The 72,089-nt window shown below is 34.3% G+C and overlaps 3 protein-coding genes across 3 annotated transcripts; 2 read left to right on the forward strand and 1 right to left on the reverse strand.

The window, feature by feature from the left end:
- The first annotated feature begins 9,911 nt into the window (after positions 1–9,911).
- LOC149426779 (uncharacterized) lies at positions 9,912–26,540 on the forward strand. Its single transcript, XM_089633218.1, has 10 exons — positions 9,912–10,089; positions 10,981–11,201; positions 12,585–12,734; positions 12,944–13,035; positions 13,139–14,248; positions 14,319–14,590; positions 16,907–17,035; positions 17,350–17,437; positions 17,941–18,036; positions 22,800–26,540. The coding sequence occupies exons 1-10, from the start codon at positions 9,940–9,942 to the stop codon at positions 22,910–22,912; spliced, it is 2,421 nt and encodes an 806-aa protein (XP_089489344.1). The 5' UTR covers positions 9,912–9,939; the 3' UTR covers positions 22,913–26,540.
- A 3,809-nt stretch (positions 26,541–30,349) lies between these two features.
- Positions 30,350–31,087, reverse strand: LOC149426780 (uncharacterized). The gene is made up of 2 exons (XM_089638439.1): positions 30,839–31,087; positions 30,350–30,751 (listed from the first exon to the last, which is right to left on the reverse strand). The coding sequence occupies exons 1-2, from the start codon at positions 30,884–30,886 to the stop codon at positions 30,392–30,394; spliced, it is 408 nt and encodes a 135-aa protein (XP_089494565.1). The 5' UTR covers positions 30,887–31,087; the 3' UTR covers positions 30,350–30,391.
- Positions 31,088–31,710: 623 nt separating this feature from the next.
- Positions 31,711–37,129, forward strand: Cchl (Cytochrome c heme lyase). Its single transcript, XM_089638457.1, has 4 exons — positions 31,711–32,104; positions 32,944–33,180; positions 34,348–34,472; positions 35,478–37,129. The coding sequence occupies exons 1-4, from the start codon at positions 31,925–31,927 to the stop codon at positions 35,698–35,700; spliced, it is 765 nt and encodes a 254-aa protein (XP_089494583.1). The 5' UTR covers positions 31,711–31,924; the 3' UTR covers positions 35,701–37,129.
- Positions 37,130–72,089: the final 34,960 nt, after the last annotated feature.

A 72,089-nucleotide genomic window follows, 5' to 3' on the forward strand; every position in this document is an offset into this window, starting at 1 on the left:
GGGTTAAGAATATTTTTTTAAATTATAGTTGTATTTTATTGTCGAGTTTTAAAAAAATTTGCGATGTTTTAAATAAAATTTAATAATTATTATGTAAATAACTTAGCAATCTGGCAGCATTCATTTAGCAGATGGTCAACAGTGTTGCCAATTCAGCTCCTTTAGAGCTAGATCTGGCTCTAAATCGACGTCGTCAGCTCCAAAAAAAGTCATTTAGCTTCTTAGCTCGTTTTCAGATTTTTCAGCTCTTATTCACGTGAAATAATATTTAAAAAATATATATTTGCAGTAATATTCCAAAATAACGAGGACTTCCCAAAAAAAGAGATTCCCCGAACTCCTGCACAAGTTAAAAATAGCGCCGTTTACACGTACACTTCGGAGCGACCGAGTCCCGCGACCATAAATGAACCACTCACACACGACACTTCAGGCCGCCGCGCAAGTCTCACAGTGAACTGCGCTGTAAACCTATCGATCTTTACTTTTCTGCGAAAGCATCGCACCTCTGATGAACGGAATGGGCATTTCTGCAGACATCATTGCAAAAGCCGAAGTCCAATGGTTCAAGATCTTTCTAATACCCTGGAGAAGCACATCAAGCACAGTCAAGTTTTGGGCTGAGGTTCTAAAGTATCGTGATGCCGCTGATGAAAATCCTTTCCACGAAATCAGCTCTTTCGCAGTTTCGGTACTTGCTCTGCCGTGGTCAAACGGAGAAGTGGAACGAGTTTTTAGCCAGTTAAATATAGTCAAAAATAAAACTACAAATAGACTTGGCAATGACATGGTTAATTCGATTTTAACAATTCGATCGGGGCTCAGGCGACACAACAAATGTTGCGAGGATTATGAACTTCCCCCAGAAGTTCAAAAAAAAAATTGGAATAATGGCTGTATATGAAAAAAATCCTGATGAAGCCGGTCCTAGCAGTGCGATGGTACAGGAACTGGAACCGGATGACTGCTTAGATTTTTTAGAGGACTAGTCGCTGCCTAACAAAAAAAAAATATAAAAAAAACAATAAAAATATCCTGAAGACTTCGATATTATCAAAAATAATTGTGTTTTGAAAATTATAAAAACAAACAAGTGTATTATTGAGTGTTTGTTATGAGTTGTTCAAAAGCAGCCAACAAGAAGGACAAAAGATAAGTTTTTTTTTTGTCAAAAATTCTGCAGTCCGCCCCCGAATTTTTCTCCTCTGAAATTCTCTAACAAACCCCCCCCCCCCATGCTTTATGTCACTTTCAAAATTTTAGCTCCTTTTTGGCTCTTTTTTGGGTTTCGCCTAGCTCTACTTTAAAATTCGAGTTGGCAACACTGATGGTCAATCCAATGCAGTCATGACGTGTTTTCCTTTGTGTGAGTGCTTTCTGCTCGCTGTTGAGCGGTTTTATATGAACCGTTTTTTGATTCATCAGGATTGTTTTTAAAACTATACATTCTTTGTACCTTCAAATTAGTGGAAATAAACTTAAGTGTGTCAAGCTGCTCGTTATGTTCCGGTAATTCTGGAAGGCTTTTAACATAAGCAATAATATTCATAAATCACAGTCCGCGAAGTTGTAAATAACTAAATTTATTAAAAAATATACGTTGTAGGATAGTCTAGCAAGTAACATATTGACAGAGCACTTACGGTGATTTAAAAAACAACGGTGCTGTTCAAATAATCCAATTATTATTATTGATAAGTACCTAAGTGAGGAAAAATGTTTTTAAAAGTGCTCAGAATTATTGGACTTCGATGGTCTTCGATTATAAATTCAGGAAACCTACTTGTAACGGACGTACTGCTCCGGGCTCGGCCGCACCCACGTTAAAATTATAAAATAAAATTCTAAATTGAAATATGTAAATGTATGTAAAATTAAACTGTAAACCCTCTATGTATGTAAAATGTAAAAACAATAAATGAAACGTCGGAGCTTGGCTAGGGGACACGGGCAGAGAAGTATACTGGGAGAGCTGGTGGATATCATAATAGCATTTAATTCGGGCACGGTTATGAGAATCGTGCCTATACGAAAGGGAACGTTCGGCCACGGCCCGAAGCAACGGGCCGTGCGCCTTCATGGCGTGCGAGATGATTTGCCGTCAGAACGTTCCACGGGCGCGATTCTGAGTATCGTGCCCGAACAAAGAAAGGCCGTGGTCGCGTTCGACCACGGGCCCGAAATACCGGCCGAGAGGCGGTAACGAACCGGCGGCGCGCCGCGATCGCGTCACAACGCGGCCCTCGATTCCAGGAATCAAAGAGAAAGTGGGCCCGTGTGAACGTCGCGCGGCCGCTGGTGGCCTATAAAACATGAAACACCCCCTCAGAGGGCAGATCTCCAGAAACCACCACCAGCTCTACAACTCTCTCTCTGCTCTGCCCTCTACCTCGCTCCGACTTCTGCCTCTGCTCGCCTTCTTTCACTCTGACCCCCGCCTCACCCTGGACCACGGACTTGCCTACCCCTTCGGAATGAAGGTCATAAAATGGACTTTAATAATACCACAACAATAGCTAGCATATACAATGAGCCAAAAAGAATTTACCGCGAAGCAATTGAAATTCATAAACATAAAAATAATATGAATACCAGAAATGACTCAATTAGAATTCCCAACACCTGGAAAGTTATAATTGACCAAAATAACCCAAAACCGGCATTTCCAAAATTCTCAGAAACACTTCCAACAAGTTCAAAGCAACCCAATCAGGTCGCTACACGCATACTGCTTGATATTGCCAACCCCGCCCCCACCCCCTCTACCGTCAAATCACTATCAACACGCATACTTCGTCCTAGACATAAGAATTGATAAGCACCCACTTGTATTTTGACTTCTGGACCGAACTGACACGCGAAAGCGTTCAGTTTGAGACGAAATTCAGGACATAAGGCCTCCGAAGATGGACAGTGAGATCTGTCCGAAACGTCAGAAATTAAAAAGTCCTTTTAAGGACTACTTTACGCGGGTAAACCGAGAACATTATTCTACATATATAAATATATAATTTTTTTTTATCAAAATTGAATATATATTAAGTATTTAATACATTTGCCTTTAATAGGCAACCATATAAAATTTTAAGTCATATTATACAGTTTTTCAGACTCCACCCTCCCCAAGCCAATCAACCATTTAGTTATTATTGAACCGATGAAGGACATTTTGCATGTTTTAATATGTAATTCTTTAGGGATATTATTATATGATTTATGTCCTAGATATACGACTTTTAATATTTTGCCGTATTGTTTCATGGAACCACGAGATCCTTTCGGGTGTGACTTCTTGTGATATATTTATGATCAATTTTATCAAGATTTTCTAGATTAGGAAATTAAATTTTAGCTAAATAATTTTATTAAATCTAGAGCTGATCCCTAGACTACCTATAGGGTTTCCGCAAAACAACTCTAATAACGGATTTCTGGGCCTTCATAAGTGGATCTAAAATTGTTCTACCTGACGCTCCCCAACCAATGCAACCAGATGAGTTGCACAATCCGAAATATATCTTTCTTAGGTCTTGTTGTTTAATTATATTTCGTAATGCAAAGAATATGTGTATTAATTTTCTTACCCTTATTGAAAGATGTGATATTTCCACTTAAGATTATTGTCTATAATAATACCTAGATATTTGATGTATTTTACACATTCCAAATCTTCTCGGTTGCAGTAAGAATCAATATTATCGGAATTACAATTAAGCTCGTGTATTTTTATTGTTGTTTATTGTTGTTTATTGTTGTTGTTATACGCCCATAGGGGCTTTTACATAGATTATAAATAAGTTTTACATAAGTTATCGAGTTAGAATTTATACTAAGAGTTATAAAAGTGAAGAATTTTAAAAAAATATACAAGTAGTTTTTGAAGAATATGGCGTAAAGAAACATTTTAAACAACATAATATTTAACAATAACAAAGAACAAAATATAATATAAAACATTACAATAACATATCTAATCGTTAAATCTATTACAATAATTTGTATGATTCCACAAAGTGTTGGTTTAATTTGAATTTAAGATTATAAAGGGAATCATGGAATATATATATAATACCACCAAACTTGTTGCCCAAATCATGCATCCTATTGGTAAGTGAGTTTGACTGATAGTTGGTTTTATATGTGTCGCAAAAGAATGTTGTATTTTGTCTAGTATTTCTTGTCGGTACATAGAGTTTAATAGCAGCAACGATGGCAGGGCTGTCAATAAGGTTGTTCATGACTCTGTATAATAAAATTAGGTCTGAAATGGTTCTTCTGTCAGACAGCGTAATTAAATTAAGTCCATTCATCAAATTTACATAATTAATGTTTTCTATTGGAATTTTAAGCTTGAAATTTAAGTACCTAAGAAATTTGTGTTGAACCCGTTCTAATTTGTTAGAGTGTACTTTATAGAAAGGAGACCAAATAGGTGAATTATATTCCACTTGGCTTCTAACTAGTGAAATGTAGAGTGTTTTCATGCAATCCAATGACTTAAAATCAGTTAGGGTTCTACAAAGGAAGCCAAGAATCTTTAAAGCCTTATTAGTTATATCATCTATATGCGCTGTGAATGTTAAGTTTGATTCGAATATAACTCCCAAGTCACGAATTTGTGATACTGGTGTTAATTTAACATTATTTAAATTATATTCATGTAAGATATGAGAATGAGTTCTGGAAAATCGTATTACTTGACATTTCTCAATGTTCAAAAATAACATATTTTGTTCGCACCATTTAAAAAAATTATCTAAATTAGCTTGTAAAATTAGGCAATCATATATATTTCGTATTCTTTTAAACAATTTTAGATCATCTGCAAAAAGTAGGACTTGTACATCTTTAAATATGTTTACAATGTCATTAATGAATATTAAGAATAATATTGGGCCAAGGTGGGACCCTTGCGGGACACCACTTGTGGCCTCGAATACATAGGATTCTATAAAATTAATCCTGACACAAAGAACTCTATTACTGAGGTAACTAATAATCCATGTCAATAAACTACCTTTGATGCCTAACAGTCGGAGTTTGGATATAAGAATATGATGTCGAACCTTATCAAATGCTTTACTGAAATCGGTGTATATAGAATCCACTTGTTGTTTCAGACTGAGCGATTCAGATATGTAATTATTGTAGATAGTTAAATTACTTAAGGTAGATCGACCTCTGATAAAGCCATGTTGGTTAGGAACAATAATATTGTTGATAGGTTTTACAATGGTATCTAATACTAATGACTCGAAAAGTTTGGGTAAAGCAGACATAATACAAATAGGTCTGTAGTTAGATATATCGCTTTTGTCGCCTTTTTTATGAATGGGCGTTAAATAACTCTTTTTCCACAGAGCCGGAAAACAGCCAGACGCTAAGGATTTGTTAAAAAGTTTATGTAAGGGATATATCAAACTATCAATGCAAGTTATTAAAAATATGGGAGGAATACCATCCGGTCCAGCAGATTTATTACTATCTAGTGCTTTTATGCTTCTTTCTATGGAATCTAATTTTATGAAACATTGACTTAGGTTTAATGACTCTTCCACTGACGTACTGGAGACTGCTTTGATGGGAATATCTTTGTCGTAGACACTTTTAAATGAGTCAGCAAAAAGATTAACTATACCCTCAATACTGTCGGCACATTTTTCTTTAAAGAACATGCTATTAGGATATCCACAGTTGTCTTTTCGTTGAGATTTAGTAAAATTCCAGAATTTTTTCACATTGTGATGATGTACCTCATTTTCAATTACGTTAACATAGTCACTATAGCACTTTATTGATAATTCTTTACATTGTTTTCGTAGTTTAGTAAATGCTATATAATCGTTAGAATTTCTGGTATGTTTATATTTTCTGTGGATACATTTTTTTTATTAATTAAATTAGTTAGTTCCCTTGTAAACCATTTCGGATAATTAGATGATGTAAAGCTAACCTTGGGAACAAATTGTTCTATAGAGGTATTTAAAATCGAGTAAAAGTATTCTAATTGATCATTTATATTATTTTCCTCATCTAAAAAGGACCAATCTGTTTGGGCAAGGTACTCCGTAATATGATGGTATTCAGCTTTGGAAAAGTTATACGATGGGACACTTGTTTTTTTTGAAGATGTTAAAGGCCTATTTGTTATGATAATGTCCAACGGTGGGTGGTGTTGATCTAATGGTAATAATAATTCGTCGGATAGCTCAACCACTATTTTCGAATCACTTGAAAACACTAAATCCAACATTCGATTGTTAAAGTTGAAAATCTTGTTTGATTGAGTTAGTCCCAAAAATAAAGACATATCACGAATTTCACTACATTTAGCACACTGTAAATCGGCTTGGTTTGTAGCAGGTCCGTTGTCATCTTGGCTGGTCCAGTTAGGAAGGTTATAATCACCAGCAATAATGAATTTTGCTTTAGGATATTTGAATTTGAGTACTTCTATGTCCTCATTGTGATTTTTATACGTTTGCAAATCCGATGCAGGTGGGATATAGACACAGCCAATAATAATTTTTCCATTAGGTATATTGAGCAATACAAAAATTTGTTCAACACTTTTGTGTTTTACCGGTAATTTAGTAGATGATATATTCTTGGATACGCACAGCATCACACCTCCTCCGTTAGACTTTTTGCTCGTAATAGAATTTCGATCAGAACGATATGTGGTATATTGATGTAGGCCTAATTCTGACGAGCTGATATCAGCATTTAACCATGTTTCAGTTAAAAACAGAATATCGTGTGAGAAGATTGGGGAGTTAGTTTTAAGTTGGTGCAATTTTGTACGCATTCCCCGTACATTTTGATAATATCCTGTAAGTCTAGAAAATCTGTTCTGTTTGTTTTTTAGTTTTTTGCTTGGGTTTTGATGATTTTGGGAATTCCGTTGAAATGTTTGATTCGTAAATCGACTTCGCCCTTTTCTTTCCTCTCTTCTAATTCCTTCCAGAGGTCAGTTAAGTGATTTCTTTGTTGTAGTGTCCTGTCAGGTTTGATTATAATTCCATTGGACAGAGTAGTTTTGTTAAAGAGTATTAGTTTCGCCTGTTTGACTTCATCAAATTCTAATTTAATTGGCCTGGTTTTGTTTGGAATTTTACTTCCGAGCCTGTAAATTTTCACATCTTCTAGATTGAACTCGCTATTAATTTCACTAATAGCTGCTAATACCTTTTTTCCATCCTCCAAGACGCTCACTGTAGTTGAGTTCGAATTACACTCGGGGACGTTGAGTAAAATTATGTTCTTCGAGCGGGTCTTGCGTTCCTCTATCTCAGCGAGCACCTCACAATTGTATATGCTGTGCTAGGTTGTCCTTTTATAGTTGAGCTGAATCTTATGTATTTAGTTTTTGTTATATTCAGTGTTAGTAGAATTTTGTAAAGCCACTGTTTTATCGCATTGATTCCACTTTCAGCATGTTTATGAGTTTGAGTCCAATCCTCTCCTTCAAATAAAACTACTGTATCGTCTGCGAATGTAATATTTTTTCCGCCCACCGTTAGCTCGCATAACTCATTTATGTAAATTATAAATAGAAGAGGTCCTAATGTGCTTCCCTGTTGCACCCCAAAGTTGGTGTCCAGTGAATTACTCACCGTTTTGTCCACAATGGCCTCAAAATAATATATGTCGATATGTGGACTGAGTTCCGTGATCCGTGACGTCAGAATCAAAAAATTCAGTCGTTCCAAGCAAATACGTGTTTTAATATTTTTTTATATAACGATTTACAAATTCTCCATAATAATTTTTAATTAAACTTTGTTGATCTATTTGAACATATATTATATATACTCGTAGGAGATCCCATGAACTTTTTTATGGTCCTTTGGATTTTGCCTATCGGGATGCGCCAATGAAAAGAGCGACTCAATTTCTTAACAATTCTGCATTGACCATCGTCATTGTCAACGTCCTTACAGAGAGTTCAGCAACTACTTTTGAGGCATGTAACAAAATAGTAAATATAATGCCAAAATAGTAAGCAGTAAATTTATAATTATTATTTTATAATAAACTATAATTACACGGCCTCCGTGGTCGAGGGGTAAGACTCTCGATTAGCAAGGCAAAGGTAGCGGGTTCAAATCCCTGCAAAGTAAATTTGTGTTATAAAAATAATAAATAGTATATCTCCGGCACGTTCCAGAGTGGAAGATACTCTCAGTATAGCATTGCTGTAAGACCATCAATCAGAATTGAAACGTTGCTTGAAATGGCTTTGGACGTGTTTTGTTACCAGATCTGAATAGCCAGGTACTTTCCCACCTTCCTCTTCCCCATCTTCTTCTCCTCTCCATTACCTCCAGCCTCAGAAAATACACCAATTGGGGATGCCATAGTATCACTCATATAAAAAAGCAGGCAAGGTGATAACTTATACATAGCTGTGTGCATACGTATATTCGTGCTCGACGCTTTGGCTCGATCGATCATCTTGACTTGGAACAATGCTCATTGTTTCATCCACACGCTCGAGTAGCTTGACACAAGACGCTATACAACCGATAAGCTCAGTCAAAAAATAGTAAATTTCTGTCGAACATTGAGCAAGAATCACCACCTGTGAATCTTTTTCGCATCGAGCCGTTCACCTGATATCGAACAAAAAAGCATCGAGCGAGAAGTACACACGTTGAGACAAATTAGAATAAGCGTAAAACCATCAAGCATGAACGGGCGTGTAGTCATATCACCGGCAAGGTTGGGATCATGAACCTCAAAAGCTCTAGACCAGAGGTTCCCAAAGCGGTCTATATGGACCCCCAGGGGTCGATATCGGCATGCTGGGTGTCTATGTCAGCCAGAAAAAAATTCGGGGGTCCAGGAGATTCAAATGGGGGTACATACGAGTGGACCCCCATTTACCTTAAGTCAACATTAAGGAGTTCCGTAAATGACACAATAGACCTAACACAAATATAATAGACTGAGAAATTACTTATTTGATATTTGTATTTTTATATTTCGTAAAGTTGTTAATTGAGGTATATAAATAGAGCTATGTTCCTTTTCTCGTCAGAATTAATATATTCAAGCAAAACATTGCACATTGGAAGCCGTGAATTTTCCTAGTTCCCCGATTTGTTTTTGAAAAACTTCCGGGGTAATAATGACGTTCAACATTTAAATGCACTTCACACAGACTTTAAAACTAAGTCTGAGGACATTTTGACTATGGACATGCAAGTTGAAGAATCGGATATCATGTGACAAGAAGAACTGACCGGAATACGCACTGACAAAGAACTTAAGGGGCAGTAAGTTCTGTAGGGCTAGCTACAGAAAGAAAATTCCCATTGCTTATTCTACTTCATTTTCATTTGGTGTAATACCTCACAAGGGTGCCCCTGTCTGCACAATATAAAGACAGAGCAACTATACCGCCACCCGGTTGTTGGGCAGGCAAGGGTAGGGAATATTTCTACTAAAAAAATAAATGATTATCACATCGGACGTTAATAATTTTAGGAAAATTCGATATTCGGCAGGCAGGGGGTCTTCGGAAAAAAAATTTGGCAAGTGGTCTACTGGGCAAAAAATTTTGGGAACCTCTGCCCTAGACAGAGCATTAGTGCGATTTTGTATGAGCGGCGTTGAAGTCAAATCCAGGATGAGGGGAAATTTGGTTTGGCAGCCATCTTATATGATAGATAAACTTTTAGAATGCAAAGTGATATATGACGAACCATTTTAATTTCATTTTAGTATTTTTAATCTTTTCTGAAAAATCTTGCTGAAAAGCGAATCTTTTTGATTTTACAAATAATATTGACGGCAAGTTATGCCCAGCCCTCCTCTTTACAACGTCAAACGTGAACTTTTTTCAAGATATTTGCTTCGCTCTAGGTCTAGGATATATCATTTTTTCTGTTATGGCAGCACTTTTAAGTTGTCAAATGAAAATTTGAAACAAACATGGAGACCTCGTCTGATGAAGAACGTGATACAATAATAAGAAACAGTTTTAGAATGAACAAAACTAACCGAAGAATTATGCCTTATGTAAACCAAACTCCAAAACATGTGAATAATCAAAGTGTTGCATTGAAGATTATAAATCGCGAGGTATGTTTTCCAACTATTGCAGATATGTTGTTGTTTGGCAAATTTAATGATAGACCCGTATCTCAACTGTTTTCATTTCAGATAAATTAACCAATTTGCACGAAAATCAAGTATGATCTGCCAAATTTGATTTCGTGTACATTGATTTTCTTTAAAAAGGTTTTATATTAAATTACGTATGCCTCTCGCCCTTTGGCGATTTATTATTATTCTCAGTATTTCCTTTTCACCTCTGTGAAAGCTATTTCAGTTATTCTTTAAAATCATTCATAACACAAGTAAATGAAATTACAGAAAATAATTGACTCTTTCAGTACGCTAATGGTACAATTATTTTGCACCACAGAATTTTTGTTAAATAAAGTTGCACCCCATGCCTTCTGTTTCACTAGGATAATTACCAAAACAATTGAGAGGGTTTGGTTTATCTTTGTCATCACAGCAATGACTATTCACTGAAAATAAATATCCAATGCGCTTGTTGTTTTTTGAATAAATATTTATCACTGTCCTACAACCATTATTTCTTCAACATGCGTGCAGTGTTAGGTTCGGGTCTGGCAATTGTGAAAAATTTATAGCTTTATAGCTTATCTAAATATAAAGAATTATTATTCAACCTCATGGACAACTGCTTCCAATCTCACACTATTTGTGTCTATGACTGAATACTATAACATAGACTCTCTTTAATAAGTGCGATCAAGCAGCTGGTCTGTGGTGCCTTTGATATAAATCTTAACCTTAAGAATTGCAAAAACAAGTACCCAATTTTACAAATATTTTCCATAAGAGAACTGTAGAAATGAGTATCTTTATAGGGTTAACTGATTTTAAATTAGTAATGTCGCATTTATTTCATAATCATGTACTAAATTAAAAAATTTTCAGACTCTTGGTTCATTTTCTGGAAAGGCTGGAAATGCTCAGAAACGGGTATTTGAAAAAATTCCACCCCGTCTAAGGTTTTGCCTCATGGACATGGTACCACCAAACTTCCTAAATAGTCATGTGTTCATGGGCTTCTCCCAGTGCGGACAGTTCCTTCTTAGTTTCACCTACCATATTAGCAGCACCTCCGGAAGAGATTTCAGGGAAGGGTACAGTTTTAGGTAAGTCTATTTGTCTTTTCTGTTTAACTAAATTCTTTTCCCATTCGTGTAGTTGGAGCGGTAGTGCATTTCCTCCGCCTCCTATGGTATACAGATCCACCAGAGCTTAGCTTAAAGACACATTAGTTTTCTCAGTTTTCACATAATTTTAAGTAAGTTATTCCATGCATTCTTTTAACTAGTGGCTGTAAAATCTTTAACTGTGGCTACTATTATCTCTCTAACCACACAAAGAGGAAGACTAAGTAGCGTTTTCAAAATGGTTATATTTAACAGGTTTCCTCAGGGTCACTGGATCACCTCGTTATTTGTACAATGTTACTTAAACTACCTGGGCCACCCACTCCCCTGGTTTGTTGTCACTCCACAATTTGTTTCATGTTCTACTATATATTGTTTTCTATTATACTCATAATTTGTTTTTAAATACAACTTCAGGCCTTTCAACATGTTTACCTACTAGTCCCAACAAATGAAATTTCTCATAAATTTCAGAATGCTTCCGTGATATTTTAAATATGCTTCTTTTTTAAAATTATTTTTGAAGTTGTCGTAAAAACAAATACCATTTTAGAAACTAGATATAATTATCTTTCCGGTATTTGAAATAAACTAAATTTAACACATTTCTGGGAGGAAGGGTAGTTCTACCTTTACGCTGGTCCTACTTGAATAGCGCAGAAGGCATTGCTGTCTGATAATTTTACATCAATCTCTTTGTAAGGGTCCCAACTGAATGTATATGTATTTAATAATGTGAACCAAGTCTTCCCCATCTTCAAATTCTTGTCATTTGTGTGGAAGAATATTTTATTAAAAGGAGACAATATTGAAACCTGTAGAACGGGTAATACATCTTTACACTTATCGCACTGGAGTTGCGGAATTTTTTTGTAGGATATGAACCAAAATTTAAAAAAAATTGTAATGTAACAAAAAACGTAAACCAACTTTGACTTCAATTTATGGAGTCGTATTAGAAAAGTTGACTTTAATTTCAGATAATTATTTTACAGTTGAGCTTTGTTGAATACTATGTAAAAAAATTTCATTCAAATCATGTGTTATTTTCAATAAATATAAATATATATATATAATATAAATATTTGAGATAAACTGAGAAGAATAATTATTTCTCTTTCTAACGATGAACAAATCACATACCTATCTCCGCATTGTAGAAAAAAAAGATAAAAATACTTTTATGACTTCGACGCCCCGGTCAGATATGTCGCTCACAGGCTCTAATGGAATACAATGTTTGTAGCTAGTAATGTTAAACCGAGGCTTGAAGGGTTAAACAAAACACTTATTACATAGTACAGTGCAATACTAGTTTAAGATCTGTAGACAGCACGGTATAATATCTGTTATGATTTCTAGGCTACATTTCCTGTCATGGGTTCCTGGACAGACGGCCAAGCTAGTTCACTCGGTGCCTCTGTTTGATGATGACTGTGTGGACAATCGGGTTGCTGTTTCCATGGGCCAGTGGAAGCACAACCCCGCTCTTTTGGTTGTTTATGGCATTGCGTAAGTTGTTTATAGAATTAACTTACAATTCACAGTATGTATATATTTCTGTCTGTTATCAATCATATATAAGTTATCTGCTTATCTTATGTAACGGTATTCAATTCTGTTTTTAACTAGGATATTATTAGAAAAGCAGTTGATTAAGTGTGCATGAAAGAAAGTTCTGAATATGTTCTGTATTTTTCACATTCAATTTGGTTTTGCAGGGAAATATCAACTGAAAATTCTTATCTCAGTGTGATAGGTGTCCCACGGCTAGGATGCCGAAAGTGTGCTGCCCTTTCTAGTTCTTCAGAAGGTACACATTTTATTAAAATTATCTCTGATACATACAATTTGGTTCTATTAATCAATAATGATATAAGTGATTTGATTTAACGTTTTGTGAATTTTTTTTTCAGAATTAGATTGCGGCGGCAAAAGATGTATTGATCATAATTTTGCCATTCATACAAAATTTTACTGCGCCGCTGAATCTGCGATTTGTGAACCTGTTGTGCAGCTGGCTTACCACAATCAAATCATAATCTACACAGATTTCATTCACATATTGGAAATAGATCTCATAATACCTGACCAATTGATGGACGAGGTAAACCAGGAGGAGAAACCTGTTCAAGAACAGTGTGTGCAGGCTAATGTTTCTCCCGCAGCTAAATATATTCCCCCATTTAGTCCTATAAGTACTGCAGCTGACACAGTGGTCCAAAGTATCTTGGCTGATTTCTCCGACATAGAGATGGAGCCATGTGTTAATCTGAGACCCGTCCAAGTGCCCGATATGTTGAGTCACGAAGTTTGTATCCAAGCCCTCAGAGGCCAGCCCTCTCCGAGTTGCAGTGAGGTGTATGTGGGAATAGATGATGGCTGGGATTCCGTTCCATCTCCTCGCACCCTCATCAGTCCACCGTTGCGCTCTCCACGTCGCCGTCCTACAGAAAGTCTTGCTAGATTCAACGATATGCACCGAATCGCCGATAAAACCTACGAGTTTGTTGAAGAAGCAGAGCCCAAATGTGAAAAATTAAGCTTATTTCGTAAGAGACGTCTCGCTGATAAAAAGTATGAATTCTCAGAAGACAACAGTGAAAATATTGTTCCTTTTAGAGTACTCCGCAGCAATAGAAAGTATTACATAGGCTCATCTAACAGAGGCCCTTCTAGAAGAGCAAAGTCACCTCCGGCTGAAGGAGTGGTCTTAAGAGTGCACAACCAAATAACTCCTCCGGCCCCAGTTTCTCCATCAGAAGTCAAGTGTGACTCTTTCCTCGGCACTAGCCATCTCAGAGACACCTCTGATGTAGAATATCGAGTAACCGCCATGCAAGAGGACGGCTCGTTGAGAACCATAGCCCTTCACGATAATTCATCAAAGACTTTATCGGATTGCACCGTTCATCCCCAAGATCCTTATCTGGTTCATTCTGAAAATTCTAAATGCAGTAAACACTTCACAAGGCGTTTTGTGGAGAGTGATGATGACATCACCTCCATTATAACTGATTCAGAAGGTAAGAACACCACATATTAAATATTTTGTACTTTTCTTTAAACAAGTTTGCTAATATTCTTTAATTTCAGATGACTGCATATCGGGCTATCATGTGGCCCTGCCCCTGGTGGCCCACGGGGCGGGCTACGCTCCTCTGCAGCCTGTGTCGTTGGGAGCGTGGGAGCGACTGCGCACCGCCGCCCCTGTGCTGCAAGCCTCGCAGCGCTCGCTGGACATCGAGCTGCTCTGCAACGAGGTCTGCTTACGCCTCTGTCGGCTGCACAGCAAGAAGTTCATCTACTGCTTCGACTGGGGATGCCACGTCATCAACGTTTGCCAGTCTAGCGGCTGCATCTGTGGAGTGAGTCTAATTACTTCAACTACCTAACTAACCATCACGCTGTTTCATCGCAGGGGTAGGCAGAGATGATAGACCGCCACACAACTCTGTCTCGGCACACACTCGTTGCTTCATTTACATTCAAATATATTCTCATACATATTCTTTTTTGACTTCTGACTCGATCGTGCCATGTCTGCCTCGGGCGTCCTCAACTTCTTCTACCATTCACATTCGCGTCATGTTCTCCTTACATATCTTTCTTCGTTCATCCACTACATGCCCAAACCATCTAAGCTTCCCTTTCTTAATCCTAACCATTACGCTTGCATTCTTTTCTGTACATGTATTTTTTTGTGTCATAAGGTTTACATGACTTAATTCACAACTTGTCCTTAGGTGAACATTGTAATGTCTTCTGTAATTCGATTAATGGATATAAACTGAACGACCTTCTCTTTTTGAGCATTTAGTATCCTATCAGTATTGAATAATTTTTTTTCAACAATGGTTAATGTCCTCGTTTGATTTGCATGTCATTATCTAGGTGTGTTTTAAGGTGATAGTCATAAAATTTCATTAATCAAAGTTTAACCCTCAGACTGTAGGGAGTGATCAAAGACAAAAGAAGTCGAGGATCTTTTTTTTTTTTTTGAGTTCTTGCTATGTACCTTTAACCGTACAAAAAATAAATAGTTCTCTGAAGTGTTAATTTCTTTGGATAAAAGGACATAGCTACCGTGACTACCGTTTCTCCTTTATTTAATTAAAATTTCCATCCTTAGTTCAATCGGTGTCAAATTGCGTGCAGTCGCATCAAACAAATTCTAATAATTCATTTCAATCGGACACCAATAATTTAGTCCTCGTGCGAAAAGAGAAAATTTTAAAACGTTTTAAAATATCAACCATCTTTACAGGGTGAGGGCCAGTAGCATGCTCTCAATACAAGTCAACTAATACTTAATTGACAAGTTTGTGCTATTGGCACTTGGCACATTCATCATTATTATTGGTATAAAGTTTTATTTTCGCATTGTGTTATTTTCATGTCTGGAATCTTTAATTATCAATTTTTTCTTAGAAATTTTTGTTAGTAAAATGAAAAAACATTGATACATTATTTGTGGATAACGGTTGGTAGAGACAAATGAAGGATGTTATGAGGAATCACTGTGTCTTTATTATGTGGACAGTATAGTTGTTTGTATGTATCACGATGGGATGGGATAGGTCACATCACGGCGGGATGTGCATGCAAAGGCGAAGGCTTCTGATGATGTTGTATTTTGGTTTGCTTCACGATGGGATGCATGTAGGTCACATCACGGCGGGATGTTGATGTGTGCTCGTTGCATTGCGGGCGGAGACTTGATGATGTTGATCGCTGGTCTGATCTTCGGTTCTCGACGCCATGGGGGTGGAGGCTGGACGAAAGGTCAGAGACGCGAGTGGATCTCGACGGGGGGCGCACGAGTTGTTGAGTACTAGACTGAACTGATTCGCTGGACAAAATTGAACTGTGGCGTGGTGCGGCGCGCTTTATATAGGTGCGGCGCTTTGTAAACCCGCCCGAAGAATTCTAGAAGTTGCAGCTAGACTGGTGGGTAAGTTTCCAGACTATGCTATGCTCTGCCTATACCGGAAGTCTCGAGCGTTCTAGGTTGCGAATGGCTCATATTATTCTAGTAGCACTTTGCTACATATGGAAAAATGGCGTTCTTTTTTCTTTTACGTGTATTGTACTCAAAACTCATGAACGAATTGAATAAAATATATAAAACGTGTTGTCCATTTATTGAAATACCTCATAACATATAAATTTATTTGACTCTCAATGTGTTTATGCTAACTAGTCAAATGAAATGTTTAACAGCCCATATCTCAGAACTCACTTTTTCACATAATTCTGTTTTTCCGTATAAGGGCTCAATTGTACTGTGAATTTCTGTTGTTAAATTTGCCATATTAAATTTTAATTTTTTGAATCTTTTAGCAACAATATTGACAAAGCTATCGAAGTTTTGGTTTATATTTAAGTATAAAATGTATAAGTCACTTTGTGGATTTTATTGTAATGTATGCATATTATTCATAACATGATTTTTTTGGGAAAGAATATAAATTTTAAAATGACCATGAATAAAAATTTATTCATTTGGTGATTTGTTTCTTTCTGCTTAGTAATATGATGTTAAACGGATGATCATGATTATTCATCAACCTGAATTTAAAGTGAATATTATGTGTCTATAAAAAGTTGTTTTTGGTTTGTATATTTTGTAAATCTACATTATTTATATATTAATGTATAATATTATTTTGTTTATTACGCAGGTATGTGCCATGTGGTTATGGGCTACGGAAGTGGACACTGATGATGATGACGGCAAACCTTCCCTGTGCCATTCTTGTAAAGATAGCAACTCTCTGTGCATGGTGCACAGGCGACAATACTCAGCCGAGGTAATTATGTAACATACATACATTATAATGCAAAATATATTATGATTTACTTTTCTGAGTCCTCTTCGTTTAAAAAATAAATACATTTTAAATATTATACCTTCTACTTGAAGGATGAAAAAAACACGTACAATGGTTCGAAGTTTCATGCTTGTGAATTTTTGTTTTTTCAGTCCCTTTTTTCATCAGAAATTTGTTTATTTTTTATAAATTTATTCTTATGGTTCGATTTCAGCCGTTACGGACTGCACGCCATTGATTGTCATGCTGTTGTTTTTATGTATTTCTGAATATTGTTATGCATTACATTTCAGTGCCTGTTTGTGTGGGACCTAGTGAGTGGGTTATACAGAACAGAGCATGCAGCATTCAAAGAAGATTCTACTCAAGACACTATTAGAGGTTTGTTATCATTGTTACTAAATTACACTTGGTTGTTGTCAGATTAAATTATATCTACATAATTAATCTTTACTTTATATGTAACTAAATCATTGTTGCCTTCATTATCATCACTTACTTGCAGAGAATTATGTACACAGTCATTTTAAATTTCATCATACTTACATGATTCCATTTTCAAATATTTACCCACTTTTAAGCTAAGATAATAAATAAATTGTCAACATAATGCAAAAATTAATTAACTGCAAATTTGACCGAATTGGATATTGATCCCTAATACATATATCATTAAAAGCTGAATGATGTATTATGATAACTAGAAAATTTTTGTCCTCAAATTGAACATCAATAATTTTAATCTTGCCATTTTTGTAGAAAAATAATAAAATATTTTTGTGGATTTTTGTTTTGATTAAAATAAAAAAAACCTCACCTATTTGAAAATGGAATGAAAAGAGGTGACTTGGAAGATTGTTGGTTTATTTTTTATTGTTTTTCAGAGTGTGGAGGAGATAGAGCGAGACAGATAGCTCTGCAGCTTGCACCCGTTTCATCTTCCTTTAGCCAGGACAGTAGACTACTGACTACTCTAACAGGTCAGTGTAATTTTATTTTTTTACTCTAAACCCCGCCGCTGAGGTATAAAATGCCAGAAACATATCAAATCGCAACTTGAACTTAAAAGCGTGTGAAGCTTAAAAACACAGACCTAAACACTTGTTTTCGTTAACTTAAGCCACAGGAAAAAATCTTTTTCTAACCTCATTATTTCCCTAAATTTCTTCCCTTGCAAACGTATTTACCCTCCCAACATTTTCCATTTAGGCTGTGGTAAACAAGCAAATTATGACGATTTCTCACCGGTAAGGTGTTGTCATCAAGATTACCGTATTGTCAGGCAGGATTGTTGTGTATTGCCTATTCTTGTCGACATGTTGGCCTGTCTTGCCTGTGAGTTCACCCGGCTACCGATATTACGACAATATTGTCGGGCCAAATCTATTTCCCTCTCACTCTGTTACATATGTGCATCTCTGTTCGCCACCTACCTGCAACCAAAGAATTCGATTAATATTAAATTATTTAGAGATTTTGCTTCCAAGTTTATAAATATTTGGTGAAGTTGTTAGCTCATAGTTATAAGCAGGAGATTGTTTTTTTGTGTTGTGAATTTGTTTCATACATTTCGGCAATCTTGACGAGACAACAATATTGACAGTCAAAACAATTGTTCGGCAATAGGTAATTATCTTGCTCGTTTACCAGCACCTTTATTTAAGTCAACTCTTGTTAACTTTGGGGTGTTTCAAACCTCATAACATTTGATCACCATAAAGTAAAAGATCAGGGCCATTTTGAATTTTTGACTTTTTGCTCCCAGTTTCATTGTCATTCTCAATCTGTTTCAGCCTTTGATTTATCAAATCAGGTTGTTATTTAATCAAAAGCCGAAACTGGCTGATCGGTTTGAATTTAAAAATTATAAATGGCGTTGATCATTAACTTGATAGAGTTTGAAACAACTTTGAACATGAAACACTAAGGACGGGTTGTTTCGAAGAATTTGAACAATTCATCAAATTTCAACATTCATTTTCGGGTTCTGTGAAAGTCCTATTCAAGTTCTGTTACTACATCATGACAGGCTAGTTGCTTGACAGAACTGAAATAGTAACAGAACTTGAAATAATCTTTCACGGAGTTTGAACAGTTCATCAAATTTCAAAGTTGATTTTATTTATTTATTTATTCATATTCATATTCATATAATGGCTTGTATATATGGTGGTAAACACGAATAAATTAAAGAACAATTATGTGTAAACAAAAACACTATAGAAAATGATGCAGTTATTAATATAAGTGCAGTAAGACAATGCATAATTCAAAAGAAATACAGTAGAACCTCGTTAATTCGAAATCCAGCGGACATCAAAAAACAAATTTCGAATTAACGAATTCCCACGCAATTCGAAATTTTATGAAAAAAAAAAAAAAAAAAGGCGAAAATCGAGTTCCTCGGCCGCCCCTTCAAATTCTGGTGGTATCTTTGGAGTAAATTCGTATTAATACGAATTATTCCCGTTTAAATCAAATTTTTGCAGCCGATTTTCGTCGCGAGTCGCGGCCCTTCAAGTTCAGTTATTCTAACAAATTCATAAAAATACCACACATTTCCGCTTAAATCAAATTTTCGCGGCCGATTAACGTTGCAGCCGGTCCTTTAAACTCGGATATTCGAAAAATACGATATATTTATGCGTAAACCGAAATTTTGCGGCCGATCCTTTAAATTCAGATATTTGAAGTAAATTTCGTAAAAATACGTCAAATTTCCGCATGAATAGAAATTTTGCGGCCGATTTCAGTAGCGCCGGATCTTTTAACTCAGATATTCGAAGTAAATTTAGTAAAAAATACGATATTTTCCGCGTAAATTGAAATTTCGGAGCCAATTTCCGTAGCGCCGGATCTTTTAACTCAGATATTCGAAGTAAATTTAGTAAAAAATACGATATTTTCCGCGTAAATTGAAATTTCGGAGCCAATTTCCGTCGCGCCGGAACTTTGAAATTCAGATATTTCAAATAAATTCGTAAAAATACGATATATTTACGCGTAAATCGAAATTTCGCTGCCGATTTCCGTCGCGGCCGACTCTTTAAATTCAGATATTTATATAAAATTCGTAAAAATACGATATATTTCCGCGTAAATCGAATTTTCTCGGCAGATTTTCGTCGCGGCAGGCCTTTTAAATTAAAAAAAAAGTATATTCGTAAAAATATGTTTTATTTCGGCGTAAATTGAAATTTAACGTTCGAATTCCGTCGCAGCCGACCCTTTGAATTCAGATATTTGGTGTAAATTCATAAAACTACGGCATATTTCCGATTAAAACGAATTTTCTCGGCCCTTCAAACTCGGATATTCGGAATAAATTGGAAAAAATAAGACATTCCAGTGTAAATCGATTCCAATTTACGAAATAATAATACTAATAAGGGCGATGTATAACCACGTAAAAATACTTTTCGACATTTTACCTTTATGGCTGTCTTTTAGATTCAGATTTACGAAATTTTTTGATTTATTTTCGCAAAAATCGAAGTTTTTCGAATAACACAGAAAAATTTTCGTGTGCGGACAAAAATAAATTTCGAATTACGAATTAACGAATTTCGAATTAAAAAACCATTTAGTATGAAAAAAATTTTCTGTGGATATTTTTTTGGCGAAAATTTCGAATTACGCGTTTTTTCGAATTATCGGGGTTCAAATTAACAGGGTTCTACTGTATATAGCAGTGTAACAATAGTTGAGCTATTTTATATGTACTAGGTTTGTATAAGACCTTTCATAAGTCTAAGTATGAGGTGAGGTGAGGTGAGTTATTGTTACCCACAAAATTAATTGTACTTGGAATAGCTGAGTAGGCATCGCAACTTGGCATTAACACTTCAGAGCTCTCAGCGATTCAATGATACTTGTAAATAAGAAATAATAATTTTTAATAAAATAATACAGACGTAAGTTGACACTATAAGATATCAAGGAGCCATGCATAAGAATAGTTTTCAAATTCTTTGAAGATTCTATTCAAGTTCTGTTATTATTTCATCATTGGCAGATTGTTTCACAGTACATAACAGAACTTGTATAGAACTTTTATGCAACTTGAATATTAAATTTGATGAATTGTTAAAATTCTGTGAAACAATCCTTCCTTGGAACTCCAGTGAAAAATATTATGTCCAGTAGATTAGTCAGATATCTCTGAAAAATCGAAAATTGAGTTGAGTATGCAGTTAAATGTACAAGTGTACTCCTTATCTGGTACAATGCTCAGGTTACTCATAAACGCAAGCAAATCAATTATAATGCGGATAAACTTGTAGAGAATTTCAGTTTAGTTATAAGCCAAAAGTAAAAAGTTATAAGTCTAAGGACGGGTTGTTTCGGAGAATCTGAACAATTCATCAAATTTCAACATTCATTTTCGGGTTCTGTGAAAGACTTATTCAAGTTCTGTTTTTATATCATTGTAGGCTAGTTGCTTTACAAAACTGAAATAAAAACAGAACTTGAAAAAGTCTTTCACAGAACTTGAAAATGAACGTTGAAATTTGATGAATTGTTCAGATTCTCCGAAACAACCCGTCCTAAGTGATAGGAATAAATTAAATGCATAAATTAAGTTGTTGAGCGCCCTTAAGGTGATTTTCTCACGAAAACGGCACTATGCAAATAATGCAATCATTATTATTATTATTATTGATAGGCTATTACTATATCCAACAAGTGTAACATAATATATCATATATCAAGTGAAACAAATATTTTAGTCGGGCCATGTCAAGAGAATAACAGAAGGGTATGCTTGAGACGATGTATGAATGTGAATGAAGCAAAGAGTGTGTGCTGAGATCGAGTTGTTTGGTGGTCTATCCTCTCTTCTTACCCTTGTGAGGAAAAGCCGTGATAGTTGTTTAGTTAGTTAGTGTTGACTGGAGTTATAAAAATTTGCTATAAAAAAACAGTTACGATGAAACTGTTCAGATGATTCTTGTTAATTTAGCACAATTTGTATAAAACGTTCCTTTGTTTTGATTATTATTTCGAAATGAAATTCATATTATGTAAACACAAAAATGTCTGGCTGATTACTGAAACAATTTGAAATTATTGAAACTAGAATTTTTTTGTCCAGACAACCTCTGATTCATTATTCAGATATCTCATATAATAAAGCCCATAACTCAACATCTAATCCACAAATCTATTTATCAAAGTATTTTTATTAGTAACTAATATTTAGACACCTGTTGACATAATATGTAAAACACAGGCACATATAAATAATATTTGTTTTATGGCGAGCATTCGAATATTGCTTTCCCCATTATCTCAAAACCCACAACTGTCGGGTGAGAATTTGCAGAACTGTGCGAAAAAAACCTTAATGAGCTTAGATCAAATGTCGATAAATGCTTTATATGTTTTTGCAATTGTTTTCAGTTCACCAGGTAATGTATCTTATTATAAATATATTTTTCATGTTTATATCATAAGATATTTCCCCTATCTATTATGGACAGTATTAGAGCTTGTACATGTGCACGAGGGCCAAACATAGTCATAAAAGTCGGAGCGCACATGTGCTTGAAAAACAGTCCACTTGTTAAATTTAAGAATAAAGAACGCCTTGATTCTGCCATACAAAATCCAGCACTGTACTTACTACTGACTTGTCTAAAGAGATAATAAATTCGCTTTGAAGTCACACCTGACAAGTCATAGATTTGATGCTTTTGATATATACAAGAGGTACTTAATTGAGATGTTTTTTTTCAAACAGGACGCTCTCTAAAGCGACTGACAGACCTGGACCACTGTATCGAGATAACCAAGCAGCATCCGGATAGTTCAGAGTCTGAATCCTCAACCACCGAAGAGAGCGATTCTGACTGAAGCCATTCACTGATTACCTCATCACTAAAATGTATTCTACCCCACTAAGTGAAAACACAGTAGTTACGCAGATGTACTCAGTTATAAAACAAATAATTTCCAATGTCGTCCGTGTTATGACATACATTTATCAAATGGACTATTAATGTATTGATATTTTCAAAATCTGTCAGTTTGTTTGCTAAACAGTTACGTTGCTGCTTTTATTATTTTTGTGAACATAATGTATTTCTATTATTAACGTTTTACACGTTATCGTAACGATAGTTGATACGTCAAGAATTCAGCATTGATACCCATCATATATGTATTGAAACGGCAACTTTGGTTGCCGATAATTTTTTGTTTGGGATAATTGAAAACCTGAGCTAGTTAACGCGGCCAAGAGGTTAATGATTTTAATCTCACTGTATTGTCTTTTATTCTGTGGTGATTATATTGCTCGATTTAGTTAAAAGAACATTCACTTTTCAATTAACAGCCACTGTATAAAAATTAACCATTAGTAAGTTAAAATGAACACAAAAATACTTGTTTTGAACAAACACAAAATATTAGTTTTTACACACTTATGATTTAGAATAAAATTGATACTTTTTGTAATCCTAGGCGGCCGCTACACTCGTAAGTTTTTCTTGTAAGTGACTTATGTAAGTAACTTATGTCAGTAACTTATGTCAAAATTATCAATGTGAACAACATTATAAGTTAGTTACAGTAATTTATATTAAGCAATCATAAGGTTTATTCGTGTCTGCGCAAACTTACAACCTTCTCACAGATTATTCAATCAAATTATGAAAAGTTGAGACGCTTGCGGGAAGGCAATGGCACCTAGACACATCGATGCTAAAAATTAAATGGTGGGTTTTCATAGTTTTTCCTATAAAAACTATTAATTAATTTGTTATTTTGAACTAAAATTTGAGATCGACTAGAAAAAAACGGTTTCCCAATACACAAAAATCATTTTGTGGCATTCGTAATTTTCTTCAGCCCTTTTAAATGTTTTTTTAACCCACTACACACTTAAAAGACGATTTTATGATTATTTATCATAACATTGTCCTATGCCTGTGTAAAGCTGGAAAACAACCAGATTTGTGATAATTCTAGTATGCATCTAGTAGTCGACTTTTTATAAATTGATCTGTTCAACTGTAAATTTAAGCGGCAACTTTTGAGAATGGCGGCAACAAGTTGTTAATAGTGGTTTTAACTAGTTGTTCGGCACAAAAGTGTATCGGTCGCTGTGAGCACTTACATAAGTTAAACTTCCGAACAACTCACATGAGCATTAATTACCAATAGTTTGAACAATATGTAAATGCATTTATAAGTAACTTTTCAAAAGCTAATGTAAACTGTAAATTTACCTCGTCAGCCATAAAAATGTAAAAGTTAAAAAAATTAACTTTGATTCTGGCGAATGACACCTCTGATAAATTACTCTGTCTTAACTTAGTAGGTCAGTTTTATTGTCCTTTCAGATACGTAATACTTTTGTTTATTTAGATGATAATTAATTGATTTGTTGATGTGTAAAGTAAGAATTTTTGAAGTAGAAAGATCAGTTTGATCTTTGCTGTAAATAATGCTGTTGCTTTCTGCCATACTTATCTGTATTACCCATTTTAAATACCATCTGTATTACCCGTGTATATGAATATATATATGTGACGAGGTTGCCCATTTCATCATTTGACAACAAAACATCATACAGATCAAAGATAATCGGACCGAGAAGATGTGTTAAAGTGTAATGTTGTACAGATCCTGGGCCGGGCCAGCCCTGAGCCAAACGGCGCCCGGCGCGAGCAAAATTTTGGCGTCTAGTTAGGTGATCACTATCAATAATATTGGGATTAGAATTTTTGTGTAGCACCGTTTTTATGAAAAATAAACTCAAGGGCGATGCGTTAGGACTGTTAGGTGTTTGGTATTATCAGCGCCTTGGCAATTCGGTGCTCGGAGCGGACTGCTCCAATTGCGCCCGCATAGGGCTGGCCCTGTACAGTTGAACATACTTTTGCAGTCTGTAGCATTGCTAGTACAGATTTTGTGGGTACAAAAAATCGTTTATTTTATTGAGTTAAAAAAATTGTTTTTAAATCTTTGTATCCGTGGTCTTCGATTTGAACTAATCAATGCATAATAAGAAAAATCTTTCTATATAAAATTATTAAATTATAAAAGACCTAATAAAAACATTAAATTAATTTTTAATAATCTAATAAAATTTTAATTCATCAAGCAATAACTCTTTTGCTCAAATTGTCAATGCATATAAAAGTTTTACAGTTATTTAAGTTAATTTCTTCTAATTGGCCATGAATATCTGAAACCTTGACTTCAATTTATCTTGTTTATTATTTTTAAGTAAGTGTAGGTTATATTATATAAAATTGGTGTATATATTAACTTTAAATGAACATGAATAATATGAACATAAACATGAATAAAATTAATTTGTTTAAAAAAAAACCTGTGAAAAATGATTTTTTTTTAATAAATGGTTGTTTGTTATTTATCCAATCAACTTGTTAATTAATCACTGTTTCAATTATTGTATATTGGTATTCTACAATAATTTATTGTGTCGGTTTGTCTGTCTATGTAACACAATATCAAAACCAAATTTCAGTCTAATTAAATTACAGTGAAACCCACATACGAGCAAGGTTCCCATATAATAAGTTTCAGGCATAAAAAGTATTGCATTTTCGGTTCCTACAAAACCTTATGAAAGGGTTTATCTACAGCAGTGACACCCCAAACTGCACAGATTAGTTTGTAAGCTTGAATTTGAATTTATTGAAATTGGAACTTTTCGGGAATTCCTTTCATCTCCTTTTATTATTTATTTTCGCAGCTTTAAAAATTACACCACAATTTTGACAAAGTGAAGAAACCTAACCCCTCTGCAGTAGCCAATTTTTTTGGAAATATTTATTTTAATTTATTTATTTATTTAAACACCCATTGGGCTTTGTATGTACATTGATCTTTATGATAAAAAGCCTCAAAAAGTAAAAATAGTATTATAAACGTCTAAATAAATGATTTCATTTAGGTCTTTTATTGGAAAACTTACATTAACTACAAATTGACCAACACTTGCAAACTAAATGCTTAGTTAGCCATTCCATGAGACTACCACAATTCTTTCACCGCATTATATATAGTAGCGATGGGTCATGACTCATTTTATTAAGAGCGGGAGCCATGTACCAACGTCGTTGACTCAATTAAACGACGGCTCAGTTGTGTGCTCACCCAATACGGCTCCTCCGGTACTGCTCCCAGGATAAGGCTCCCAGCGTAATAATGACCGTACGACTCTTGTTACCGGTACGCCACCTTGTAACATGAGGTAAATAAGATGTTAGGAAGTTACAAGGTGTAGGTACATATGTACAAGTCCAGATGTCGGACTGTCAGATGTCGTTCACGTCTCTGAGTATGTAATAACAATTAATACTTGGATAATTTTAATGGCGCTATTTTTTCTAAGATATCTTCTAATAAAAAAGGGTAACCATTCAATTGAGCCATGGTACGGCTTACCGGGAGTGGCACGAATATAGCTCATCAAAAAGAGGTAGCTCAATTGCGCAGCTCGCTCACGAACGACTCATCACTAATATATAGTGCGAGCATAATTCATCCCAGAATCTTACTCGCAACACAAATCAATTTTTCCCATTAAATCAATATAAAATAGGAAAATGCGTTCCATGCTGAAAAAAAAATCACATTCATGCATGCTCTGGAAAGAAATCATTCTTATGTTCCGAATGCCATTAACGATGTTCACAAAATATGCCTTTAAATAATCTCATTCCTGCAAGCTCTGGAAAAAAAAACATTTTAAACTTATTTTCTGCATTCAATTATTAATGTTCTCAAAAATTTTTCAGAATCACTTTCTTGTGATTCTGAAAAGTTTTTAGTTTTCTGAAATGAGTTTTTGGAGAGATATCATTCCTGTTCGATGGCATTTATTAATGTTCTCAGAAATTGCCTAAAGAATCACGTTCTTGCGAGCTTCTGAAGAGAAACCATTGCATATCAATGTGTCAATAACACGCGCCTACGTGTTTGCAGCTATTGGTATCTGAGTGCTATCAGCTGATTATGCGCAAGTGCTTGTGCTTTGGTTTTCCAGTCTGGGACTTCCCGGTATTCTCAGCACTCATTATGCAAACCGACACTCGCTAAGCGGGTCATTATTTTACAATTTGTTTTGCTCGTCATGCGAATCACTCGTTATGGGGAGGTGCTCATTAAATGAGGTTCCACTGTAATAATTAGTGCGACGCAACCAACGGGTTAGTATAATTTATTCACAAATTATGTATGAATTACCTATTTGCATATTATTTTTATATCACATTCAGTGAATAAAAGTGTTTTTTTGTTGATTATCTCGGGTCTAGTAATATTAATTAAACGTAATCATTAAAAGTCAAATTCTTCACTATTAACTAATATTATATTATACACAGTTAAACTTGGTTATAATTATCAAAATGAGGCTAACTGATATTAGAATTGTTTTTTTCCTAAAAATAGGAGTGTTGTGCATTTGAATAAAATATTTGTATATCATACCTTAATAATAAATTATTGTACCTACATTAATGATGCGAATAGAGAATTAGGATAAATAATTTTTGCTTATTACAGTTGTGAACTTCTTCATAATTGTTATCACCAAGTTTGACTGGACGTATTATATTTTTCTTCATCACAAACATTATACATATTATAAATCTCTAAGAATTTCTGCAGTGTATTTGCCACAATATTTGTAATAAAATTTGTAAAAAACGTGCAATATGTTTCGCTTTTATACTTTTATGTTATTTTAAAGTGGATGTTCCCATCTATCCAACAGCATTCAATAATTAAATTTGAAATGATCGTGTTAAAAATGGCTTTGGACGTGTACAACTGAAATGCTTGCCATGTATTTCACGCCAATAAACCGGTAAAGGTTAACATTTTAAAACCATAGACATCCAAATTGAAAGACTAGCCAATCAGAGAAAGGAGAACAAACCAAGTTTCGCAGAGCAGAGAGGGGAGTGACCGTCTCTCTTTCTGTAATTTGTCAATAAATGAATCCGACAGTACACAGGCAACTCGCATTGTCATATCACCATTTAGTGTGCGAAAATACAGTCTTCTTACGAATTACTATTCCTTTTTACAACGGTGTGCAAATTGCTGGCTGTTCAAAAAACTTAACCACAAATCCCTAATCGGGTGAACAAAAGTTTGGGTTTGTTTCCAAAATTGAATATTTTGTTACACTATTTGGTTAGACACTTTTACAAATGTGTTATAATTTACCCACCTCACTCATTTTTAGTATTGCTACGCAACCCGATTTGAAGGCGGTTCGGTTTTTTAACTTTCAGATCTTGCGCTGAAAAGTCCCACAATGGACTGCGTTGCAAACCATTGCCTTACTTTACTTTAAAAAAATATAATTTATTATTGTACATTTGATATAGAAAAATTCTAAGTTACATATTAGACCAAATAATGTATACATAGATATTAGATATATGCACAATGATATGTAACAATATGACAAGTACAATGTACGTCAAGGTTAAGCGGCAATACAAGCGTGAACACATAAATACTTTGCGCAGTGTCTGGTTATTTCAATGTGCGCTCTTCGACGGTCAACTTATGACTCATGTCGTAGTTTATTCAAAGCATTCTCGAACACTCGCGCCAAAAATACGATCATGTGGTTTGCTTCCAGCTTGTCGAAATGATATTCAGATTTCATATTAGGGCAAGTCTATCAATTTGGCTGTCTACGCTCAAAACATCGGAATTTTTTTCCGAATAAGGAAACGGTTGTATAATACTTATAAAACTATTATGAGCAACTACTCGATTACAGAAATCCATAAAGAACAACAGAAATCAATGAAAATGTAATTAGAATAAAAACATGATTGTCAATATGTAAATTTTCATTGCATTAATATAGCAATAAATAACAGCAGTTATTCTTTAAGATTTTTTCTTACCATTGCGTGCCGTTTTTAGGCAGGCAGAGAGGATAGTATGCCTGAAACCTCTCAGCACGAAGTCCATCTTTTACATGCACACATTCCATACATAATATGCTATTAAAATTCATTTAGGTGCAGTCAATACCTAGACCAATACTTTATTAAGAGGTAGGTTCATAACATAACAAGGGAAAACATCCCGTTAAAGTACCTACCTGTATAAAATTACATTGATAAAATCGTATTACATATTTCGATATTGCTAACATTCTGTACTGTACTGGCTTAGAAGAACACTTCTTGTCTTACTATTTTAAAATATGGTTAACCACTTAATTTTTTTAAACTTAAATGAAAAATCCATTTTATTATCAATTTGATACCACGTCTTCAAATTTTGGCCGTTTCTGTGTCCATTGATGTTTGAATAGAATGCTAAGACGATATCTTGTATATTTTGATCAAACACAAACTGTGTAGGTATGTATGTTCAATTTACTGAGTTCATGTTTTACTGGAAGCATCTTGCCAATGGAGTCTATATTCCATTCTGATTTAATTTGTTGAAAATCACATAACAATCCAAATATATGAGTGAGAATACAAATTCAAACTATATTTACTATAATATCTCTGCAAGCAAAAGATACATAAAATGTTCTGTTTTAAATTATAAGTCAATTTAAATTTCAATGCAATTAAATGCTCTACTCAACTCTACTGCTTTGGCATAATAAATATAAAAATATTCTGTACATTGCATTTGGCTTTTATGTTCTGAAAATAAAATGCTTCCTGCTCATAAATATTTAAAGTTCGTGAATTAGTTATAAAGATTTATGAGTTGTAAAAATTATGAACACGAAAAATACAATATTTAAATTTATCTTTAAATAAAATAGACCGTAATATTACATAGTGACTATTATAATTTTTTTGTAACAAAAACTTTTCAAAATAAATATTTATCAGAGGAAAATGTAATACATTGTACTTGTTGTGAATAATTTATGTTTTATTTTACACCCTTGAATTGTATTGCACATTAAATTTGTAAATAAAGTAACGATTTTATCCTGCTATCAGTACAGCTGATCCTTAAAAAATTTAATTATTGAAGACAATATTAGCGATTTCTAAACGAAAATCTGAAACAGGAAAATCAGAAAAGGATACGGTCACATCTAGGACTCGAACAAGGACCCTTGCCTTGCCGGGGCACTTTTACAGAGGTAAACACTCGGAAGAATTATGCTCAGTCGAGTTGGTGACACTGGGGAAAGGGATGAATTTTAACTTAGATTGATTGGTGATAGATGCTGCTAAAGTGCGGTTCAAAGCAGACATACACATTACACTAAAGATAAAATGATAAGTAATATTGTATTTTTTTAGTAATTTATTGAGACCAATTCTTATTTAAAAAAACATATATTAGTTACGAGCTGCTTTCTAACATGTCTTTATCTATGTAGAATTTAGCGAGGCGTTCAATATCATCCAAAGACATATTATCAATTTGTTTCAAGAGGTCTGCGTGGACGGATGTGGTGTGTTTATCAGCTACCGGCTGTGGGAAATGAAGCTTGAAGAATTTCTGAAGGGCCACAATCAAAGAATCAGGGGTTTTCACAACCAAATATATCTTGCTGTCATCTTTAATAGTGGGATACTCTGTCAGCTGTTTCTCATCGATTAGTGTCTTACCCAAGAAAAGTAGTCTTTGTTTTGATACTGGAGTCTCACATTGAGCATGAATTTTCTTCTTGACCTCTAACACAGTAGACTCCTTTTCAACCTGCAATGTTAAAATACAACGACATAAGAGTATTTATTTCCAAATAGCTTATTGTAGCAATAAAATACGTAGTAAATATTGTCTAACCTCAACTACACATTCGTCTCCTTGCAGTATTTTTATAATCAGCCTCATTTTTATTTATTTCGGTGAAAGTGTTGTTAAATGCACTATAATATAATTGTAGAAAGAACCAAGAACGTTTTAAACTATCTGTAATCGTAAATTTAGTTAAAACTGTCAGTCCACTATGTCAACACAAGTGTCAACAGTCACATTCGTCACATTTATGGTTGTTTATGGTCCTATCAAAAAAATCTGCTGTCAGTCACTGTTGGTCACTGTCAGATTTAGTGTTGCCACAGGGCATAAATAAACCACTCTCCCACAGGGACATGTCGGTTTCCATAAATTAAAATTCCTTCAGAAATAATCCATTTACAGCGTTAATTAGTTTCTTTGCCTGTATATATATTTATGTAATATTTCTTCTTTTATCGAAATTTTTTAACAATCGTGTGTACTTCGAACAGAATTCTCAGACCCGCGGAGCTAAAAGCGGTTAAATGAAGAACACGCCGCTTTATGTTTATTTATTTGTAGATTTGTTATGTGGTAGTTACAAGAAGGCTATAATAACATATCTCAGTAATAATTAGAATTATGGTCAGCATAACACTTTTCTTCTGCATGGAATCTTTTGATCGCTGTTCCACTGAATTATTTTGTACATGCTTGTAAAAACCCATATGGACGTATAATTTAAATAAATAATAATAATTAAAATTAATAATTTTTTTTTATTGATTGCAATCTCGTAAAAAATCAAACATTGCGGCACGTCAACTCTGTCGATTTTAAAGGCGCTATAATATCGATGTCAAATTTATGACCCTTTGCCATTACTACGATTTCTTGTCTATTATATTATTATATCATCTTTGCAGAACTGATAATTATCTATGGTATTTTCGGTGGGGCGCTTCGCCTTTTCGTGGGGCAACTTTAAACTTCAAAAAAATAAAATCTGAATAGTATTCTTTTAGTCAGTATTGGGCCGGGTCTCTAAATTATTCATTTTTACAGTAACCTTCGTCAACTATGCAGGCTTAAAAGTACTTCAATTAATACCGAGTGTTCTTACATAACGGATAACCTCAAAAGTATTTGAAGATGGGTAACAGTGTTTCGGCAGCCGATCTGGCTCCTCCAAATAATGCAGCACACAAGAATATGGCAGCGGGAACGCCGCCTCCTGAATGTCCTATGCATAAGGATTACAAACCTCCTCCCCCAAAATCTGGAGAGTGTCCCGTGAAACATGATAAGGATGACGTTAATCCACTGAACATGGTGAGTTTTAACATGTTAGCATGATGTTTTTATTTATTTCTAAATTAACTTTATCCATAATGTTTTATACTTCAGATATAAATATATTATGAGGGAATTGGCCTTGTCAACCCTTTTAACTGAATGAATTTATGATTTATACAACAATTACGGTTACAATTAAGGTTTCACCAATGTACAACAGAATCTCATCATTTATCCAATTTACAATCAATGAAAATCTGACATTCTTTTGTTTTAGAATGTTGTATCATTTGTGTTAATGATTTATCATGATCGTGTTTCTTGGATTCCAAAGATCCCTGATGATTTGAGTCTTACGAAACATGTTTGCATCTTTTATACTTTCATTATGATTTTTTTCTCTAGCATTTCAAGTGAAATGCCATGTTTCCAAGAGGAATTGACTTGTTAATGGATTAAGTGATCGATTTTTGGTACTTTCCTGTTATCTGAAACCATTCTCTGCCAGCTTAAAATATAACATTCATAATATTATAATGCATCATTATAATTTATATGTTCAACTAAAAGGTTTTCCTCATTGTAATTACATTGTTTTCATAATAATAGTACAGATATATTTCCAGATAACACAAAAGTACTGTTTTTGTAAACCTTTGGTAATTTTAGTTTAACTGAGATAAAGCTAGATAAACTGAGATAATGCTAACAGGTTAGATTCTTACACCCAACTAGATATCATTTATAAAGCAGTATTAAAATTCGAATATAACTAGCATAAAATCTTAATAACTAACATACTAATATATTACAATCTAATAATATATAGTTTGCTAAGATTAATTTATATAATACCTTTTGATTTACCTGTTTAGATGCCCCCTGCAAACCAGCAGCCTGCCCCGGACCAGCCCTTCCCGCTGCCTACGGAGCGCCAAGTGTCCACCATCCCCCGTGCCATTCCCGATGGTGACAACAAGTTCTGGGTGTACCCGAGCCAACAGATGTTCTGGAATGCCATGCTGCGCAAGGGCTGGCGCTGGAAGGAAGAAACCATTCAGCCGAAGGATATGGATGACATCATAAAGATTCACAACGCCAATAATGAGCAGGTTTGATAAAGTTCCATTTTTTTAAAAATTTGGATTAATTAGTGGCAAGGCCATAGAGAAAATTCTGAGTTCAACTATGGCATCATAAAGATTCACAATGCCAATAATGAGCAGGTTTGATAAAGTCCAATTTTTTAAATGTTCGGATTAATTAGCGGCCAGGCCATAGAGAAAGTTCCCAGTTCAATAAATTGACATCGAGATGATAATCACTATGCAAATAATGAGCAGGTTTGATAATGTTCCGCTTTTAAAAATACTTAGTTTCAAACTAGTTGGAAAAACTTTTTCGAAACTTTGGATGCTGTGTGCACAAATGATTTTACTTTTACTTATACTTTTTATTAAAAAGAGGGAGAGGTTACAATGGAGTTATCGGTGGTACGCCTTTGTCTTGGTAAATGTTCTCGAAAATAATTAAATTATCCTCTTGGGCTAATTTTTTTCGCTTTTGGGAAAGTAATATGGTCTCATAGAAATCGTTTTATCCTTCCTTACTGCCAGAGTGAGAAATATGATCTAAATGGTGTTAGAAAGAGAAAACACCAAACTTTATATTCAAATTAAGAAGTAAGCCACAGAGGAATTAAAATATCCACATTTATGAAATCGAAGGTTCCGACTGCCTTTTGAAAAAAAAATTATGAAACTTTGCGAATCAGTTATTTTTATATGAAACAATAAAAAAATTAGGTGATATTGGCGTTTGTAATACATTTGTCTAATACAATGTGTAAGATATATATAAATATATCGAGACCAAGTGAATTAAATACTCCGTCATCTTATAGTTAGGTCATGTTAAGAGTCAAAATAACAAAAGAGTATGTATGAGGTGATCCAAGAATGTTAATGAAGCAAGCAGCAGGTTCAAAGATAGTATTGTGGCGGTTCGTCCTCTCTGCCCACCCCTTAGGACAAGTGGTGTGATGGTTAGTTTGTTATTGAAAACAAAAAAATACACCCATTCTTTGAAACTTGAAACACAATTTTCTATTTGACATCTTTTTTTGTGATTCAATGAAGATTTTCCTTTAGTTCAAAGTTCTTCCTTTATTTGATCTGTGTGTTTGAACTAGATAAGTCCTTACGAAAATTTCTCGGGATTTTAACAAATTTCTTATATAACTTTGCTGGTTACTAATTTATTTTTTATTTATATTCCAGGCTTGGAGAGAGGTCCTGAAGTGGGAAGCACTGCATGCTCATGAGTGTGGAGCCCCACGCCTGAAGAGCTTCGGGGGCAAGGCCACTCAGTACAGCCCCAGGGCTCGCATCAGACAGCTTTTGGGGTAGGATGCTTACACTTTTACTGATGATTATTTATGGTGAAACTTTAAATTGTAAGATTTTTAACAGACCAGAAAAAGCTTTTTATATTATGGAGAAATTTTATGTGTGAGCCAATTAGGCCATTATTTCAGTTTTTAAAGGATCAACAAATCCAAAATTCTTGTGGGGAACCTTAAACGTGGGTTTTACTGAAATAAGAACAGGTATTGAACCCCGGTAGCATTTTTTTCAAAGTATGGATGGTTGTATGACTCTGTATTTCTGCCGTTATGTTGTTAGCTTTGAAACATAGATAAAATAAATTGTTTTCTTAATTTGCTAATAGATGTCTGTAGTGAAATCCTAACCTAACCCTAAAGAGTTGGTGGGCAGGTACCGAATTTTGAAAAGGTCAGTATTCTTCACAATGACTCAGGTATAAAAAGGTATTATGTAAAGTTAAGTCTTTAGTTATCTACCTGTCTCCAGGGACCATTATCCTATATGACTACAATGAAATCCTAACCTAACCCCATAGAGTTGGTGGGCAGGTACCGAATTTTGAAAAGGTCAGCATTCTTCACAATGACTCAGGTATAAAAAGGTACTATGTAAAGTCAAGTCTTTAGTTACCTACCTGTCTCCAGGAACCATTATCCTATGGTCGTATTTTGTGAAAAGCTTTCTAAATTTGTATGTGTACATGCTAATTGAACAGAATATAATAATCCTGCAATAATTTACCACTATGCACCTAACATACTCACACAGTTTATCTTTTTATCTAAGCTTTTATTGAAAATTTTCTGATTCATTGTAAACTATGATTAATTATTATAAAGTTAAAAATCCTTTTAAAAAATCGAAAATACCTTAAAGCTACAAGTAAAATTAAAAAATTAATAAATTGAAAATACATAAGTGACTTCTAAACATTCTTCTTTTGCGGCGTTGATCGTGGTAAGTGGTTAACTTCGGAATGTTTGGAGTGTTCTCATCGAATAACTCTATTGTTTTTTTTCCAGATATGAGCTTCCCTTTGACCGTCACGACTGGATCGTGGACCGATGCGGCAAGGATGTCCGATACGTCATTGACTATTACGACGGTGGCGACGTGGACAAGAGCCACCAATTTGCCCTTCTTGACGTCAGACCCGCCTTGGACTCCTTCGACAACGCCTGGGACAGAATGAAAGTTATGTACATGAGATACAAGTATGAATATTTCAGTTCCGAGACGTCTTAATACCGACATAAACACCTTTCAACTTCGTTACAGTGTCCTTGATGGTTCCATGACAAAAAGAACATTGAAGAAAACTGTGTGGTATAAGAATAAACAAACAACGAACCTAACTTATTCATATTCCACATTCTGTTTTATCCGGTTACCGTCCTTTATATAGGACAACTCGGATAAAGTGACACAAGCTCTTTGTTTCCTCCGTTGTCACTAACCATGTTGCACACTATACAAGTATTTATATTTTAAATATTTATTGTTTGACCAAATTTTGTAAATATTAGAAAATAATCAGTCGAAATAAGAAAACCAAATTTTTGTATTATTCTTATTTTATGTAATGCATAAAAATACACGTAATGTATTACATAAGTTATTCATTTATCTTCTAAAAGTTTAATTTTATTATAATTCAATGTAATTGTCACACGTCTTGACAATCTGTATAAAATGCCAATCTTTATGTACCATTTTCAAATCAATAAAAAATTGATTATATACTGTTATATAATACTTTACTTTCTCATTTCTTTCACTTGGGTGATGCAAAAGCAATATCCTTGCATTTAAAACCACGATGCACTTGTAATTATGTTTTTAAAATAAACACAATACATTTTTTTTCATAAATAAATATGTCTTGAATAATATTATTCTCTAAAATTTGAATCAGTTACTCATTATGAGAATAATATTTTGTTCACAATAAGAAGATACAGCATTCATTAAGATCTTTTACACTATGCACTTATGAAAGACAAAGCCATAAATCTGAGGTTTAGGATCACAGGGGCCTATCTACAAAAACATAGTTTTGATATAAACGAAAATAATGATTGGAATGCTCATACGCCCAACTGTATCTCTTAAACAGCCAGTTTTTGTAATTAGGCCCTTGTGATCCTAAGACCCCGAAATAAACACATACATAAGTATGTATAAACACGTATTAATATATAAAATTGAATTCAATTTTGTTTGTATGTTTTCATTTTCTCATTGAATCTACTTGCATAATATTATAAATCATCAGTGAACTTTAAAAAAAAACTTTTTGTTGTTATTATTGTAGAAGATCAAGAGAAGTCAAAATGCTTTACTTTTTTATTTGACTTTAAGGCACATAAATGCATTTTCATATTTTGTTTTAGAAATCTTAAAACATGTTATTTACAACTAACTATTATTCATACTGCAATGTATCAATTGTAGCCACTAAAATAGATAAATGTTATTTAGTTTTAAAGAAAAAATCCTTAATATAAATTGATAATAAGAGTCAGTAGGGCATCGTTCAAATGGTGATTAGTTTGAACTTTGTGATGAAATATTAGAGGCTCCCCGCAATTTAACTTCTCATTATATAGAATTTTGGATTTATTTTATGTTTGATGTAAAAATATAAAGCAAACTTAATAATACACATAATTAATGTTGTCTTTCATTCATTTATCCCCATCTATAACCCTTCATGTGAAGTAAGTAAAACCAAAAGTTGCTGATAAATAATAAATGTTTATTTGATTTTTCAATTTTTTCACACTAGAGTTCCAACTGTACAAAACCATTGGAAGCGGTTCTGAAGATATTTTAAAATATAAGCAGCTTCATATCAGTCTAATGTCGAGGACATTTATGCTGTATTATTATATATAAACCCTTAACTATTTACCTTCGGTCTGAGAGACATCGGCGTTATATCATTGTCGAAAAAATAATCTATGGTAAAGAGAAATAATAAAGTAATTATTTTAGAGGTTTTCACTTTTTATTAAAATTATAAAAAATCAACAGTATTTCTTAGGACGGGTTGTTTCGGAGAATTTGAACAATTCATCAAATTTTGACGTTCATTTTCGGGTTCTGTGAAAGACGTATTCAAGTTCTGTTATTATATCATCATAGGCTAGTTGCTGGACAGAACTGAAATAATAACAGAACTTGGAAAAATCTTTCACAGAACTTGAAAATTAACTTTGAAATTTGAACAATTCATCAAATTTTGACATTCATTTTCGGGTTCTGTGAAAGACCTATTCAAGGTCTGTTATTATATTATAATATGTTGCTTGACAGAACTGAAATAATAACAGATCTTGGAAAAATCTTTCACAGAACTTGAAAATTAACTTTGAAATTTGAATAATTGTTCAAATTCTCCGAAACAACCCGTCCTTAGATAAATCGAAATCAACTTAAAAAGAAAAAAATCAACTTACATATTTGAAAAATGAGATCCATGCTAATTGGGACATAAAATTGGAAATTCACGTTACAAGTTTTGACATTCATTGTTACAGCCATTTCAAGCTACGTTTCAATTCCGAATGGTGCTCTTACACCAGGGTGATATGGAGAGTATCTTCCACTCTGGAACGTGTTGCAAATATTAAATGTATAAATTTTGAAGCAATACAAATTAATCAAATACAATTTACAAACGCACGTCGGGATTTGAACCGGCAATCTCCGGGTTAGTTGAGAGCCTTAACCCTTGACCACGGAGGTTATCATAATTTTAACCTACATAATTCTGCATACTACACCCCTTAAACTTATTATTATATGGCGCAGCTAGGGGCTACCAACCAGGGAAAACAATACTTTGTGTTTTATATACAATAATAATAAATGATGGTACAGAGCAGGAACCCCTCACACAGAAGAAGAAGTAGTGCACTATTTAAAGACAACTACTTATACGAAGTGGTCGATCAATTCACCTACCTAGGCTCCAGCCTGACAGAGAACAATGAGGATCCAGCAGAAATCAGAATGAGAATCGCAGCCAACAAAACATACTTCTCTTTGCTGCCAGTGTTTAAGTCACGTAGTGTCCACAGAAAAACTAAAATAACCATATATAAGACCATTGTAAGAACTGTATTGGCATATGGATGTGAGGCGCTGACACTGACGGTAAATATGGCTGAAATGCTGGATACTTTTGAAAGAAAGGTGCTGAGAAGAATATGTGGACCCGTGAAAGAGGGCGAACAGTGGCGTATCCGGCACAATATAGAATTGTACGATATATATAAGGCCCCTAGCATCTCTGCACACATGAGACTCCTCAGGCTGAGATGGGCTGGGCATGTACAGAGAATGCCGGATACACGCGTCCCAAAAAGAATTCTGACTGGTCACCCAGGTGGAAAGAGAAAAGTGGGAAGACCCAAACTGAGGTGGGAAGATGAGGTAAGAGGGGATGCAGCACAGCTTCTCCAGGTGACAAACTGGAAGTCAGCCGCTGAGGACAGGAGGAGTTGGAGGCGACTGTTGCAGGAGGCCAAAGCTCGATATGGGCTGTAGCGCCATCGAAGAAGAGAAAAAGAATAATAAAAATCTGAAATTGTATCAGATCGTGTAATTATAAGTTTTTCGTAAGTACGTTAATCTACATTGTTTTACTGTACATATTTCTACACGTTGTCCAGTTTTTTCATAATACGATTGACCGCATAAGTGTTATGCCCCCGCGTACCCAATTTCTACCGATTAATAACAAGTTTCTCGTTAACTCCAAAAAAAAAAGAAGTTATTTTTAAGATAATATATTTACATTTGTTATGCCGAAACGTTAATTATATAAAATTCCCTCGATAGAAAAAAATCGCAAAGTAAGCTCAGAAAATTATTAAAAACAAGTTTTGTTCCGTTATTTAGTATGCTACAGGCATGAAAAAATTCACAGTGTATCTTTAAATGCAACTAAAGCATTTGTCGAGAGATTTTTGCTCTATTTCAAATGAGTCGTGTTTTATTAAATATTTTCAACATTTTCGCTAAATTTATTATCGTATTTTTAATATTAGCGCGCTCCCTTTAACATTCGTATTAACATATCTCCCTTTCAAACCTAAACGCTTGCTACGGGGCCTTAAGGTGAAGAATAAGTGAAAAAGGGTTGATCATTGTGGTGCACCAATGTCTTTTTTAAATCTATTGATCAGAAGACAACTATTTTACAAACAAGTGTATTAGTGGTCTCTTTTTCGGAGTGTGTAAAATTGTGTGTAAAATCCCCACGTAGGGGGAAGACAGCTTTGTCAACTATGACCGAATGGCCCGCAAGTGTTGTGTTAAAAAATGTCTCATCTGCTATGTAAACCGAACTATCTCATTTGTCATTGCTGTCTTTTTTGTTCGGCCACCCTTGCTCAAGATGACAGAGAATCCTGATTTACAAATTTAATAGGTAAGATATCTCTTAGTTTGTGGTTTCTAAATAAATAAATCTTAATATATTTAGCGCATATATATGTACCCTTATAGTCTAAACCACAGGTCGGGACCACTTTGGGAGTGGCTCTATGTTTTCCATGGGTTTTCCATGCTGCACCTAAACAGTAAGCCGACTGAAATAATGACAAACTTTTGTGGCTTTTATAATTTTCGAAGGTCTGTTAACACGTTTAAAGATTAAGTAAAAATAGTGTTTTTTCATTATTCGACGGAAGTCACAACGACAGATTCACATAATATGAATGTTACTATGGCAACCTAGATTGATATGTTAAAAAATATACAAACTGTACAGTAAAAAAATGTAGACTGCATTTTGATCTCCGGTGATATATTTTTCAATTAGAAACAAAAAACTTTAATTATTTCATCGTCAGCACGCTTGTACCACGTGATATGCATCGTCTTTAATTCGATGTCCGGAAACGAAATTATAAATAATCATATAAAAAAAAAGGATTTATTTTACAACATCATTGGACAAAAATTGAAAGTACTATGTGCTTTGGAAAGTGGTATCATGGGAATCAAATCTTCGATTTTACGGGTAGGTATTATGTGCTTTATACAGGGTGTATCGGCACGTACCCGACAAACTTTAACCAGCTATTCCTTAGCATAGTTGGAGTAAAAAATCTTATGTGCACTTTGCTGTCCGGTAACGTTTTTTTTTAATAAAAAAATTATTATTCATATTTTCACCACATGTCACCACTGTTTTATCCTTTGTCAAAGTTTGAAAACCCATCTGGCAAATATTTTATTCGAATTCCGTTGAATAATGCACGTGTGTACCTATATTGGCGCACTTCTACAATAACAACGAAATGGCACGCCACCATTCGTCTCATTTTTAACTATTATTATTTAGTGTGTGCGAAAGAGCGAAGACGCTTTTTGACATACTTGCTTATAACAGCTGTTGAACACGAAACACAATGCCAATGACAGTGATGTAGTGTGGAAATTTTAATTTTTTTTGTTTTTAATTGAAAAAAAAATGCTACCGGACAGCAAAGTGCCCATAACATTTTTTACTCCAAATGTGCTAAGGAATAGCTGGTTAAAGTTTGTCGGGTTAGTGCCGATACACCCTGTATATCTATACATCTTGTTTCACACCCACACAACCAAATGTAAGGGGTGATTTATGATAAAATTGTTTTTCCAAATAATATAGCTACCTTGAAATATGCTTTGTAACATTTTAATAATATTTAATTTGTTGGATACTAAGAACATAGTTTTACTTTTTACTTACTAAGGTTAGGTTAGTCATGTTAGCAAATGTTTTCAAAACATCTGGATTGTGGGTGTAAGTTTTTACCATGGAATTTTTAGGTCCATGGTTTTAACGAATGTGTTAACTGTTGTGAATCAGGCGGAAAAGGGTTATCACTCCTTTAATATTGGTTATCATTGCCTTAGTGAACAAAACATGCTTTCATGCCTGCATGCCTGAAACTCTGAGGTCCAAAACGGTGACCAGATACTCATGAAAATGACAATGAACACACCTTTGAAAAGTGATATAAAGTCGTGAAACAAAAAGTTAAATAGGTTACGTATATAGGTTCGGTTTTCATCGCTTTTAATGACTTTAAATGACTTTTTAAAAGTGTGTTGATTTTTCACTGTGTTGAGTTATCATGGAACTGTCCAAAACCAATAAGAGCTGAAAATATCCAATATGGAAATGTTTTTATATTTTTTTATTGAACGACAGATTAATTATTATCCGTAACACAAGTTTTCTTATTTTGACATTGTTAACATTTGGGAAGATACGATAAAGTTTTAAAGTTATTTAAAGAGCAATTAAATATCTACCGTTTTGGGAATATCATTCAATAACACCATTCCTCTTGTCATGCTATGCTGTGCTATAACATCTGTTCTGCCGTGTGGTATTTGAACAAGTCGTGGCGACGACCACTACTGAAGTTTTCAGGCACGTATGTCGTATAAGGCATAGCATTCCAGGCTTTAAGGCTATTAATAGAGTTATGCATTATATTTAATCTAAAAAATTTGCAGAACAACTGGTTTCTAGGCTTAATCTATTCGTAGCCCCAAGTAAGTCCGTATATTATGGTTATTGAACGAAATATAAGTTATTATAATACCTGAGGATTTTTCTATTGATTTGTTCCAGTAGATATATTTAAACATTTACTTTTATTTTAATTGATTTTATACCCGGCCGGGCCTTTACATATATTATAAGAACAGAATATACCTATCGAGATTTCGAAAATTATACAAAAAGTAATGTAAAATTGATAAACTAAATATTAAACAATATTATTAAAACACGTAACACTAACATAAAATAAAATAGAAACTAAAACAGTACATAATGTAAGACATTACTAAAACTAAATTACCTACGCTACTATAATTTGCAGGATTCGTAGATTCGAGTCCATACACCATACAGCACTAGCATACTCCAGCAAGTTAACGGGCTATAATTTCGTAATAAAAATAATATATGCTAAACTTAAACAATATTATTAGCGATTTCGATATTCAAAACTCTTAGGGGATAAACCAATAAACACGCAACAACTAATGCGACTAAATATGTAATCGTATAAATCGGCAATTCCTGGCAATCGAATAAAACTTAATAGCCGCTATGAATCCGCCCAAAACTTCCACCAATTCGGCCGAGAAGTTTTTGATACAAATCGGTATAAGGTTTCGTATTATTTGGAATATTCGAATCCAACATTTTGGTAACTTGGTGGCTGTTCGCCTAATTAGATATGTTTCGCCAAACGTGAAGTCGTTATTCACCCGTAAACTTAAGATAGGGGATTCCGTTGGGTTTGTTGTGTGAAAAAATACAAGTGTACCCTCCGAAGACTTCCATTTCTAACGAGAATTATAATTCACTGCGAATGAGCAGCAAGCATTTATTAGTTGTAACACCCTATTTGTGTGGCAACTAAGTTTAAAGCAAGACATCGACAGGTATGTTAGTGTACGTTTGTACATAACCACTTGTCGAAATATATACCTTAATGAGTTATTTTGAAAACAAGTTGATTTTTTTTTGTTTTTGAAATCAAAAATGAAAAACAGTATTTTTAAAACATTTTCGAAAATTTTACTTTTCATCGCATTCGTTCGAAAAAAATATCATGGTGGTTGGAGAGAAATAACAACGCGCGCCACTGCAATAAAATTATTAAATTGTCTCTAACGTAATACAATATTGTGTAAAAAGTAATACTATGGATTAAAAAAAAATTTAAAAACACAGAAGTTCAGAAAATGTGGAGACTGATACAGAGAAGCCTCGTAGCAGAAGCAAAGGGAAATTCAGAAATGGAGGAGACAGATAAAGAAAAGCCTCGTAGCAGAAGCATAGGGAAATTCAGAAATGGAGGAGACAGATAAAGAAAAGCCTCGTAGCAGAAGCATAGGGAAATTCAGAAATGGAGGAGACAGATAAAGAAAAGCCTCGTAGCAGAAGCATAGGGAAATTCAGAAATGGAGGAGACAGATAAAGAAAAGCCTCGCAGCAGGAGCATAGAGAAATTCACAAAATGAGGAGACAGATAAAGAGAAGCCTCGTACCAGGAGGAAAATAAGTGTGTAATATACAGAATATTAAGGGACGTACTGACTTACGTTAACCAGTGATTCCTCATATTATCTGTAGTAAAAAAATGTAAATGAAATTTCGGTCTCCGGTGACATTTCTGATGTTTCTTTTTTTTCAACTAAAAACATAAAAAATCAGTATGTTTTTTGTTGAAAAAAGGTACTGTTAGGGACGTGGTGAGGGGTTCGGCGGTTACTCATCTGAGTTACCAGTGATAGAATGTGGAAGATTTTTTTTGTAGTCTCCGAAATGAAAATAATAAAAATTACTTTTTGGAAATTGAAACTTCCCACATCGAAAGTAAATTATTTAGTAATTTCAGATTTAGGGTGTCGGATTTAGGGTTGTATGTTTACTTAGTGGGTGTCAACATGGACGGTTAGGGCTTTGGGGTTCCGGGGGTGAGGAGAGGCAGGGGGTGGATTCCACTAGCCACTTAAAGATTCAGGGCACTCGCGGAGGGACGGTCATGATTACTGCAATTACACCCTCCCCCTCCCGGCGGACATGGGACGAAATAGGATACACTGGTCTCTCGCCTTACAGTGTTTTTGCTTCCGCGGTTTTATTTATTCGCGGTAATCGTTTTCAGAAGAAATAGGTAGTATGCGACTATATGTTACGTTAGGTACTGTTATAATATAACGAGATAACCAAGCAAGAAAACTTTAGTGGCTCAAAGCGAGATTACAGATAATATTATCATTTTCATCTCCTTCTCCGTCATTGCTTCCACAGCCCCCTCCAGATGTTCCTGCTTTGTGTCTCTTCGACCAGTTGTATGTTTACCCCCTGGAATTTCGACCAATTTTCTGGAAGATTTGGATCTGTTCACCAAATACGGCTAAAGCCACTAATAAGCGACGAATCAATGTATCTCTGAACTTTATTATTGATGTATTCCTGAACATCTCAACGTACCTGCCTAAATAATTTGTATATAGGTAGGTACTTTGATATATATTATTTTGTGATATTGTTTATTGTATAATTTTGTGTCATACATGTATTAAAAATTAAAAATGTTTATATATATTATTTGTAGAACCTACAGACAAGCCGTCATGTGTGACAGCTTTGTGGGACTGCATAAAACTTGTATCTTTAAAAATTTATAATAAATAAAAAAAAATAAAAATAAAAATAAAGCAACGTTTCAATTCTGAATGACGGTCTTTTACCAGGGCGACACTGAGAGTATCTTCCGTTCTGGATCTTGCCGCAAATACACTGCAAATTTTATTTTTTATAAGTTAATATTTACGTACGCTGCGATTTGAACCCGTTACCTCCGGATGCATAATCGAGAGCCATACACCTCGTCTATGGAGGCAGTCAAAAATGTATAAATCCTCATTATTATTATTACGTCTGGGGTTTCCATTAGGAGATGGGATGGGCATCGGTAGTCTACTAGCTTCAGGCATTTCTACTCTTGGTTAAAAAGTAAATAAACCGACTAATTATGATTTATCGATCGGAAAGTTTATTTTAAAACGTTATAAAACACACGGCAAGATGTAAAAGCTTATGTATTTTAACCCAGTTTATTACGTTTACGTTTCCACGAAAGTTTCGAGATTTCAGATTTAAATTTGACTGTTATTAAGTTATTATTGATAGATAATAACTTTTTAAAAATTATTTATAAAAGTAGATTGTAGATTGTAACAATAATCGCAGTGACAGCAGTTCGTGTTTACACTTTGCTCTTGCAAAAAAACTAAAAAAAACCTCCGAATTCGTGTGCAAACAGTATTTATATGGAAAATTTAAGTGCCAAAAAAGTTTATTTGATAAAACAGTAATAAAATAATACTATTCTAGCGGATTCTAAACATTTTTATCGAAAGTTTTAAAACAACCTAAGATTGTGTGTTTGTTCTCATTGAAATGTCCATCCCACCGATGCCTGATGAATGCTGCCATCGGCGTAAAAAAAGAATGCTGGATAAGATGACGTCCCCATCACAAAAAAAGGCCTCGGAAATGATTTCTCCAGTGGTTGAAGATGAGGAATCTGACGGAGCATCGGACTATTCCGACGTGTCTGAAAATGAGAGTGAAATCCCAGTGTCCTCAGTCCAGATACTGAACGACACTGAAGCAAGTCTAAGAGCACTCCAAGATGTCCTTGCTGAAAAGCAGTCAAGAGTCTCAAAGGATCAACAACTGCGGATAAGCGCATATGTATCCGCTGTATTCAGATCAGTTTCACAGCTGTTATTGGAACGAGAGGGCTTCAAAGCTGATCTGGCAACAGTCAATGCCAAATTAATAGTGGCAAAGGGAGAGATCGCGATTGAAAAAGCAGAAAACCAACACAGGTTAGAAAAAATATTGCAGTTGGAGTCAGATCTAGGACCAGTGATGCGTAGAGTAGCCGATGCCACGGAAGCAAGCCTATCGTTTGCCGATATTGTGAAAAATGGCCCACAGAAGATGATACCATCAATCAACCGCTCAGGACTTAACGTTGGGACCCCCAAACCTGCTGTATGCATCTTCCCAAAGCTGGATTCTACAAAAGATAGCGACGATACGAAACAGCTACTAAAAGATACATTACGACCATCAGAACTTGGAATCCGTGTGACGGGCATTAGGAGTATCCGAAACAAAGGCGTTGTAATCCATACTGCAACACAAGAAGATCAGGATAAAATACTGAAAACCCCATGTCTAGCAAACTCGGACACTCTAAGCGCTCGATTACCAACAAAACGGCTTCCAAGGGTGATTTTCTTCAACGTTCCTCGTAACCTAACGGACGAGTGCTTCCTAAAAAATGCCTTAGCAGGAGCCCAGGACAAAGCAGGCCTAGATTTCGCAGTAAAAAGTTGCAAGCTAAGTCACCTTGCTGGCGCTCGAACTGGATCAACTTGCCACCGGGTCTTCGAGGTTCCTGCCCACATTCGTCACGTGCTGGTGGAGCAGGGGAAAGTCTTTGTGGACTGGAATGTGTGCCGTGTTCGTGACTTCATTGGACTTACAGTGTGCTCCAAGTGCCAAATGATCGGACATTCCTTCAAGTTTTGCAAGGACCAGCAAAGATGTGGACACTGCGCAGGCGAAGGTCACGCCCGGATAAACTGCCCAAAAGCCGCCGCCGAGCCTGTCTGCGCCACCTGTACAAGATTTGGGAAGCCCGCTGCACATCCGACTGGAGACAAGGACTCCTGCCCGGCCTACAAGGCTGCCCTTGCCAAGGACTTTGCAACTATTGATTATGGCGTCTAATTACATTGAAGAAGATGACGAGGTAGATTACGAAAATACTCATAATTTCTGTGATTGGCTAAAGTTTCATAGCAACTACAATATGGAAAATATTAATATTGTTCAGTTGAATGTTAGATCGATTTATAAATACTGGGATACTTTGAATGTCTACTTAAATACTTGTTGGAAGCATATTCATGTGTTAATGTTATGTGAAACGGCTATAACACCGAATCTTGTCTGTCTGTATAATATTCCTGGATTTAATTGTTACAACTATTGCCGAACTAAAAAATCTGGAGGAGGTATATTGCCATATGTTCGAAATGAATTCACATTTCAACAGAAAACAATAGAAACAAATCATTTTGAATGTGTGCTTGGCTCTATGACACTTCCAAACAAGAGTATTTTAAACATCATAGCAATATACCGCCCCCCCAACTCTAGCCAACCACAATTTCTTAATGAAATATCTGCCATTCTGCATACTATAAGCCCCAAAGAAAATGTTTTACTTATAGGAGATATTAATCTAGACTTGTTAAATTGTCAAAACCCTATTATTATGGCATATGAAAATATAATGTCGGATAATTATTTAATCAAATGTATTTGTGACGTAACTAGAGAAGCAGTTTTAGCAGGAAAAGTTACTCGTACTTGTTTAGACCACATATTTGTCCGATTTAACAGTGGATGTAAACAAAGCGATTCTCTTTCCTCATGTGTATGTAATAATATTACTATAGCGGATCACTTTTTAACTGCAGTTAATATTAAATATAGTGCAAGGAAAGAAGCCCCAGAACACGGGGAAAGAATTTCGTTTTTATCGCAAAACAAAATCGACAAAAACATTCATAATTTTAAGTGGCACTCCTTGCTTGAGGAACAAGATTGCAATATACTATATAGTAAAATTAAAAACAACTTTAAGAATTTGTATGAACAGAGTAAAATCGTTATGAATTATAAACCCAAAAAAAGACCTCTGTCAATAAAACCTTGGATAACTTCTAATATCTTAGAAAACATAAAAAAAAAAGATTCATTGTACAGAAGGTGGAAGAATTTTCCTAGCAATCAATTCTTTGAATTGGAATATAAAACTTTCAGAAATAAGGTGACAAAAGAAATTATTAAATGTAAGTCTACCTTTTTTAACAATAAATTCAAAAATTATTTTGGAAATACAAAAAAAACTTGGGATGAAATAAATAAATTATTAGGACGCAAGTCCAAAAGTAGTTGTGACGAAATAATCTCGAAATATATGTTAAATACGAATAATGAAGAAACCGTAGCAGATAAGTTTGTTGAATATTTTACCAATAGTGTTAGCTCTATGATACATAAATGTGATTATTTAGCATCGACCGTCAGGCCGAATGAAGTGCAACATAGTATGTACCTACCCAGAGCTACCTGCCAAGAAATCAATATTATTGTTAGCAAATTAAACAATTCAAAGTCACCGGGGATTGACAACATTCGAATGTTTGACATTAAGACACATATTAATATTTTAGGGCCTGTTATAACACACTTTATCAATTTAATTTTATCGCAAGCAGTAATACCAGATGAACTAAAAAGTAGCATCATTAGGCCAATTTACAAAGGGGGCAAACATACAGATATTCAAAATTATAGGCCAATAAGCATATTGCCAGCCCTAGAAAAAATACTTGAAAAATACATTTCCATAAAACTTAATAAATATCTAGAATCTTTCTCTTTGTTGGATCCCAACCAATATGGATTTCAAAAGAAAAAAAGTACGGAAATGCTGCTTCAGGAATTTTCAAATCACATAAATTATGAATTAAATCTAAAAAAACAAGTTTTGGTTTTATTCATAGATAACTCTAAGGCATTTGATACCATTGATACAAATAAACTATTAGAAACACTGGAGGCAATAGGAATTAGAGGAAAGCTGCTAGTTTTATTAAAAAATTTACTAACTGATCGACAAATAAGAGTAAAAATTCTTAAAAAATTTAGCAAAAGAAAATATATCTCAACAGGTGTTGCACAGGGGTCAATTCTAGGGCCAACCCTTTATATTATTTATGTCTCAATTATGAGAAAATTGTTTTCATTTGCTAAACATTTTGTATATGCAGACGATACGGCGCTCGTAATATCGCACGAAGATCTGGTTACTGCAATGAACCTTTTGCAACATGATTTTATTGCCCTACTGAAATGGTCGCATGATGCAGGCCTCTTTATAAACGCCAAAAAAACTAAAATTATGCACATCAGATCTCCACACGCTAGATGTAATGTAATTCCTTCATTATATACACACACATTTGACTGCATACATAAAAATGTTGCACAGCCCTGTTCATGTGAAACCATTGATTTTGTCAAAAGTTATGTATATTTGGGTGTTACTATTGACTGCTACATGAAATGGGATGTACAAATTGCTAATGTTTGTAAACGTCTACGAGCTATTGTGGGTAGGATTTATAAAATAAAATATTTCGTGCCTATAAGTACTTTAAAGTTAATCTACTTATCTCTGGCTGAATCCACTATACGTTATGGAATTACTTCTTGGGGACATTCTTGTAAAACTAATATAAGCTATATACAAACATTACAAAACTCCATTATAAAATTGTTAATCCATAAATATGACAATCAACACAGAAGTAACATTAAATTAATATACAAGTCTCTGAATATTTTACCTGTCAGAGGATTATTGTTTTATAATATTGTAAGTCAACATGTTATATTGTCTGATTCATTGTATAGGGAAAGAGTTTGCCATAAACATAACACAAGATTCACTCAAAATGAAGGACTGGTAGTTCCGAAATGTACTAATAAATATGGTGAAAGAACTTTAAACTATATAGTACCCAAAATGTTTAACTTATTACCAATGACAATTAAAAATAATAACATGTATACTGCTAATGTTAAATATAATCTAAGGAAATGGTTATTGGATAATAATGATCTATACTGATGCCCCTGAAATGGAATTCATATTCTTAGAAAATGGAAAAACAATTATTTTGTAATACCTGACTACCTACCTCTATTTATGAAACTATTGATGTACTTGTTGATAATACTAATTTGTTCATACATTTATTTTTACTTGCTTATTTTATAAGGCTTTTATGTTTTATGTTGATAATACTAATTTGTTCATACATTTATTTTTACTTGCTTATTATATAAGGCTTTTATGCTGCTATTTAAACTTTTCTGCAATGTAACCAATTTATGTAATTATGTATCGTTCAAATTGTATCTTATGAATGTATAAATGTTGTCTCTATGTCCCTGCTGACAAACTACATAAGTAGTTTAGCGGGTTTAATTGTGAATAAATAAATTAAAAAAAAAAAATAGTTAATATTATATTTAAGCATATAAACTGATATGCACATGGTTAGATTTCATTGTTTTTTAAATACATTAATTCTTCAGACTTTCAGGCATATCATCATACATTTTAGCCCTCTGTCCATAGCTGTCCTGCGACTGTTTTTATTATATAAAGTTAAAATTGAATGAATTATTGTAATTTTAATTATTTGTACATATATACTTGAGAAGTTTTACCCGCCAACCATAAAATTCTCAATTTGGTCCCGTTATTTGCGGCATTTCTCGGGAACGTGAGTATCTCGAATAACGTGGAATTTCTATAAACATAACACCATCGAAGGTTATTGGAAACAACCATGATGTTATTTGGTTTGGTGACCGGACAGGACGTGAGTTCATCAAATCATCCCCGACTTGCAATAGGCTTAGGTTCCGACATCCTATAGTACAATGTCAACTATCTTTATTGATGTTCAAGTATCTACTAGTCATTGGCAAATATCTTTTTGGTATCAAAGGATTCCTTTTTAGAATACAATTTGTGGTAAAATGAAAATACAGGTAATGGCGCTGCAGGCGATATGAAACTTTTCTAACCTCTTTAATTATATCATTATCTATAGCACGAACTGAGAATTTTATGACTGCAAGGTAGCATCACTGTAACATTTTCGTAGCATCTCCGTAGCATTATTGTAGCATCTTAGTAGCACTATAGTAGCGCAATCGTAGCAAAGCTTGATAAAGCATAATCTTAGCTAAATTTTATCACTATCGTAGCACCATCGTAGGACCATCGTAGCACAATGTAGCAGAATTGTAGCATTGTCTTAGTACACGGAGAGAAATTACTATTGCTAATTTACTAAGAATCTCTTAAACTTATTGGTAAATCCGGTTAAAAACGGGATTGCACGCATAACGAATGAATTAACAGGTTTCCTGACGAATTGCCTTGATAATAAATCGTGACGCAATGCGAAAAATTCGGATTTTTATGAACACGTGTTCTGATATCATGATAATATATTCGAAATTCGTAAGGCCTGCTTTTAACCGGAATTACCAATAATTTGAAGAGATTCTTAATAAATTGTCAATATTAGTTTTTCTCCGCGTTTCTTCATAGAATATGGTAACATCGTCTTGGCATCATCGTAGCATAGGCGTAACACAATCGTAGCACCATCGAGTAAACAGGTATTTACTTTTAATAAATATACTAAAGAAAACCCGTGAGAAATCACGGGATATTGTATTTGTAGGATTTTGTGAAGCTGAAAGTATTTACAAAAAAAAATATTTGCCACAGGATCGTTGCCTTTCAAAAGAAAAAAAATTACCTATCGAATTCTAGTAAACTTGAAAAGTTTTATCTGTCCAATGACAGTATAAAAATACAAGACTCGTTATATACGTACTAATGTAACAACTAATATAGCACCGCTTTATAAAAGGGATAGCCATTTAAGCCCCCGCATATCCAATTTCTACCGATTATAACAAGTTTCTCGTTAACTCCTTAAGTTTTTACGTTCTAAAAAATATGTTTTTTGTTAAATCAAAAGTAAGCTACAAGAATTATTTAAAACACGTTTTGTTTTGTTATTCAATATGTTATAGGCATTAAAAAAATTACATTGTAGCTTTAAATGCAAAGCATTTATTGAGAGATTTTTGTTTCAAACGAGTCGTGCTTTATTAAATATTTTCGCCATTTTAGCTTCATTATTATCTTTTTTTAATATTGGCGCTCTCCCTCTAACATTCATATTTACATATCTCCATTTCAAAACATCTTTGGACGCTTATATATATTATGCATATTTTTTTAAAGGGCGGTTAAAGTATGTCCACCGGACGTTGTTCAGTAAAACCAAGCGCGTCGTTTCAGTAACGTATCTTCACTCTATTAATTCTTATTAATTATTATCTCCTCTAACATTCATATTTACATATCTCCATTTCAAAACATCTTTGGACGCTTATATATATTATGCATATTTTTTTAAAGGGCGGTTAAAGTATGTCCACCGGACGTTGTTCAGTAAAACCAAGCGCGTCGTTTCAGTAACGTATCTTCACTCTATTAATTCTTATGAGCTATGAGCACTCTATTAATTCATTCATTTGAACAAAATAAATACGCATTTCAAACATGAAATTATCAATACATAACATAACCCACTTTGTACCCACTTTATCGCTTGTCTGATACATGATAAGTACCTATTTAATCTGTTCGTTTATTCAAAATCTTAAATCTTTGAAAGTTCTTCACCAATTGCTTTGAAATTTTGAAATAATGTTGCATTTGAATACCCGTGTGTTTTTTATACCTATATGATATAGATGTCACCTGTGACAAGTAAAAAAATGCTTTTTTGAGAAATAAAAGCGCCGTCTGTAGGACGTGAAAGCATCACGTGCTATTTTTTTCTATCTGCACATAAAGACTGAGCCACATCAACGCATGGCGAGTTAAAGCCAGTTTTGAAAAATGAAATTTAATTGAACTTGAATAATTTTACGCACTACGCATTACGCATGAATATTTGATATTACTCATTTATCCATGCACTAACAAAAGAAATTAGTATATTTGATTAAGTGTGATCACCAATAGGAGTAAGTTTTAAGTCGGTAAGATATGGATATGGAAGGAAGATGGTAAAGAGAAGTTTAGGATAGTGTCGACACTGTTGATTTAGTCAGTCGTCCCACTGCACTGGCTCGATAACGGTACGATATCTACAAAAACCGGAGACCCTGCGCAGAAAAATCCCACAATGGCTGCTCTGCAAACCGTACTGAACTTTACTTTTCTGAGCACGGTCTCCAGTTTTTGTCGATATCGTACCGTTACTGAGGTAGAGCGCAAGTGGGACAACGGGCTAAGTTAAACATAAAAAAAGTAATTTCAAGCATCTTTTGATAACTCTCACCTGGTGTACCGGTGGAACTAACCATGCAAGTTTTCACTGAAAGTTGAAATGTATTATTTTTATTTTGTGTGTATGTGTAGAAACCATGAAATTTAATACTTTTTCTTGATCACTTCGTCGCGTTTTATACCGGTACTTCTGGGCTCAGAGCCAAAGAACGAGTGGAAAAGAATATTTCCCGTGACGAAACATATTGCGTGAATTCTTACTAAAAAATTTTAAAATGTCTAAATGTAAAATTAGAATATCAAATTGACATCTTATCATTTTGATGATTACGGTTTAATTAATTTATCCAGAATATTTTAGTACTGGCGCAGACCTGTGAAAAATCACGGAATATTGTAATTAAAATTTTGAAACAACAAATATTAAAATAAATTTCAGTTCAAAACTTATAGGTAAGGTGAGTTGGGGTAAGTGCAACATATAAATCGTCGAGATGGACTTTCAACTGATCTCAGACTAAATGTGATTATCTTATTCACTTGAAACATTGGTAGATTGATCATATCCCAACATAAATCTATTAAAAACGGAAAGTTATCTCCTAGTATATCTGATATTTGAGGCATTTTAAGAAAATTGAACGAAAAGATTCACTTCCCCCGGATTGAGGGTAAGGGCATCTGGTTGTATTATTTCTGACGAATTGTCCAAATAATGAAAAAAATCTTAGCTGATAAGCTTTATAATACTATGAATATACGATTACGGTTCATAATGACGGTAAATTTGCCCAAGAACCAAAAATACCTATTCAATAAAATTGCCTAATCGGGGAAGTGCGACATATGCGCTTGTCTGAATTTGATCGAACAAACAGTTCCTATTTTGAAAATTACAGTTAAATTCAAAGTTAATTGAACCGGAGTTAAAAACACACGACCGAAAATGACGAATTTTGATTTAATCATTCGACAACATTCATTGTAAAGTAAAGGTTAAAATAATATCTTTAAGTAATGTTGTAGGTACAAACCAGGAAACCCGAGTAGGTACTACGTTATGCTCGTGTGTGTACTCGTTCATCATGATACATTGTACTATTTGGAGAGTGCCGAATATACTCCTGGATAGTATAATGTGCAGGGTTTTCCAATAAGAGGTATTATTTTGATATTCAATCGTAAAAGATCAATGGTTTCGTTGCTTGTGTGGCACGTAGAGCCATTTTGTTGAAAGTAAACGTTGTCCAGTTCAATACCATCTAATTCCGGCTATAAAAAATCATTAATCATCTCTCGATAGCGCAATCCATTCACCGTAACTGTTGCTCCAGCCTCATTTTCGAAAAAAGTAAGGTCCAATGACTCCGCCGGACCATAAACCGCACCAAATAGTCACACATTGAAGATAAAGAGACTTTTCAACAATAACTCCTGAGTTTTCCGAGCCCCAGATGCGACAATTTTGCTTGTTGACTAAGCCACCGAGGTGGAAATGGGCCTCATCACTCAAGATGATTTGCATTTGATTCACTAAAGTGAATTTTAATAATTTCAATGCGTTGTTGAAGCATGTATCGTTCCATTTTTATAAATGGCGTAGTTTCTACTTGTTAAATGTTAAAAAATGACAGCTTCAAAAGTAAAATCTACCGAAATAGCGGGCTATTCAAAATAACACCTCTTATTGGAAAACCCTGTATTAGAACGTATAAAAACATCTTTCGCGAATTGTAGAGAGAGAGAGAAAACGCTTTTCATCGCATTTTTAAATCAACATTTCGTATTGAAAGATCAAATGAATATCCCGATGATTTATTTATTATTTCGCTGTATCGCCGTACGCCATCAATCGAGATGACTTAGAGTGCCATTGTATTCAAACACAGAATCGCATATCTCACTCTATTCTTCTGCGGAATCCTTACTTTCGCTGTATATTGAAATATCATTCTGTTCACCAGAAGGATTCAGAATCCAGAAAGCGAGTACCTACTTTCCGGGAATATAAAAGAGTAAAAAACATTTCGCTATCAAATAACATTCTATTATATTGGATCCATTGACTTCGGAGTAAATATTGTATTATTTGAAAGTGTTTTTAAAGTTATGGGTTTGCAATCGAGTTTGAATAAATGTCTTTCATATATTATGAAATGATGTTGTAAGCAAATACATGATGATGCTTTGAAATATATTTAATATGTTGTGTTGATTTTAAAATATAGTGCTTATACAGGATGTTCGGGGTTAAAGTGCGCTGACTTTGGAAGGTGATTCTACACGATTGTAGAGGTAAAAAAGAAAAGTAACTTTTATCGAAATTCCAATTTAAGAAAAAAATTCATAAAATAATATTTATTTTCCCATATAATTAAACTTTAAAACCTAAAAACTACACTAAAACGTTTGGATTTCGAAAAAGTTATATTTATTTTTTACTTGTTGTATCATGTAGAATCAACCCCCAAAGTTGGTGCATTTTGCCCCCATATTTTTTTAAGTTCGTCAAAGAAAACTAAGTGTTTTATGGTTTCTTTGCCGAAGAAAGAATTACCATGTTGTCATAAAATTACCACCCTTATTACTAAGCGTGTTTTACAACACCAACATTTGTTTACACAACTGATAAACATCCATTTACCCTACATTCATGGTTGTTTATCAGATGTTTAAAATTTAAAATACATTTATTAGTAACTCTCTACGTATATTTATGCTTTGGTACCATATAGCTAATTTGGACGTAAGTGATTGGTAATTTTGTAAGGTTTGTAATTATTTAGATTTTTTAATGTATTAAAACATCAAAGAACAAATTTACAACTTATCCTTACAGTTGAAGGCCTCAAAGCTACTTTAAATGCAGATTTCCGTGGGTAAACTTAACTTAACTTAACTTCGTTATTTTTTCTTTTGAATGCATAGATTCGAGAACTTGTAAATTTGAGTTAGTTTGAAAAATGTATTATTTGATAGAAAAAAACACAGTTTGGCTTGGAGACTGCAGGAAAACAGAGTGTTTACAGAATAGCTTAAGAAAAGCGTAATGCGGTTTGGAAAAATAAGTGTAATTCGATCACAATATCATGGAGCATGGACTGGGCTTTATAAATGCAATCGATTACCTATCTACCTTAACATTCGAAAAAAGACGTTGGAAAAATATTCTATTGTATCTTAATGTGGTGCACGTCTCTCGCTGGTAGCTGGTGAGCGGTATCAGCGGATTACAGCACTGTCCAGAATCCGGTGTCTTGTGTCCGGGCCAGTCCAGCCAGTAGAGTGCCTACTTACTGCCTACTGCCTACTGCCTCTGCGTGTACCGCGGTAGTGGGCAGTATAGCGAGGGTACGCCGATAGCGCGGAGGCTACGGTCGAGAAATTCAATACATGTCATTTTTTACGGCCAATTTCACATGTCACTTCCAGGAACGCTGGACCCTCGTTTAAAAGCCATCAGTGCTTGTAATTTACATTCAAAAGTTGTTTTTAAAATATGTTTTACTGGCTTCAAATTAATTAATTTTAAATGTTAAACTCATTTTTCGCATTTGGCGAAGCCCACACTTTCCATAAAAAATCGACTAGTTTTAAGTGAAATAAAAACAAAAATCCTTGCACAAAAATAAATAAACTTAATCCTCGTTTTTTTTAAATATTTTTATGTATTTTCCGTATAAGCGTTACTTTGTGTATACACATACACTTACATCAATATAATGACCATATAATGGCGGCAAATATCATAACTAAGGAACTTTATAATTTGATTGGGGATGGAAGCCTTCGTGTTGCAGAAAACCGTCATTAAAGATTCAAAAGTAAAGTCTTATACGAATAAGCAAATTGCCCGGTTAAAACTTTTATCTTCTTCTTTATTCCATAAATTACAATAGTTTTTACATTTTTCGATTCATTTATCACAATACTATACATAACCGTTGTTTATACAGTGCAACAGAGCATGGAAATTAAGCTTCCACTCAACGTTATTATAATATACATATATCAAAATGTATCATTGCCGATGTTTACTGGTGTAGATTTTGTAATCTAAACTTTAAACACATTTCATGTAGATGTTTAAACGTCTCGGAAAGTTTCCTGTTAAAACGTATCACTCTCTTTATTACTTGAAAATCTATTTTCACAAGCCCATCTTTCCCGAAGCGTGGGAGTAAAAGCAAATAGACTCGGTCTATTTCCGACACGCTTTTCTTAGCTCGCAAGGCAAGAATCAACAATTTGTGATATGACACCGAAAATGAATTTATTGTGGATTGTAGGATAAAAATCCCTCCCTTTACAAGAGCAGGAGCGGTTTGTGCAGTGAGCCGTGCTCGCATTATTGAATGCGCTTCATGCTCCAGGAACTAAAGTTTCGCTCAGCTGGCTCCTGTTGTATGCGGTGTGCTATACTCTGTGTATTGCAACTAGCATGCTTTCCCTCTACAATTCGATATTTATTAACAGGGAAGAAGTATTGCGGGCACGTTATTTACCAGCACGGGCTTAATCTCTGTCTTTTATCAAACCGATTGCCGGAGTAATTGAGATAGCTACTACGATGACTACGATTTTATCAAACTTAGTTTCATTATAGTACTTTTATTAATGTTTGTTTATAGTGTGAGGATGGAAGGGATTTTGGTTTATATGCTTTTTAATTTATTTAAAAAATAATATATGTATGACCGTTTATGATATTTTTTGCACATTCTTCGCATTTGCCAAGTGTGGATTTAGGTCGACCAAGTGGGGCTCATCGTTTCGTTCTTATAACACTCGGCAATTTATTCACTTTATACAATATAGAAGAACACAAGGAATGCGATGTAGTAGTATTTCACGATCAAAAAGTCTGACCATTCATTGCTTAAATTTTGAATCAGCACAAATTCGAAATCACAGACAGAGTAAGCAATGTTAATTGGCAATCTCGATCTAATCGTTAAAGGGTAATAAGACAGTGGCGACATTGGTTTCCTTTCAAATCTACATGGAAGTTATTATCTATTCAGTGGTTCACATAAATATTATATTACTTAAACCATCGTTAATTGTCTTCTGAAGTCCACCAGAATGTATTTGTGGCTTATTACCATACTTATATTATTTAATGCCCCGTTGTCCTACCTGCATTCTACATCTAGTTTAAATCTATCTATCTGGGTTCGGACTCTTATCTACTTGTTATCGAACACATATTATCCGTGTACATATTATGTACACGGATATTACATTACTTATTCATTTTATATTTATTTTTGTGTGAAACCGCACAGGAGTCCCAACTGTTCTCAATCGTCTGGAGCTAGTGAGACTATGGCATCTCCAATCGGGGTATGTTATTAGACTGAAAGGATTATTGGGGAAGGAAATGAGATGGGGAAGAGGAAAGAGATATGGAAGAAGAAGGTGAGGAAGTATCTGGCTATTCAGATCTGGTCACCAAGCACGGCCAAAAGTCATTTAACGCAACGTTTCAATTCCTAATGGTGGTCTTACACGAGGGCGATACTGAGAGTATTCCTCTCTGGAATGAGCGGCAAATATAATATATATTATTTTTTTAAGTAGTTAATCGTGAAATAGCACAAATTAATCAAATCAAATTTACTTGCGCATGTCGGGATTTGAACCAGCGACTAAAACTAAGATATGATTTGAGGTTTTCACGGCCAAAAGTATAATAGTGATTTATTTTTGGGGCATAATGCCGTGTTGCGCTAACTCCTTCTTTACCCAACTTCTGCCTTGATGATAGACACTGTAATGCTGTCCGAAACGTTGGCTAAAGAAGGAGGTAGCGCAACACGGCGTAGTACCCCAAAAATAAATTTATTATTATAAAACTAAGATATTAATTTACTTTTCTCAGGGGATAAATAAAAATATGAAAAAATGAAATGAAAACAAAAAATGATATCAATCCTTAAAACAGTGGCTAAAAACTGTGTTTCAGTATAACAAAATTATTAATTGAACTTTTTTTTTTATTTTTTTTTATTATAAGAACTTGTTGAACATTTATACATTTTTGTGATAATTCATCCGCCATGCTAGGGATGTCCCTGTGTTATGGCGGGCATTGATACTACTTACCCATATAGGAAAAAAATAGAAAGTTTTGAAAACCGTTGTTTCAATATAAATATGAGACGACGATTTATAGATCGAGTATAGTATCGTATTGGTAATAAAAAAGATATTAATTTCCAATTTATCAGGAAAGATAAATCAAATTATATCTACCCTTTGTGATGTAGGGCTTTTCCCTTGCAGTAAGGAGTTTGTCAGTCCATTGTTGAAGTGGAACCAGTATACGGGCATGTTTCAAAAGGAATTTTTAAAAATATTGTGATATGAATTTTACAGGTGACGGTGTCTTGGGAATAGAGTTTTAGCACGAAAAGTATAATAATACTTATTTGTTAATTGAAAATTTGGTTAAGAGATTTTCAATTTTCACAACAAAATTCATCTACGCTCGTTAAGAATCGAGCACGTGAACAAATCATTGTCCATGTGCACTAAATACAAAATGTTGTTTTGTATCGACGCTTTTCAACGTACTTATGATCCTAGTAATGAACGAATCGTTTGATAGTCGGGTTACTACGTGAATCAGGTATAAATCATACGTTTAATCGGTGTAAAAATCTTACTTGAAATTCGATTAACAGTGATGCAGAATGGATTTGAACAATGTGGAAGTGGAAGTGCCGAAGTGGAACATGGTAATGGAATTGAATTCAGCAAAGTGCAATGGGGCATGCGAGTGCGCAATTAGACTCGATATGTACGCCTCATAATTCGTATATATTGCCCAAAGGAAAAATCCTAGGCTTTTTGCAATTATTCCAGTTTTCAGTTCATACAATTATCAGTACGGCTCCGATGTCCTTAACCTAATGTTAATTAGTGAAATGAATTACTAAGAAAATGATTTCATTAAAGTGTTTCTCTGAACAAGTATTAGGTAATTAAATTTGAATTGCTAAGTGAGGTATAGAGTAGTTGAAATACACTTAACCTTATGATTTGCGTCAGAAGCCCAGGCCCAAATCCAGACAAGATGAAGGTGTTCCCGCATTAGGAAATGTATTCAGGAATAAGTAATTAATAATTTATTTGCCTCCACGAGAACGCGATTTATCAGTACCTGTATTCCAGTGCTAACTGTTATAGCACTTTTATCTTATAATGCGGCTAGATTTACCTCGTAATGGCAAAACACAAAAAGAGCTAGCGTAAGAGTTCCACCAAAGGAAGGTGTATTGATGGAGCATAGTCCCGCAGTATAAATCCTTAGCGGAGAAGATAAATGGGTGACTATTAAACTCTTTGGGTTCCCACACATTTGTCCCATTTATAGATTTTCCGCCTATTTGGGGAATTAATTCACCCGCAGCGGTTATGAATTTTATTTTATTGTAACTTTGATCATAAAAGAGAAATGAATCACCTGCAAATTACCCACTTATTTTCCCATAACATTTTTTATCGGACATCTGTAGACCGGTGAGTAAAATATCACTCAGATTGGGAAAATTGTATTTTTATGGGCGAAATCTTACGATTCATTCTCGATGGCTGAAATATAGGAACATCAGTCAAATTGCACACTGAGGAAGCATTTTGAGTTAAAATCCGACGAATGAATTTATGAATTTACTAAAATAAAATATCTCTGGAAAATCTTGTAGTTTTTGAATGTAAGTCATTTTACTTGATAGAGATAGTATATGATTTCAGATTTTCACTGTCAAATTAATCGTGATTTAGTTTTGGATTACTGTGCCTTATTGCGCTTTCTCAATAGGCTAATTTTTCGGACAGCATTACAGTCCATCTACCTTGATGATGAACACTGTAAACCAAAAACGAATATGTAAAAAAAAATGTATGAAAAATTATACATTAACATGAAATAACCCCTAACTAGCGACCCACGCTTTGAATCTAACCGCATTGAAATCAATTAGCATTATAATATCGTGTTTATTGTTTGATCTTTTCCATTACTTTTTAATTTGATGGTGGCAAGGTCTGCCTGAATGAGTCAGGTACGCACTTAAGCCACTTCTATACGGGGTATCCCCTAAAGTTTAGAAACTGACTTTAAGACTTGGAAAGCGTTGTTATGGGTATATTGTGATTGTTTTCTTAATACCCATGACTTATAAGTTTGCTAACTAACTAACTGCATTGTAATAAACCCGCATGCTCGAAGGTACAACAGTTCGGAATAATTACTCGGTGAATATAGGTATTCACCCGTATGACGGTATGACGTAGAATTCGAAATGCTAACATAGTCATAGGAAGCTTAGTCCCAAGTCCCAAGTTGTTTCGGCGAGGTGCGCCAGCTGTTGGTGCACTTTGGGACTTTAAAGTGTTATTGCTCGGGCGCCGCGCGCCAGACGTTTAATTTGAAAAGTTGTAAGAATACTTTGCTTCAAATAAATCGGAAAACGAGACTTTCACGAGCTTTACACCCACCAATGAGCAGTCGACCTGCCCATCCCATACCATCCCATCCCGGGAAAGGGTTGTTTTTATCGAATTGTTGAAAATTAAACCCCCATTGAATAAATTAGCTGCACCTAATTGAATATATATCGAAAATCAATAAACCAAACACTACTAAAGGAATCAATGTTGAAAAAAGGGTTTCGAAATATTATTTTGTTATTCCTTTAGCGTTTTTAACAGGAAGGAGATTTGAGAGATAACTTTCTTTTTTCTTATTTTCGCTTTAACTCTGTACATAAGATGTTTTATGATTTCAAACTATGGGTCTGCTGAACATTGAGTTATTTTTTTTATAGAGGGACACTTTGAAAGATAATGCATATTTTGTATGCTAAATATAATGGAATGTATGTTTTATATGCAATATGTTTTATAGGGTTATTCCAATAAAATAGCAAATCATCCAACTTCTGAAAATCAGTAGACACAAAAAATAATATGACAGCAATAGGCAGATTAGATATGAACAATTAAAACAAACTAATAGTCCTATACAGCCATTATAAGCTGATGTACAGCTATCTGGGATAAGTGCATTTAATTGGTACTAGTGAGTATTAAAAAACGGCGTAGAATTCGCAATCACTAAATCAAATACATTATTCAGTATTCAATGAGAATTCCCAACCAAAAAAGTTATCTTTTTAAAAAATGTATTGTGGTCAAAGCACAACATGTTAAGGGTATTAAAGTTTTTCAGCTTATGGGTAAGAATCACCTTTTTACAAGATCTTTAAGGACCCATCGATCAAACCCAGGAATGACGTGCTTCAACGTGACCTCTAAAAAGTATTCCAGAAGTTACATAACCTTTATCCAAAGTTTGGAGTAGAGTTGGTCGTATTTTTCCCTGAATTATAAATAATGTTTTAGAAACAATCCACCGTCAACAAAATGTTAAGTTTCTTCGAATCAACAAACTTAGTTATGCGTCTATCTAATTGATTAAAATGGGTTTTCTTGTTGAGCGGCTCTGAGAGGTGAACGCATCTTAAAAAAGTGTCATTATTTTAAGCGACAGAATAATTAAACTGTTCATTAAGATTTATTATAAGTACAAAATATGTAGTAAAAAAAGGAGACATTTTAAATAGCGACGAATTAAAATTGGGCTTCTTGACTCCATCTGTGAGCTGTCGAGTGCTGAACGAAGCGACAGGAGAAAGCTTTTATTAATCGCAAAGATTTAATGCTTTACAAAATTGTGAATAATCAAGTAGATAGTAAAATAGTCCATCTAATCAAGTTAAACACCAGGCCCAAATTCACTAGAAACCGTAACATATTTTGGACCGAAAATTTTACCAATTAAACTGGTTATTTTAATCCTATGTCTAGAATGTCTCGATCATACAACGATATTGCTAAAACACATGCTTGCATAGATATTTTCGTAAATAATATAACTTGTTTCATGAGATATCTCCACGATTTCTGTACCTAAAAAAAAATAAAATAAAATACACATATTGTTTGTTGATTTTTGATGGTTTGATATTTTCTATTATATACCTAATTTAAACATATTTTCAAAATTATTATGTCTTTTAATTTCTGTAATTTTTAAGCTTTGTATAAAAAATAATGATATTGTCTTGATAGTGAATGTGCAAATGTAATTGCTGCAGACACATTAGTCTAGGGACATTTGTATTTGTATTTAAATTTATTTTATACCATACAAGAATATACTTTAAATGTCCTGTTTGTGTCTCAAATAAAATAAAATAAAATAATTATCTTATTTAAAATACAAAACTCTAAATTAGACTGTTCCGAAGTCTTTCGCGTGACAACACAACACAATACTTCATCATACCTTATAAGGGCAACTCTCCGATCCAGCGGGTTTCACACAACGGGAAACCAATACTTAGGTTTAATATTTTATTTTGCGGATCGTATTAAAAAACTATTCCCACTTTTTTCTTGAACCATTAGTTGTCTGGTATGATTTAAGATTTTCACGGCCAAAAGTATTACAGTGATTTTTTTGGGGTAATATGCCGTGTTGCGCTACCTCCTTCTTTAGCCAACGTTTCGGACAGCATTGCAGTGTCCATCATCAGGGCAGATGTGTAATTTTAAATTTTCACCACAAACCTTGAATTACACATCTGCCTTGATGGTGGACACTGCAATGCTGTCCGAAACGTTGGCTAAAGAACGACAGCATAATACCCCAAAAACAAATCACTACATTGGCTGTCTCCTTGATAACCTATCCGATCACTGTATTTTTAAATTTTTCGATTCTTTTATTTTCATTTCATGTTTTTATTTTTTGTGTATCGTAATTTTATATATTTTTTTCTTTCTCATATTCAAAATTATATCTCAGGCGTAAAATGAATGACTATATTCTGTTAAGCAACTCGCAATTAATTAATAACTGATTATTCAAAAGCTCTAATTTGTAATGTTTTTCCCTTCTCCCCTTTTCCTTGTTAACGGATTAATCTTTTGTTATACGTTTGATTTTCAACTTCTCGCGGTTTATCAACCCTTCAATCTTAACGAATTAATATGTCACGTTGTGTCAATTTTTTGTTTCGACAGGGATTAATTCATTGAAGGATCCTTTTAATTGGTTGTGGTAACTTTGGTTCTTTTTAGATGAGGCGTGTTACATTCTGTATGGTTTGAAAATAAGACAATGACCGACTACCCTGATTTTAACTACCTTTTCCTACCTTGTTTGCTCGCCCAAACGTTTCAGGATGCTGCAGTCGATAATGTGCTAATATAATGAGACAGTTAATTACAAATTAAGTACATGAAATTCACTATAAACAATTCAATTCAAGATGCACAAGATTCTAAGTTAATGATTTGACTATGGATTGTTAGTTTTGTGAGTTATTTCTATGAGTAGGTAATTTCGGGAATAGCTAGAGACAAAACATGTGTTGCTTTCGATTGGTCTCCGTCCAAATCCCATCCATCAACGTGACCAGCTCGAAAGCAGCCAAGTTGATGGTCCAATCCCAACACCTCCAGAAATGAATTGAATATCGCTCAGCGACAGATGAAATAATGACATGTTTTGCCTCCTGCCGGAGGGTGATGAAGGTGGAATGTGGGTCCTTGGTGGTAACTGATGATGTTGGTGTTGATGATGAGTGATGAAGATTCATCTTATACCGTTAGGTACAAGGAGCTGCTCCGGTCCGGTGGCATGATAGCCTGGTGTCGGGAACCATTTGGGTCACGTGGGTAGCGCGAGGTCTAGGTCGCGTCAACCTCCCCCAAATCGATGATGAGTTAAGCTTCGCCAGCATGCCGAAAATTAGGAGTCCACTCTACTAACCTCAAACATAAACATATACTGAAGTGGTTTGCATCAGCAACGTCAGGAGTTCGGGAGTCCCGTGAACACCCCTCTGGTTTACGCTCGTAAGGATAATGATGAATTCAGCTTCAGTTTGTTCGACTTCGCCTCTGCAGTCACGCTACTCCAAATAGCTCCTGGCTCCAGTCTATACAGCTTCTCGTTCCAGTAGAGGTAATGACACATATTTATCATATGTACAATACAGAACATACTTCAAGTCTTTCGTCCACACTCAAAATAGTCATGTCAATATTTAATTTGGATGAGGGCGTCCATCCGACATAACGAATGTTTCCTAGACGGGAGATTTTACCCCACTTCAAAGTCATGGTCATTCGCTCTATCGTTTGTTACCCTCCGTTCGCTTCAAATATCAAAGAATGGTAGAAATTGATATCCTCGACTTCCGGCGCTAAGGATCAGGGATACTGGAATCATCAGGTCGTGAATCTGAAATCATCCGATCTCCGTCAGCTCAAACGGTTTCAGTCGGAGTCAATTTCCAACCTAATTCTGGATGACTTCTCCTCCTATAGTGGGGTAAGTACTTATTGAATTTGACAGGAAGGACGTCAGAAAGCGCCGAGACAACTTCATATTCGTCACGATCCCTTCGTTCTGTCAGCGAGAAAATCCTTCCCACACGCCAGACAAGAATAGCATAGCCCTTATCCGCTTCGTTCCTTCGTCTACCAGCTAACTCAAGTAGGAAAGCCCATTAGCAATTTTCGTTCCCTTCGATTTGAACTCCGTGAAAGCGTCCTCTCACCAGCTGAAAATACTCGAAACAGGGGTCCATTCAGGGTGACTATCTAAGGCTGGTCCGCCAACACCTTCGACAGAAACCGGTGCTTTTTACGGGAATAACTCAACCACACCAATAGCAGGGGAAAAAGCCGGCGCTGCTATACTAAAATAGACTTTATCTCGGTATCCAGGGTTATCGACTTTGCTAACACAAAAGTCCCTATTAGGCAAGCCAATTACAAATTTCGTTCCCTTCGCTTTTGTCGCTTTGATAAGATAGGACAGCCTACGGAAAATTCGTACACTCCGTCCCCGCCAAACTTATGAAAAATTAAAATCTCGCTTGATAGAATAGGAATGCCAGACAGATGCATTCTCTCGGCGGCTAGATTCAATCCGCTGCGTTATTCCGATTCAAAAATGAATTAAAATTATACGCTAACAGAGAAACCCCTGTAATAACTACAATAGACCGCAGCCTTCACAAAGTTCGTAAAACGGACTTGGAAGTAGATATTAGTGGTACGTAGGTATACGCACGTGGCTCTAATATTTGAAGTAATGGTGCACTCGCTGTACATGGCTAAGTGAGAGTGATGGTCGAATAAGTTATATTTAATTAAATATATTTTATGAATTCCGTATAACCTAATCGTTAAATAGTATTACTGGAGAATTATTAAATCATTTTAAATTGCAGAAAAATTGTCTAACTCATAAATAGTGTCTATTTTTGAATGATCTAAAGCTAAACTAACCAAGTCCCAGGCGGCCTCAACACAATAGGTGATTTATGGCCTCCCTTGCTAACAGGTCCGGACCTATAGTACTCAAGTTAAATACCCTTACTTCAAAATACAATTGGATTATTTGGTTTACACTAGGGAAATAAGTGTTAATAATTAGATTATAATAGACTTACCGATACATCTTAGTGTCAACAATCCAAATAATTATAAGAAACAACCACACACACATGCAGTAAAATACTCATGCTGTTAGAAAAATCACTCCTTCTACACTAAACGACTTTAGCCGTGTTCGCGTCCCGACGATTAATTCTTGTTGACGCGCTTCCTAGTTTTTACTGACTCGACTATCTTAAAACGCTGACCGATCCTGATTATTCCTGACCGTCTCCCAGACCTTGAAACTCTGACCCCCTTGACTGTATTTGATCGTCTCCCAACGTTTTCAAAACCTGACTATCTTGAACCGCTTTTTCTAACCACCGACTATCGACTTTCTTCTTCCGTTCTTCAACGCTGACTGCCCCGACCGTCTCCCCGCGCTTTCAAATCCAGACCCCCCTTCCCATGTGGCGACCCTCTCTCCGTATGCGATATCTAATTTATATCTTTTGGATTCTCGAAATTTCGTGTACTCAAAAACAGAAACGCACTAAAAACCCTCATCAATTATGAGCCCTTAGAACCCGTCACATTAATTTAAATCGTTTGAAAACCAATAAATTGTTACTTCTCGAGTAAAATATCCAATTCTTTGCAAAAGAATGAAACACGACCCCCCTAGATCCAGTGGCGTGTTGGCCCACCAGCATTTTAGCTCGGCTTACAATTACCAACACGGAGGTCTCTGGCGATACAGTGCATGTTCCTATTTTTTTTCTCTAGTACCATAATAAATCTAAACACTTGTTTTAAAATCAGTTGTCCAACATCTGGTAATTTCCTATGTCGTGAGACCAACTGAAAATTTCTTTCCCACCATAATAAATCAACAATAAAAAAAATTTATCCCAGGGCGAGTCCATCACAAATTATTGCGGCACATTTTTTAGTACCTACAAATAATGTAATTTAAACTGAATCTAGGGATTTATTAAATCCAATGTTATAATCAATGTTTGATCATAAGAACAGAAAAATGCTAGGAATGCGATTGTTGGTAAATAGAAAAAGTACTCCAATTTAGATCATCGAAAAAGGCTTCGTTGTATGTATCTTGTTTCTACCAATATCTACGATAGGCACAAATATAATAGAATCGTTTTCATTACTTTGTGTTGGATAAAAAATAGGACTTAGTAATCTATTCTTACAATATTAATGGCAGAAACTGAATGCTGAATCAGCAAAAACTCATAACTTCACCTAAGCTCTGACTTCACGAAATATGCCCAACTTACTCCCCTTTTATAAAAACTTACTGATATGAAACATTGCTAATTTATTAAGAATCTCTTCAAATTATTAGTAGTCCGGTTAAAAACGGGATTGCTGGCCTTTAACGAATGAATTGATTGATTTCCTAATAAACTTTCTTGTCGAAACACATGTTCATAAGAATTTTAATATTTTCGCATTTCGTCATTGTTAATATGTAAGGTTCCAAATTATAAGGTTCCAAATTATAAGGAATGTACTAAAAGTTTAACATGAAACGGTCTGCAATCCCCTTTTTAACAGGATTTTATTGAATCAGCAATAGTCATTTATCTCCGTGTGGATTCTACAGATCGTCTCAACTATTTACGGCTCGTAACGTCAGTAATAATAAATTATATTATATTTACTTTTCTTCTTATTAAAATGTAAAGGTACTAATTTTTTTCTGTACTTTACAGATTAACTAATTTACAGTAAAATTTTAAATCTATAAATATAAAAAAAAAATACTACGGTACTTATCCGGTATTTATTATGAAACTGCCGAAAGAAAAGTGTCGGCAAAACGTCATATATTGACGGAGTGTCGGGAAATGCTACTGTAGTTATATTCTAAATAATTCTCAAAGATAGCATGAGCTACTTACTGTTAAACCCCAAGACGATTATAAGCGCTCATCTATTAGGTAGGTCCTCCCATAATTCGATTTTCATCTGAGAAACGGCTGACTCCCACCAATATGTTGACCCAAAGAAAGCTGTTATTTGAAGAGTGACTTATTGCAGAATATTGTCGAAGGCTATAAATTAGGTTCAATTTTTTGTCGAGAGAGCCATATTCATGGAGGTGTCTGCATCTACCTAAACGAAAACATTGCTTTTACAGAACTAGAAAGTGTTAAACAAATAACGAAAGAATTTGTATTTGAATGTGTTGGTATTGAAATCCCAAAGCTTAAAATGATAATTTGTACAGTTTACTATAATGACTCTGATATAAATATTTTTTTTGAACAACTTGAACTATTATTAAACAAAATTTGCAAAAACAACAAAAAACAAATAATACTCTGCGGTGACTTAAATATTGATACAAGCTACAAGAACAAAAACGCAGATTCACTCAAAAACACACTAAAATCTCACAACATACGCTTGATTATTGATAAACCTACTCGTATACAAGGAAATAAAAAAAGTATAATTGATCATATAGGTACAAATATATCAAAAAGCTCTTACACATGGGAAGTCATAGAATTAGCTGTATCAGATCATATGGCACAGTTAATGCACGTAAAAACAGAATATAATATAAACCAAACGTGGTATACAAAAAAACAATTATTTAACACGGAAAACACAAACATTTTTAACAATTACTTATCGTGTATATGTTGGGAACCACTGAAATCTTTTGAATCCATTAATGACAGCTACGAATACTTCATTAATGAAATAAATAATGGTATGAAGCTTTGTTTCCCCTTTAAACAGTATAAATATCCCCAAAAACGCAAAATAAATTGGGTAACGACTGGTATTAAGATATCTATTAAGCAAAAAAGACATCTGTACATGAAACAAAAAAACACAAATGACCTCACAATCATAAACAATTACAAACAATACAAAAAAATTCTCAGTAAAGTAAAACAGGTAGCTAAACGGAATTACAATAGTAAACGAATTCAAAACGCGCAAAATAAAACCAAAACATCGTGGAACATAATAAAAGAGAACTCAAATAATTCTAATTCTAAAAGTAAACCAAAAATCTGTCTTAAAATAAATGATAACCTGGTATCAGAACCAAAAAACATTGCAAATGAATTTAAAATTTTCTTTGCACCACCGCCACCACCACAAAACACATCTCTACATCCACAATCTGCCAAAAAAGTCAAAAACAAACAGTCGCGATCATTCTTTATAACGCCTGTAAACAGGGAGGAAATTATTAAAATCATCGTAAAACTGAAAAATAAAAGCAGTGTCGGCACTGACAAAATCCCTATAAAAATTATAAAAGCATGTGCAGAAGCGTTAAGTTACCCGTTGGAAATATTAATTAACAAATCTTTTGAATCAGGAACCTTCCCAGAACAATTAAAACAATCTATTATTGTACCTTTGTATAAGAAGGGTCCTAAACAGGAAATCTCAAACTACAGACCGATATCCTTACTACCAAACTTTTCAAAAATATTTGAAAGAGCCATGTACAATCGCATTTATAACTTTCTCGAAAACTTTGAGATAATATGTCCACAACAATTTGGATTCCGTAAAGGCCGTTCAACAACACAGGCAGTTTTCAATTTTTTGAACAAAATTCTAGAAAATATTAATATTAGTAAAAAAACTGTAGGTATCTTTCTCGACCTCTCAAAAGCATTCGACAATGTTGATCATGAGCTTCTTCTAACTAAACTTGAACATGTGGGTATTAGAGGTCTAGCTTTAAAATGGTTTGAATCGTACTTAAAAAATCGTCAGCAGAAAGTTCAAATTTCAAATATCAATGAAAAAATGGTCCAGTACATGGTAGAATCTAAATGGAGAACAATAAACAAGGGTGTGCCACAAGGAAGCATTCTTGGGCCTCTCCTCTTCCTTATCTATATAAACGAACTTCCAATAATTGCTGGCACAGAATGTTCAATGTTTGCTGATGACACCGCTTTGTTGTTTGAATGTAATGGAGACGTTGACGAATTTAACAAACAAGTTAACGAGACTTGCCAATTAATTGCAAACTGGCTGTTATCGCAACATCTATCACTCAATACAAACAAAACCCAAATTTTAAAATTTTGTCCAGTGCAAGCTACACCGATAAATATAAATGTAAACATTAATAATAATATTATCGAACCTTCCCAAACCTGTTCACTACTGGGAATGGAATTAGATATAAACATAAACTGGAAAGAACATGTCTCAAAAATTGTAGCAAAAATCAGTAGTTTTTCTTATGTTCTGGGTACCTTAAGAAAAATATTAAACACCGAATCAGTAATAGCCGCATACTATGGTTATGTATACTCAATAATAAAATACGGTATTATTTTTTGGGGAAACTCGGTAAACGCTAAAGATGTTTTCATCATACAAAAGAGATGCATAAGAAAAATTACAAACTCTGATCGTTTAGACTCATGTAGACCTATGTTTAAAAATCTGAAAATACTGACAGTCACAGACATATATATATTGGAGTTATGCATGTTAGTGCGATCATCTACAGAAGTTCCCACTAAAAAACTCAACACATAAATACGCTACAAGGCTCACAGAAAACTTACTAATACCAAAAGCAAACAAAACAATATTCCAAAAAGGACCATACTACATGGCCATTAAAGTATATAACAACCTTCCACATAACATTAAACAAATACAAGATACACACAAATTCAAAACGTTACTAAACACTTTCCTTGTTAATAAATGTCACTACACGTTGAGTGAATACCTCACGTAAATGAAACACCTATTTTTATTGGTATATATATTTGTATTTTTTTATTTTTTCATTGGTATATTGTTATTTTATGTGTACAAACATTGTAATTAAATAAATGTGGTTAGCTGGAAGAAATGGGGTCTACCCATAAGCTATACCTTTTGTAATTTTAATTTTACAATAAATAATTTTTGATTTGATTTGATTTGATTTGATTTATTTATCTTCGGTCAGAAACGATAAGAAGCGATTATTGTCTGCTGCTCTTCCTTTGAGGTTAATGACAGAAATCAGCTGTGCTTTGGAAGTATATACAAATCTAGAATATTATTTTTATTTACTTTTGCATATCACGATCCGCAGGACTTTAACATTTTTTTAAAACACAAAGAAGATCTAAATGAGCATAACATCGCAAAAACAAAATACTCTACAATGCAAGATGAATAAACATTAGATTAGGAATAATAAATTAGGAATAGTAGATTACAATTAGTAAAAATAACACATCTGCCCTGATGATGGACACTGCAATGCTGTCCGAAACGTTGGCTAAAGAAGAAGTTAGCGCAACACGGCATAACACCCCAAAAACAAATAACAAAAATACTTTTGGCCGTGAAAATCTTAAAACAGATTTTACGAATAATAGATTAGGAATAGTAGATTAGGAATATTAGATAAGGAATAGTACATGATGAATAGTAGATTAGGAATAGTAGATTAGGAATAGTAGATTAGGAATAGTAGATTAGGAATAGTAGATTAGGAATAGTAGATTAGGAATAGTAGATTAGGAATATTAGATAAGGAATAGTAGATTAGGAATA

Source organism: Hesperophylax consimilis, chromosome 1 (assembly GCF_061612785.1).
Source record: "Hesperophylax consimilis isolate HC1 chromosome 1, BYU_Hcon_1.0, whole genome shotgun sequence".
NCBI lineage: Eukaryota > Metazoa > Arthropoda > Insecta > Trichoptera > Limnephilidae > Hesperophylax > Hesperophylax consimilis.

What these genes read in the sequence shown, in the direction of transcription:
- LOC149426780 (XM_089638439.1), bottom strand. Translation starts at nt 30,886, where the DNA reads ATGAGGCTGATTATAAAAATACTGCAAGGAGACGAATGTGTAGTTGAG. An exon ending in GAGACGAATGTGTAGTTGAG is followed by an intron (nt 30,752 to 30,838) that starts GTTAGACAATAT and finishes TTAACATTGCAG; the next exon opens with GTTGAAAAGGAGTCTACTGT.
- LOC149426779 (XM_089633218.1), top strand. Translation starts at nt 9,940, where the DNA reads ATGGAGACCTCGTCTGATGAAGAACGTGATACAATAATAAGAAACAGT. An exon ending in CTAGCGGCTGCATCTGTGGA is followed by an intron (nt 14,591 to 16,906) that starts GTGAGTCTAATT and finishes TTTATTACGCAG; the next exon opens with GTATGTGCCATGTGGTTATG. An exon ending in ACTACTGACTACTCTAACAG is followed by an intron (nt 18,037 to 22,799) that starts GTCAGTGTAATT and finishes TTTTTCAAACAG; the next exon opens with GACGCTCTCTAAAGCGACTG.
- Cchl (XM_089638457.1), top strand. Translation starts at nt 31,925, where the DNA reads ATGGGTAACAGTGTTTCGGCAGCCGATCTGGCTCCTCCAAATAATGCA. An exon ending in ACAACGCCAATAATGAGCAG is followed by an intron (nt 33,181 to 34,347) that starts GTTTGATAAAGT and finishes TTTATATTCCAG; the next exon opens with GCTTGGAGAGAGGTCCTGAA. An exon ending in CGCATCAGACAGCTTTTGGG is followed by an intron (nt 34,473 to 35,477) that starts GTAGGATGCTTA and finishes TTTTTTTTCCAG; the next exon opens with ATATGAGCTTCCCTTTGACC.